Genomic DNA, 72,089 nt, shown 5'->3' with positions numbered 1-72,089 from the left:
CATTCCTTCCAAAGAACTCCCAGGGCTGATCTCTTTTAGAATTGCCTGGTGGGACTTCTAGACACTGCTAAAAATACATAGCAATCAAAGCAGTGTTGTTGGCAAACCCTGTTTCAGTTTCAGAGAAGCTGGGAAAGAAATACAGGAATCAAGAAACTTCTCTTCTCTCAAATGTAATAAAATGCAGAAAAATCTATAAGAATAGCCAAAAAAAAAAAAAAAAAAGTCAGAAACATCCAAACTAAGGAAGAAGCACAGCCTCATAATGTCACCATTTTAGAATAATGTCTATTGAGAAAAGATTCTAGAAATTGACCATAGCTTCTACTTGACTCCTCCAGAAGCTGAACAATGGATAAAAATGTGAAGAAATAAAGTCCTGAAAAAATGAACTCTACCTCTCATTTGGAGGGTAGTGAGCCAATGGTGTGAGGGATGGGGTTTGGAAATGAAGCTCAGAAGAAAAGCATCAGGAGTCCCTTTAAATGGTTGACTGTCTCAGTGTGAGAGAAAAAATGACTCATTCATTAGAGATGGGAAGAACTACTAAGAACTGGCACTTTGTTTTACTGTCTAAGAGAAACACAGGCTATAACTAGTAAAGGGACACCTGTGATGAATTCCTAGTTTGTGCATTTTTTTTAATGCCTTTTCCACCCATATCCCAGAAGGAAACAGGGGACACAAATAAAGAAGAGGGGAGGAAATTACCACTAAGGCAGCTTGTCTTTGAGAAATGAAGAGGCACTGGATTTCCCCAGCATCTGGTGAACAACCTAAAAACCAAAGATTTTTATCACTGGATCAGATGCACCCTTAACTAATCAGAGTAAAACTCAGTACAGAACTTTTAACTAAATCACAGCAAAAGTCTTCAGTGACAAAGCCCTCCAACTGTGATACCCACAGCCCTGGTTCCATCCTCCCACCCCAGACTCCCTTTGTTCCCATCTTTGCCCCCTCCTCAGACAACTGAAGAGCAGATGTAACACAACCCATGAATACAACAGCCTAAGGTAGGCCCAAGAGAAATGCAAAGATACTGATTACAAGTAGAAAGGTAAATACAAGGCTCAAATAGAGGTTTTCCTTTTCTTGGGAAAGGTATTCCTTTCCCAGTTTGGAACCAGTCCATTGTTCCATGTCCAGTTCTAAGTGTTGCTTCTTGACCTTGTTGCATACAGGTTTCTCAGGAGGCAGGTAAGGTGCTCTGGTATTCCCATCTCTTTAAGAATTTTCCACATAATTTTCCACAATATCTAAAAAATAAAAAGAAATGAAATACCAAAAGTAATAGAGGAAAAAAGTAAATAAAGTCAAGAATTAAAAACTGAGTTCTAATTAGGAATACTTTTGACTGCAAGTAGCAGAAAACCCAGCTAACAGTGGCTTAAACTATGCAGACATCAATTGTTAAGACATCCAGAGGTAGGCAGTCCCAAAATTAGTTTGGCAGCTCACTGATTTCATCAATAATCTAGGCCTGTCTGATGTTTACATTCTGTCAGCTTCCATATATTTGCAATATTGCTCCTCATGACCACAAGATGGTTGCCATAGCTCTAAGATTCACAGCTGCATGCAACAGTATTCAAAGCAGAACAAGAGAGGAATCAAAGCAAAGGATATTCCTCTTCCTTTTGAGAAAGGGAATACTTTCCTAAAAGCTCTCAGTTTATTTATCCTGGTATTTCATTGGCCAGAAGTGGATCATATGTTCACTCCTAAACTAATCACTGGCAAAGGCAAGAGAATTGTCATAAATCCATCCCTTGCTAGAAATATTAATGTTGGAACTAAACTAGGATCTGTTAGCAAAGAAGAAGTGGGAGTGGCAACTAGGTGGGCAGTCAAAATAACAATCATTATTAAATTCACAGTATTCTAACTTGTTATGAGAATCACTGGAAGAAATAAAACAGATCATACACTTTCTAAAATGCTAGAAATAGCATATAAAGAAACTACCATAGGTTCCAACAACACAAGAGACAATTCTACGCATGGATATCACCAAATGGTCAATACCAAAATCAGATTGATTGCATCTTTGCAGCCAAAGGTGAAAAAGCTCTATACAGTCAGCAAAAATAGGACTGGGAGCTGACTGTGACTCAGGTCATTAACTCATTATTGCAAAATTCAGACTTAAATTGAAGAAAGTAGGGAAAACCACTAAACAATTCTGGTATGACATAAATCAAATCCCTTATGATACACAGTGGAAGTGGCAAATTCAAGGGATTAGATCTGATGGAATGCCTGAAGAGCTATGGACAGAGATTTGTAACATTGTACAGGAGGCAGTGATCAAAGTCATCCCCAAGGAAAAGAATTGCAAAAAGGCAAAATGGTTGTCTGAGGAGACCTTACAAATAGCTGAGAAAAGAAAAGAAGTAAAAGGCAAAGGAAAAAAGAAAAGATATATCCATCTGAATGCAGAGTTCCAAAGGATATCAAGGAGAGATAAGAAAGTCTTCCTAAATGATCAATGCAAAGAAATAGAAGAAAACAATAGAAGGGGAAAGACTAGAAATCTCTTCAAGAAAATTAGCAATATCAAGGGAACAGTTCATACAAAGATGGGCACAATGAAGGACAAAAACAGTATGGACCTAACAGAAGCAGAATATATTAAGAAGAGGTGGTAAGAATACACAGAAGGGGGGGTCGGTCCTAAGATGGGGGAGGAATAGGACAGGGAGACCACTTTCTCCCCCACAAATTCATCAAAAGAACATTTAAACGCTGAGTAAATTCCACAAAACAACTTCTGAATGCCGGCAGAGGACATCAGGCACCCAGAAAAGCAGCTCATTGTCTTCAAAAAGAGGTAGGAAAAAATATAAAAGACAAAAAAAAGAGACAAAAGAGGTAGGGAGGGAGCTCCATCCCAGGAAGGGAGTCTTAAAAAGAGAGAAGTTTCCAAACACCAGGAAACACTCTCACTGCCGAGTCTGTGGCGAGCCTTGGAAGAACAGAGGGCAACATAACAGGGAGGAAAAATAAATAAATAATTAAAACCCACAGATTACGAGCCCAATGGTAACTCCCTCAGCAGAGAAGCAGCGCAGACACCTGCATCTGCCACTAGCAAGTGGGGCTGTGCAGGGAGGTGCAGGCTGCATTGCTTTTTAAGGATCGGGCCCAAATGCCCCAAGGGTAACCAGAGCGAACTAACTTGGGCTAGCAAACCAGACTGTGGGATAGCTACCACACAAAAAGCTCTAACATAAGACACCACCAGGACCGCACACAGAACAAAGGACAGAACAGAATTAGCCAGCTACAGACCATCTCCCTTCGGTGACAGGCAGCCAGAGCCAGAAAGGCCGGAAGGGGGCAATCACAGCCCCAGAGAGACATTACCTACCAAACTGCAAGCAGGCTTCTTTGCTAACTAAGACTTCTTGGGGTTCCAGACAGTCATCATCTGCCTGAGAAGTTGCGCCAGTTGTACACCCAGAAAACTGAGCAGCAGGGATGGGAGAGGCGATAAGTTGCAACGACCGTGCTCGCCAAACACCTGAGCTACTTGGAATTGGGAAGGACACAAAACACAGGCCCAACTGCGCCTCTGAGGACTAACTGAGTGCCTAAACCTGAGCGGCTTAGACCTGGGAGGTGCCTGCAGCCCAGGGCCAGCCTCAGATGGTTCCCGGCGGAGCAACCTAGAGCCTGAGCTGTGTGTGCTGTGAGCGGGGACAGGCCCAATGTGGCTGAGACACTGTGAGCACACGCCAGTGTTATTTGTTTGCAGCGTCCCTCCCTCCCCACAGTGCTACTGAACAAGTGAGCCTAAAATAAAATGTCCATCACCGCTCTCCTTGTGTCAGGGCAGAAATCAGACACTGAAGAGACCAGCAAACAGAAGAAACTAAAACAGAGGGAACCGCCTTGGAAGTGACAGGCGCAATAGATTAAAACCCTGTCGTTAGAACCGACTACATAGGAAGGGGCCTATAGATCTTGAGAAATATAAGCTGGACCAAGGAACTATCCAAAAATGAACTGACCCCACACTGCCCACAGCAACACCAGAAAAAGTCCTAGATATATTTTCACTATTTTTACAATCATTCTTTTTTTTTCTTTTTCTTCTTTTTTTTTAACATTTTAAAATTTTTAAGTCCTCTATTACTCCTTTAATTTTCATTTTTATAACCTACTATTACTTCTCAAAAAAGACCCTATTTTTAAAAGCAAACTTCATATATGTATATATTTTAATAATTCTTGTGATTTTTTTTTCTTCTTCTTTTCTTTAATATCATATTTTTGAAAATCCAACCTCTGCTCTAGATTTTTAATCTTTGCTTTTTGGTATTTGTTATCAATTTTGTACCTTCAAAAACCCAATCTTTAGTACTCATTTTTACTTGAGAGTGAGATTACTGGCTTGGCTGCTCTCTCCTCCTTTGGACTCTCCTTTCCCTCCACCAGGTCACCTGTGTCTCCTCCCTCCCCCTTCTCTTCTCTACCCAGCTCTGTGAATATCTGAGTGTTCCAGACAGTGGAGAACACTTAGTGAACTGATTACTGGCTGGATCTGTCTCTCTCCTTTTCATTCCCCACTTTTATCCTCCTGGCCACCTCTGTCTCCTTCCTCCCTCTTCTCTTCTCTGTATAACTCTGTGAACATCTCTGAGTGGTCCAGACTGTGCAGCACACATAAGGAAACAATTACTGGCTAGCTTTCTCTCTCCTCTTTTGATTCCACCTCATCTCATTCGGGTCACCTCTAACTCCCTCCTCCCTCTTCTCTTCTCCATGTAACTCTGTGAACCTCTCTGGGTGTCCCTCACTATAGAGAAACTTTTCATCTTTAACCTAGATATTTTATCAGTGGTGCTGTATAGAAGGAGAAGTCTTGAGACTACTGTAAAAATAAGACTGAAAACCAGAAGCAGGAGTCTTAAATCCAAATCCTGAGAACATCAGAGAACTCCTGACTCCAGGGAATATTAATTGATAGGAGCTCATCAAACGCCTCCATAAGCACCACCCAAGGGCCAACAAGTTCCAGAGCAAGATATACCACGTAAATTCTCCAGCAACACAGGAACACAGCCCTGAGCTTCAATATACAGGTTGCCCAAAGTTACTCCAAAACCATTGACATCTCATAACTCATTACTGGACACTTCATTGCACTCCAGAGAGAAGAAATCCAGCTCCACCCACCAGAACACCAACACAAGCTTCCTTAACCAAGAAACCTTGACAAGTCACTGATACAACCCACCCACAGCAAGGAAACTCCACAATAAAGAGAACTCCACATACTGCCAGAACACAGAAAGGCCACCCCAAATGCAGCAATATAAACAAGATGAAGGAACCATCTGAGGCTGGAGGAATGGTAAAGGAACAGGATAAATGCCCACCAAACCAAACAAAAGAGGAAGAGATAGGGAATCTACCTGATAAAGAATTTTGAATAATGATACTGAAAATGATCCAAAACCTTGAAATCAAAATGGAACCACAGATAAATAGCCTGGAGACAAGGATTGAAAAGATGCAAGAAAGGTTTAACAAGGACCTAGAAGAAATAAAAAAGAGTCAATATATAATGAACAATGCAATAAATGTGATAAAAAAAACACTCTGGAGGCAACAAATAGTAAAAATAACAGAGGCAGAAGATAGGATTAGTGAAGTAGAAGATAGAATGGTAGAAATAAATGAATCAGAGAGGAAAAAAGAAAAACGAATTAAAAGAAATGAGGACAATCTCAGAGACCTCCAGGACAATATGAAACACTCCAACATTCGAATTATAGGAGTCCCAGAAGAATAAGACAAAAAAAAAGACCATGAGAAAATCCTTGAGGAGATAATAGTTGAAAACTTCCCTAAAATGGGGAAGGAAATAATCACCCAAGTCCAAGAAACCCGGTGAGTCCCAAACAGGATAAACCCAAGGCAAAACACCCCAAGACATATATTAATCAAATTAACAAAGATCAAACACAAAGAACAAATATTAAAAGCAGCAAGGGAAAAACAACAAATAACACATAAGGTGATTCCCATAAGGATAACAGCTGATCTTTCAATAGAAACTCTTCAGGCCAGGAGGGAATGGCAAGACATACTTAAAGTGATGAAAGAAAATAACCTACAGCCCAGATTACTGTACCCAGCAAGGATCTCATTCAGATATGAAGGAGAAATGAAAAGCTTTACAGACAAGCAAAAGCTGAGAGAATTCAGCACCACCAAACCAGCTCTCCAACAAATGCTAAAGGATATTCTCTAGACAGGAAACACAAAAAGTGTGTATAAACCCAAACCCAAAACAATAAAGTAAATGGCAATGAGATCATACTTATCAATAATTACCTTAAAAGTAAATGCGTTGCCTGCCCCAACCCAAAGACAAGACTGGCCGAATGGATACAAAAACAAGACCCCTATATATGTTGTCTACAAGAGACCCACCTCAAAACAAGGGGCACATACAGACTGAAAGTGAAAGGCTGGAAAAAGATATTCCACACAAACAGACACCAAAAGAAAGCAGGAGTAACAATACTCATATCAGATAAAATAGACTTTAAAACAAAGGATGTGAAAAGAGACAAAGAAGGCCACTACATAATGATCAAAGGATCAATCCAAGAAGATATAACAATTATAAATATATATGCACCCAACATAGGAGCACTGCAATATGTCAGACAAATGCTAACAAGTATGAAAGGGGGTATTAATAATAACACAATAATAGTGGGAGACTTTAATACCCCACTCACACCTATGGATAGATCAACTAAACAGAAAATTAACAATGAAACACAAACTTTAAATGATACAATAGACCAGTTAGACCTAATTGATATCTATAGGACATTTCACCCCAAAACAATGAATTTCACCTTTTTCTCAAGTGCTCACGGAACCTTTTCCAGGATAGATCATATCCTGGGCCGTAAATCTAGCCTTGGTAAATTCAAAAAAAATGAAATCATTCCAAGCATCTTTTCTGACCACAATGCAGTAAGATTAGATCTCAATTACAGAAGAAAAACTATTAAAAATACGAACATATTTGGTTGGAGGCTGAACAACACACTTCTGAATAACCAACAAATCACAGAAGAAATCAAAATATGCATAGAAACGAATGAAAATGAAAACACAACAACCCAAAACCTGTGGGACACTGTAAAAGCAGTGCTAAGGGGAAAGTTCATAGCAATACAGGCATACCGTAAGAAACAAGAAAAAAGTCAAATAAATACCCTAACTCTACACCTAAAGCAACTAGAAAAGGAAGAAATAGAGAACCCCAGGGTTAGTAGAAGGAAAGAAATCTTAAAAATTAGGGCAGAAATAAATGCAAAAGAAACAAAAGAGATCATAGCAAAAATCAACAAACCCCAAAGCTGGTTCTTTGAAAGGATAAATAAAATTGACAAACCATTAGCCAGACTTATCAAGAAACACAGGGAGAAAAATCAAATCGACAAAATTAGAAATGAAAATAGAGAGATCACAACAGACAACACAGAAATACAAAGGATTATAAGAGACTACTATCACCAATTATATGCCAATAAAATGGACAACGTGGAAGAAATGGACAAATTCTTAGAAAAGTACAACTTTCCAAAACTGAACCAGGAAGAAATAGAAAATCTTAACAGACCCATCACAAGCACAGAAATTGAAACCGTAATCAGGAACCTTCCAGCAAACAAAAGCCCAGGTCCAGACAGCTTCACAGCTGAATTCTACCAAAAATTTCGAGAAGAGCTAACACCTATCCTACTCAAACTCTTCCAGAAAATTGCAGAGGAAGGTAAACTTCCAGACTCATTCTATGAGGCCACCATCACCCTAATACCAAAACCTGACAAAGATGCCACAAAAAAAGAAAACTACAGGCCAATATCACTGATGAACATAGATGCAAAAATCCTCAACAAAATTCTAGCAATCAGAATCCAACAACACATTAAAAAGATCATACACCATGACCAAGTGGGCTTTACCCCAGGGATGCAAGTATTCTTCAATATCTGCAAATCAATGTAATTCACCACATTAACAAATTGAAAAATAAAAGCCATTTGATTATCTCAATAGTCACAGAGAAAGCCTTTGACAAAATTCAACATCCATTTATGATAAAAACTCTCCAGAAAGCAGGAATAGAAGGAACATACCTCAACATAATAAAAGCTATATATGACAAACCCACAGCAAACATTATCCTCAATGGTGAAAAATTGAAAGCATTTCCCCTAAAGTCAGGAACAAGACAAGGGTGCCCACTTTCACCTCTACTATTCAACATAGTTCTGGAAGTTTTGGCCACAGCAATCAGAGCAGAAAAAGAAATTAAGGAATCCAAATTGGAAAAGAAGAAGTAAAATTCTCACTGTTTGCAGATGACATGATCTGCTACATAGAAAACCCTAAAGACTCCACCAGAAAATTACTAGAGCTCATCAATGAATATAGTAAAGTTGCAGGATATAAAATCAACACACAGAAATCCCTTGCATTCCTATACACTAATAATGAGAAAATAGAAAAAGAAATTAAGGAAACAATTCCATTCACCATTGCAACAAAAAGAATAAAATACTTAGGAATATATCTACCTAAAGAAACTAAATACCTATATATAGAAAACTATAAAACACTGGTGAAAGAAATCAAAGAGGACACTAATAGATGGAGAAATATACCTTGTTCATGGATCAGAACAATCAATATAGTGAAAATGAGTATACTACCCAAAGCAATCTACAGATTCAATGCAATCCCTATCAAGCTACCAGTGGTATTTTTCACAGAGCGAGAACAAATAATTTCACAGTTTGTATGGAAATACAAAAAACCTCGAATAGCCAAAAAGCAATCTTGAGAAAGAAGAATGGAACTGGAGGAATCAACCTGCCTCACATCAGGCTCTACTACAAAGCCACAGTCAACAAGACAGTATGGTACTGGCACAAAGACAGAAATATAGATCAATGGAACAAAATAGAAAGCCCAGAGATAAATCCACACACCTATGGACACCTTATCTTTGACAAAGGAGGCAAGAATATACAATGGAGAAAAGACAATCTCTTTAACAAGTGGTGCTGGGAAAACTGGTCAACCACTTGTAAAAGAATGAAACTAGAACACTTTCTAACACCATACACAAAAATAAACTCAAAATGGATTAAAGATCTAAATGTAAGACCAGAAACTATAAAACTCCTAGAGAATAACATAGGCAAAACACTCTCAGACATAAATCACAGCAGGATCCTCTACGACCCACCTCCCAGAATACTGGAAATAAAAGCAAAAATAAACAAATGGGACCTAATTAATTAAAAGCTTCTGCACAACAAAGGAAACTATAAGCAAGGTGAAAAGACAGCCTTCGGAATGGGAGAAAATAATAGCAAATGAAGCAACTGACAAACAGCTAATTTCAAAAATATACAAGCAACTCCTGCAGCTCAATTCCAGAAAAATAAACGATCCAATCAAAAAATGGGCCAAAGAACTAAACAGACATTTCTCCAAAAAGACATACAGATGGCCAACAAACACATGAAAAGATGCTCAACATCACTCATTATCAGAGAAATGCAAATCAAAACCACAATGAGATACCATTTCACACCAGTCAGAATAGCTGCAATCCAAAATTCTACAAGCAATAAATGCTGGAGAGGGTATGGAGAAAAGGGAACCCTCTTACACTGTTGGTGGGAATGCAAACTAGTACAGCCACTATGGAGAACAGTGTGGAGATTCCTTAAAAAACTGGAAAAAGAATTGCCTTATGATCCAGCAATCCCACTGCTGGGCATACAGACTGAGGAAACCAGAATTGAAAGAGACATACGTACCCCAATGTTCATCGCAGCACTGTTTATAATAGCCAGGACATGGAAGCAACCTAGATGTCCATCAGCAGATGAATGGATAAGAAAGCTGTGGTATTTCTTAGCCATTAAATGGCTATTACTCAGCCATTAAAAAGAATACATATGAATCAGTTCTAATGAGGTGGATGAAACTGGAGCCTATTATACAGAGTGAATTAAGCCAGAAAGAAAAACACCAATACAGTATACTAACACATATATATGGAATTTAGAAAGATGGTAACAATAACCCTGTATGCAAGACAGCAAAAGAGACACAGATGTATCAAACAGTCTTTTGGACTCTGTGGGAGAGGGAGAGTGTGGGATGATTTGGGAGAATGGCATTGAAACATGTATAATATCATATAAGAAACAAATCACCAGTCTAGGTTCAATGCAGGATACAAGATGCTTGGGGCTGGTGCACTGGGATGACCCAGAGAGATGGTATGGGGAGGGAGGTGGGAGGTGGGTTCAGGATTGGGAACTCATGTACACCCATGGTGGATTCATATTGATGTATGGCAAAACCAATACAGTATTGTAAAATAAAATAAAGTAAAATTTTTAAAAAAAAATACACAGAAGAACTATACAAAAAAAGATCTTAATGACCCAGATAACCACGATGGTGTGATCACTCACATAGAGCCAGACATTCTGGAATGTGAAGTCAAGTGGGCCTTAGGAAGGATCATTACAAACAAAGCTAGTGGAAGTGATGGATTTCCAGCTGACCTATTTCAAATCCTAAAAGATGATGCTGTTCAAGTGCTGTACTCAATATGCCAACCAATTTGGAAAACTCAACAGTGGCCACAGGACTGAAAAATGTCAGTTTTCATTCCAACCCCAAAGAAGGGCAATGCCAAAGAATATTCAAACTACCATATAATTGCACTCATTTCACATGCTAGGAAGTGAAAGTCACTCAGTTATGTCCAACTCCTTGTGACCCCATAGACTATACAGTCCATAGAATTCTCCAGGCCAGAATACTGGAGTGGGTAGCCTTTCCCTTCTTCAGGGGATCTTCCCAGCCCAGGGATCGAACCGAGGTCTCCCACATTAGAAGCAATTCATTACCAGCTGAGCCACAAGCAAAGCGCTACTATATGCTAGCAAGGTCATGCTCAAAATCCTTCAAGCTAGGCTTCAACAGCATGTGAACTGAGAACTTTCAGATGTACAAGCTGGATTTAGAAAAGGCAGAGGAACCAGAGATCAAATGCCAACATATGATGAATCATAGAAAAAGCAAAAGAATTTCAGAAAAACATCTGCTTCTGCTTCATTGCCTACTCTAAAGCCTTTGATTTTATGGAAAATTCTTAAAGAGAATTGGGAAAGGAGTATGTCAAGGCTATATATTGTCACCATGCTTATTTAGCTTATATTCAGAGTACATCATGTGAAATGCTGGACTGGATGAAGCACCAGCTGGAATCAAGATTGCTAAGAGAAATATCAATAACCTCAGACATGCAGATGACCTCACCCTTATTGTAGGAAGTGAAGAGGAACCAAAGAGCCTCTTGATGAAGGTGAAAGAGGAGAATGAAAAAGTTTGCTTAAAGCTCAGCATTCAAAAAACTAAGATCATGGCATCCAGTCCCATCACTTCATGGCAAATAAATGGGGAAACAATGGAAACAGGATTTTGGGCTTCAAAATCACTTCAGATGGTGACTGCAACCACAAAATTAAAAGACGATTACTATGACAAACCTAGACAGCATATTAAAAAGCAAAGACATTACTTTGCCAACAATGGTCTATACAGTCAAAGCTTTGGTTTTTCTAGTAGTCATGTATGGATGTGACAATTGGACCATTAAGAAGGCTGAACGCTAAAGAATTGCTTTTGAACTGTGATGTTGGAGAAGACTCTTGAGAGTGCCATGGACTGCAAGAAGATTAAACCAGTCAATCCTAATGGAAATCAATCCTGAATATTCATTGGAAGGACTGATGCTGAAGTTGAAGCTGAAGCTTCAATACTTTGGCCACCTGATGCAAAGAGCTGAATGATTAGAAAAGACCCTGATGCTGGAAAAGACTGAAGACAGGAAGAGAAGGGGATGACAGAGGACAAGATGGTTGGATGGCATCACTGACTCATTGGACGTGAGTTTGAGCAAGCTCTGGGAGATAGATGGTCAATGACAGGGAAGCCAGGCATGCTGCAGTCCATGGGGTCACAAAGAGTTGGACATGACTGTGCGACTGAACAACAACCATAGGTTATAAAGCAAAAGATAGCAAACAAAAGGAAATAACCTATATCATTAAAGATATTAACCCATATCATTAAAGCAGTATGGTACTTGTATTGATACTTGTATAGACAGAAAGACCAATTGAGTAAAACAGAAAGTTCAGAAATTGACACAGATATTTATGGAAATTTATTACTGTATGCATAAAGGTAGCATCCCAAAGCTATGGGGAAAATTACAAACTTTTCAATAAGTTGTATGAGGAAACTAATAGACAATCTAAAGAAAAATAAATTTGAAATCCTAATTTATTCACCATACCCAGGATAAATTCCAGGTCTTAATATAAGAAGAGAGAGAGAGAGAAAAGGGAATGAAAGGAGGGAGGAATATAAGAAGGAAAAGATTATGAAAGTACAAGCCAAATAAAAAAGGGAAAATTCTTTTTTTAAAATTATAGAACAGGAATTGGCAGTATTTTAACTGGTTGGTCACATAGTAAATGGGCTTCCCAGGTGGCACCAGTGGTAAAGAATCTGCCTGCCAGTGCAGGAGACATAAGAGACGCAGGTTCAATCCCTGGATTGGGAAGATCCCCTGGAGTAGGGCACAGCAACCCACTCCATAATTCTTGCCTGGCTGGCTACAGTGCATAGGGTCGCAAAGAGTCAAGAACGACTTAGCACATATGCATGCATGTAATAAATAGTAGCTGCAACTACAGAATTCTGCCACTGTAGCAAATGAGCATAGCTGTTTTTCAATAAAGCTCTGTTTACAAAACCAATGAAGGGCTGGATATAACCCTTGAGCCATATTTCACAAGCCCCTGATATTGCATGTGAAAAGTGTTTTAAACTAAGACCCAAAACTCAGAAGTCCCTAAAAAAAATGTTGATACATTCAACCACAAATCAAACACATCTACAAGGTAAAAACAACACATTCAGTTCAGTTCATTCGCTCAGTCATGTCCGACTCTTTGCGACCCCATGAATCACAGCACACCAGGCCTCCCTGTCCATCACCAACTTCTAGAGTTCATTCAAACCCATGTCCATCGAGTCAATGATGCCATCCAGCCATCTCATCCTCTGTCGTCCCCTTCTCCTCCTGCCCCCAATCCTTCCCAGCATCAGAGTCTTTTCCAATGAGTCAACTCTTCGCCTGAGGTGGCCAAAGTATTGGAGTTTCAGCTTCAACATCAGTCCCTCCAATGAACACCCAGGACTGATCTCCTTCAGGATGGACTGGTTGGATCTCCTTGCAGTCCAAGGTACTCTCAAGAGTCTTCTCCAGCACCACAGTTCAAAAGCATCAATTCTTCGGGGCTCAGCTTTCTTCACAGCCCAACTCTCACATCCATACATGACCACTGGAAAAAACAACACATTAAGGATAGTCAAAAGATAAAATGATAAACCACAAGTAAATATTTGCAACTCATTTCAAAATGGGATAAAATTCTTAATATATAAAACTTCTAGAACTCTCTCCATTATTTTTTGCTCTTCCCTCATTATTCCCTTTAGCAGGCCAACCTGCTCCTTTTCCGAGTCTTAAAGTCTTAAAAAACCTTTCTTTTGACCCCATTTCTCTCACCAATTACTACCTCATGTTCTACTCCTTTTTGCAGTGAAACTCTTGGAAAGAATTGTCTCCAAGATCTTTCTTCTCTTTCTCCGTTAAGCTCTGCTTGTCCATGAAAACTGCTCTAGTCAAGATCCCTACATTGCTCAAGATAGTGGTCAATTTCAGCCTGTATCTCAATTGACTTTTCAGCAGTACATGTTGTAGATTAAAAAAAAAAAAAGTTGCACTTGACTATGAGAACACCAAGCATCAGATTCTTGGTTGTCCTCTACATCCTTGGTCCCTCCATTGCAGGCTACTGTGCTCATCCCTTGTCATCTCCTGAACTTGTCAGTTTTCACTCACTGCAGGACTCTACTGGGGGCTCTTATCTTTCTTAACTGGATTCCTTGTCAGTCTTACAAACTGTCACAGCTTTAAACATCACCTAAAGGTAAATACCTCCTGAATTTAAGTCTCAAAGCTAGATCACTCTCCTTTACTCTAGATTCCTAAATACACCTGACTTCTCTCCTTGCAGTCTAATAAACATTAAGATCTTGCCATATTTTCAGCTGAGCTCCCAATGCCCACCTCAAATATACTCTACCCAAGGTTACTTCCATTATGATGGAAGACAACCTCATCCTTTTAGTTGCTCAGGCCAAAATATGTGGGACCATCTCCTCTTTCTTTTACACTCTTCACTCTACCTTTAAAATATATCTGGAATCAACCATTTCTCATCTCTCCTCTTCTACCACCTTGGTCCTAGTCACCGTGATGTCTCATTGCATTACTCTACTGGCCTCCAAACTGGCTTCACTACTGCTGCCCAGGCCCTCATCAGGTTCTCAGTACAGCAGCCAGAGTGATTCAGTTAAAAATAAGTCAGATTATATCACTCCTCTGCTTCAAAACCTGCAGTGAACTCTCCAATTCGCTAATGGAAGTGCCAAAATCTGTACAAAGCACTCTAAGATCTTTTCTCTTCCATTTCTCTCTAACCTCATCTTTTATTATTCTTTTTCCCTCTTACTTTGCTCCAGCCCCAATAGCTTCCTTCCTGAAATTTGAAAATACCAGACACATACCTGCCCTAAGGTCCTTACATCAGGCTTTCCTCTGCCTCTGTGGCTCTGCTCCTGTCATTTGCATGGCTCACTCCCGCACTTTCTTTAAGCCTTTGCTCAGTGTCATCTTCTCAATGAGATCTGCCCTGACCACTTGTGTTATAACAAGAAACATATTTAGTCTTTGTTCCTGGTTCCTAGAACAGAGTTCCTAAAACCCTTGTTATTTTGAGAGATAAGGGTGTTAGGTGCATATTTTGTTCTAATATTTGGTCTTTAACTCCAGTTTCTGACACAGGAACTTGTAAATCCTCTGGACTCTCCAGAGTGATAAGGGTGTCTTTTGTATGCTAATGAGATGATTGGTGTCTGGAAGGTCCTAGAGAGCTTCAGGTTGGGGGCTGGTCACAGAAAACCAAGTCATAGTTAGAGGCTTGCAACTTTCAGTTCCTATCTCTCAACCTGCAAGGAGGGAAGTGGAGCTAGAAATTGAGTTATCACACCTTTGTGATGAAATCTCCATTAAAAAAACCCCGAACTGTGGAGCTCAGACAATTTCCAGGTTGGTGATGACCTGGAGGTGCTGGGAGGATAATGCATCCAGAGAGAACATGGAAATTTCATGGTGCCCCTTTCCCATACTTTGCCCTTCATTTGGCTGTTCATTGTGTCCTTTACAAAATCCTTTGTCATATACCAAAAAACTTCAGTAAATGTTTCTGTGAGTTTTGTAAGCCACTCTACCAAATGTTTTGTGAGTAACTGGTGGCTTGTGGGAACCAAGTCAAATATAAATTGGTTCAGGTTAGAACTCCAACCTGAACCAATTTATAGCTGGTTGGCCAAAAGTAGAGTTGACAGTCTTAGACTTAAAGTTGTCATCAGAAGTTGGGGGCAGTCTTGTGAGACTGAATCCTTAACTTGTGAGAGCTGCACTAAGTCTAGGCAGATAGTGTCAGAACTGAGTTTAATGATAGGACATACAATCAGTGACCACTGAGAACTGAAGGATTGCTTGGTGTAGAAAAACTCACACATTTGCTGTCAGAAGTGTTGTGAATAGAATAAAAGAAAGTGTTTTCTTTGTTTTCTTTTACCACACAACTTTCCTATAAACCCCTCACTTGCACTTTCAATCTCCCTTCTCTGACAATTAGTTTTCTCCATAGAACTCATTATTCTATGTTATGGGAGTATATTTTGTTGATCTTTAGTTGCTAAGTTGTGTTTGATTCTTTTGCAACCCCATGGACTGTAGCCAACCATATTCCTCTGTCCATGGGATTTCCCAGGCAAGAATACTGGAGTGGGTTGCCATTTCCTTCTCTGGTGGATCTTCCCAACCCAGGGATGGAACCCATGTCTTCTGCATTGGCAGGCAGATTCTTGACCACTGAACTACCAGGGAAACCCCACTGGGAGTATAATGATGAACAAAACATATACTGTCATAGAGCTTACACTTATGAAATGTCAGAGAAACCAAGCAAATAATAATACATATAATAATACAACTAATTAGACAATGACAGCTATGAAAGTATCTTTAAAGGGAAAGATTAAAGTGCTATGAAAACAAACAATGAGGCAAGATGGAGAGAAACCTATTCTAGATTCAGAGATTATAAAGAAATGACATGTAGAGTAAAATATGAAGGATAAGTGAGAGTTGACCAGTAGAGTCAAAGGAAAGGAGAGTGTTCCAGGCAGAGAAAGCATATGCAAGAGTCCTGGGGTGGGAAGTAGTTTGGCATTTTAAGGACCCTCAAATGGTGATTTATGCCCAGTTGTGTCCAACCCTTTGTGACCCTTTGGACTGTAGCCTGCCAGTCTCCTCTGTCCATGAAATTTTTTAGGCAAGAATACTGGTTGCCATTTCTTCCTCCAGGGCATCTTCCTGACCCAGGGATCAAACTCTTGTCTCCTGTGTCTCCTGAATTGCAGGCAGATTCTTTACCAATGAGTCACTGAGGAAGCCCCTTATGTAAAATATTAAAGTTCTAAGCCAGATGTCTGCATACTTTCCATTGGCTTTCCTGGTGGCTCAGTGGTAAAGAATCCACCTGGAGGGCAGGAGATGCAGGTTCTATCCCTGGGTTGGGAGGATCCCTTGGAGAAGGAAATGGCAACCCAGTATTCTTGTCTGGGAAATGCCATGGACAGAGGATCCTGGCAGGCTATGGTCCATGGAGTCACAAGAGTCAGACATAACTTAGTAACTTAACAACAAAATACTCTCTATAGAGAGCCAGAGTAAATATTTTTGATTTTGTGGGTCAGGATTACAACCCCTACAGTGTATCTGTCATAATTTCTAAACTTTGCCATTGTAGCAGGAAAGTGGCCTTAGACAATATGTAAATGAATGGGCATGGCTATGTTCTAGGAAAACTTTACTGATGGAAGTGGCTCAGACTATAGTTTGCCAATACCTATTCTTAATAATAGGCTCCTATGAAACTCAGTTTCATAAAAATATTTCTGATCAAGATGTATTCTTTAGGGGTCAATTTAGTGCTGGGAATCACACTAGGGATACATAAATAAATAAAAAGTGTGTAGTTCCTTCTCTTATGGCATTAATATATATTAACAATATCAATATAATAACTAGATAATACATTCAAACTGTAGCTAGGGGTAGTTAATAAGCTCAGGGTCCTCTGAATTTATAATAGGGGATCTAATCCAGCCTCAAGGACTAGGAAAATCTAAAGTGACATTTCAATGTAAAACTAGAAGGATATGTAAGTGTTGGCCAGGTAAAGAGTTGAGAGAGAGGATGTCTCAGAGGATGAATATAGCACTATGAAAACCCAAGTTATTTAAGGATCAGAAAGGAAGCCCATGGGCAGGAATATAGGGAATGAAGGAGAAAGTTAGGTTAGATAAACCTAGGAGGTATATAAAGCTCAAAATATGTGAGCCCTGCATTTCAATTTAAGGATTCTGAAAATATTTTGGACTTCCTATGAAATTTAAGAATTAGGAATTTCAGAATTAGGAAATTAGAAATTTATGTTCATGGAAGCTCTATTTTGGATAATCTATACTCGTGGCTTGATCAAGATTTTCTAATTTGGACATTTAGCCCTGGATTCCAGGTATGAGCCCTTAGCTGGAGGTAGAGATTTCAGACTCATAAACCATAGAAGTAGATGAGTTCACTTGTTTAGTGTGTGCAGAAGGGTTAAGGGTGGGGCTCTAATTACAGAAGGGAAAGTTAGCAGAGAAGACTGTGGTCAGTTCAGAGGGAAAGGAAGTGACCCAGAGGACAACCGTGAGGGAAACAGTCAAGAGAACTTAGATAACTAGTAAACGTCCTTGCAGCTTGCAATTCTGAGGTCTTATTGATAGCAGGTTCAGTAGCTAGATTCAGACAAACATATTGTCATGGTTTTATGACCAAACCAAAGTGAAGAAAAAGAGACAATGAGTATAAACATCTTTTTTTCCCCAAAAGCCTCACTACGAAACTTCTACTTCTGGGTAAGAAATAAAAAGAGGAACTGGATTTGCCCTCCTGTTTGAATATCTGAAACACCAGACAAAAATACATGAAACAACATTCAAATACATTGGACATTAGGCAGCAAAGGACAGTGATCTCTTAGAGATGGGAAACAGCTGAGGGGAGCTCTATGACTGTCTCAGCCCACTGCATGAAGAAATTATCCAGGTTGCAGTGTAGAGGGGGAAACTGAAACAGCTGAAGTTTATGAGTAGAGTACCAGATAAGAGAGAGAACACTCAAAATCTTGACAGTGTCCAGCTCAAATATATAATGAATTGCTGATCAGATCATGCACATGAAGAAATCACCTGAGACCAGGAAAAGAAATGCTTAAAAGGATGAGAGGAAACAGTGTCTAGTGTCCACAATATAATCCTGTTCCAACAGCCAGAGGGAAATGCTTCATAATTCAGGGGACATAAGCTATCAATTAAAGTAAGAAGGTGCTTTCCTTGAAAGTGGGGAAAATTAAACCTAGACTAAAGCCAGGTCTGGGCACATGTAAAAAAAACCTTAGATGCAATATATCAAACTACTCCCAGTTTTTTAAACTGTGTCCCAGAACAAGGCTCAAAAAAAGTTTTAGGACTGTAAAAATATCCAACAAAACAGCAAGGTAAAATTTACAATGCCTGACATCCTTCCCCAAATTATCAGGCAGAAAAAAAGAAAAAGGAAAAAGAAAATACAAGCCATAGCGAGGTAAAAATAAATCAATCCAAAGTAGCACAGAAGTGATACCAATGAGAAATAGTAAACAAATTTTTATTAATGTATATTCAAGAAGCCAAAGAAAAGATTGGACATGAAAGAAATAAAAAAGGATCCAAATTGAAATTCTAGAGATAAAACTATATGGTCTTTGTAGTGATTACACATTGCAGAGGAAAATATTAGTCAACACACACAAAGAACAAAGCATACGAAAACAAACAGACCAACAGTGAACTGTGGGACAACATATACCTATGATGTGACCTAGCCATTCTATCCCAAGCAGTTCCCTAAGAGAAATAAAAGCATATGTTGGTATAAAAGTTTGTAACAAATGTTTATAGAAACTTTATTTGTAATAGTCCAAACTGGAAACAACCCCAAATCCATTAGCAGTTGAATAGATTTTTTTAAAGTTTAAATTATATCCATATAACAAAATCCTACTGAGCAATAAAAAATGAATTATTGATGCATGCAACAACATAGGTGGATCTGAAAACAATGATTCAGAATGAAAGAAGGCAGACAAAAGATACATACCATGGAATTGCATTGATACAGCTCCAGTAAATGCAAACAAATGTATAATGACAGGAAGCAGATCAATGGAGAAGGGGAACAGGGACAAGCAGGAGGTAGGAATTACAAAGGGACATGAGGAAACTTGATTGTAGTGATGACTTCACTGGAATATGAGTAAGAATATACCCAATGGAATATGCTAAATATTTGTAGCTTAGTGTTAGCCACTCAGTGATGTTTGACTTTTTGCAACTACATAAACTGTAGCCCACCAGGCTCTTCTATCCATGAAATTGTCCAGGCAAGAATATTGGAGTGGGTAGCCAATCCCTTCTCCAGAGGATCTTCCTAACCCAGGGATCAAACCCAGGTCTTGCCCATTGCAGGCAGATTCTTTGCCATCTGAGCCACCAAGGAAGCCTCATTTGTATCTCAATTGTATCTCAACAAACTGTTAAGAATAAGTATAAATAAATGATTTTGAAACAAAGGAAAGAAATGGTTCAGCAACTAGAAGTGCCTCTCTTTTTATCAAGAATGGAATCAGAGTTAGAAAATGTTTTGCTCTAACTTTAGCAAAGGTTCTTTCACATAAGCATTCCTGAGCAGTCCCGAGAGCCTGGCATTTGTGTTCCTGGCATATGTTTGTGTAATGTGGGAGAGGAAGTCACCTAAGTGAAAAGAATGTTGGTCTTCAAAACCTCACACACACACACGTGATTGCTTGCTGCACGATAACTGATATTTAATTCAGTGCTGTTAAAACAGCACAAAAACAACATGTCAGTTTAACAGAATCACTTGTCATTTTAGCACGGAAATAACTTGTAACTTAGTGCTTCAGTTCCTTAATATGCCATTTATTTAGGAAGATTCAGACTTCTAGAAGTATTCATTCAGGGAACTTTAAGACCTAATCCACTACATGAAATCCTGATCCTGTAAAAATAGTTTATGAATCTTTCATATTCATTCTGTAGGTTTAATGCGATGGGCAAATTAATGATTTTTTAACCAGTTTTAATTAGAACCCACGTTCTCAATCAGCGTTAATCAAACCTATTTGGCACTATTCAACGGCCAGCAGATAAAAGAAAATTGCTGTTCATTTGACTACCTGGTCGATTTGGACCAAAAATTTTCGTTCGCACTTTAAGGAGTCTCTCCGAACTTAAAACTCCGCTCTTTTTCAGCAAACCCAGAAAGTGTCAGACCTCTGAGGAGTTCTCAGTCTCTACACACTGTCGGATACCAACTGCACTTCCAGTGTGCGGGCGAGCTCTTGGAGAGGGCCGATCTCCACCAAAACCAAGCTGGGAAAAGGGACGAAGCCACAGAAGGTTTTGCTCAGCCCTGGAGGAGTGGGGCGTTGGGGTCCTCTAGCTCGGGACTTTGGGCAGGCTTCTGGGAGCTGCTTTAGGCGCAGGAAAATCCCAGCACCAAGTTGTCTCCCCCGAAAGCACCCAGGAGTCGTGTCCGCGCCCTAGCCACGCGGATCCCAGAAAGCCTTCACCACGTAGCGGATACGGGTACCCCAACCCTGGTGCCCAGCTGGTGGTAGTCCAGGTGACGGGCGACAGAGATGATCTGGGCTGCTCCTATCTCTGGCAGGACTAGACCGGGCGTGGAGGACGGCAAGGTTTGGCCGCCGCAGGAGGGCAGGAACTTGAGCTTTGGCGTGGTCCTGTGCTCTCGGAGCGCGTTGCTGCGCTAGCATCCTGCTAGCTTCCCTTTCCTGGGGCCTGGCTGGCGCTGGCAAATTGGGGTGTGGGTGGCTCCCAGAGCCGAGGCTCGCGAAGCAGTAGCTCCGGACTCCCTCCCTCATCCCCCGCCAACGGGGGCGGGAAGCTGCCGGGTGGGAGTAGCAGAGCGTGATTGCCCGAGGCCCCTCCTGCCGTGGCGAGGGAGAGCCATAAATACCCTGTTGCAACCTGCTCCAGACACCCCCTTCTGCCGGCTCTCACCCCTAGAAGAGCGCGCCAGACTACTGAGCCCTAGCCACCCAGCCACGCCCGCCAGCCACCCAGCCCGCCACCGTGAGTGCCAAGACCCGCTTACTTGACACGAGCCGAGGGAGAGGGGGCGCCTGTGAACTTGCCGGGGGCTCTGGGAGGAGGGTCGCGCCCCGATCCCTAATCCCTATGCGCCGGGCTTTCAGGCACCTCGACGCGCGCTAGCCCCTCTTGGCGGCTAAATTCCACCTGCCCCTTCCTGTACCCTCTGATGGAACAGCTGCCCTCTCCCCGACCCTCCTGGCTACGCCGGCCCTCTGGGTTATCTTATGGTGGATAAAGAGGGAAAACAGGAGCCAGATCCCAGGGCAGCTGGCAGTTTCCTCGAGGGTCGCCGCCTGGAGGGAGGTTTCCAAGGCAGCGCTCCGCGAATAAGGAATCCCCGGAGCTTGGAAGCGCCGCTGCCTGCCGCCTCTTGGGATCTTTCGGATCCGATCTGAGACCCACCGACGAGGGAGCTGTTCTCTCCACTCTCCCCGCCAGTTGCCACCCGAGTACCGTTTGCCATCACTGTCGAGCTCCTGCAGCGGGGCAGACCAAAACTTAAAAAGGAGAAACTTCTTCCCTTCCCTCTAACGGGGCGTTTGGGGAAGAGGGTAGGAAAGGGGTAAGTTCTCAGTGCAGGGGGAGGAACTTTTAATCTGTTTTTTAAAGTGTTTTAAATTGGCGCCGGAGCCTCCCCAACTCAGCGTCTCTCACCGCCGGATTCTTGACTCTGCTACTGGACTGAAGTTGCTCAGAGTTTTCGGGCGGAGCAGAGGGGCCGGGCCAGAGCAGATCTTGACCTGAATCCACAGGATGGTCTCACCGCTCTCTGCTCCCTCTGCGTGACTGGGTCGAGCGTAGATTGAAGGTTGGGGTGTGGGGGTCGTAGGAGTGGGATGGGCGCTGGGGCCAGAGGAGGAAGGTGCGGAGAGTGCGTCCTCTGAATTCCCTAAGCCCCCTTCACTGCACCTTCGGTGTCCGCAGATGCTGGGTAGCAAGCGACTGGGGTTGTCCGGACTGACCCTCGCCCTGTCCCTGCTCGTGTGCCTGGGCGCCCTGGCCGAGGCGTACCCCTCCAAGCCTGACAACCCCGGCGACGACGCTCCGGCGGAGGACTTGGCCAGATACTACTCAGCGCTGCGACACTACATCAATCTCATCACCAGGCAGAGGTAGGTGGGCTGCGCGGGACTCCCTACTCCGGGAGCGCCCCACTTGCACACCCGGAGATCATGGGCATCTTGAAGGACAAGGACTTTTTCTTTTTCTTTTTTTGTATACCAGGGCCAGACAGCATCAGGCACATGCTCAGCTCTCAGTAAATGTTTGCACAGGGAGCAACTGCCTCGGCCACTCCTGTCACAAAATCCCGATCCCCAGACTCAGGTCCCCCAGTCTGGGTGGCTGACTGGCCATTTCCTCTCACCCATCCCCTTGTCTTTTTTGTTCTTAGAGCAGTTGGAGGACTGTTTGGAAACCTGGGTAGGAAAGTATCCAGTGAAAGGGGTCAGGAAGGCGTTGGGAGGTAGCTATAGCTGAGAGGGCTGCAGGAAAACAACAGCACAAGCTAAGGAGGAAACAGCTGGGTCACCAAAGACACTGCCAGATTTTTCAACCTGCCCAAACTGAAGTGAAAAGACAAATTGAACTATTTTCCCCCTACAGTGTTTTATTTCAGTCTGAACCCCTTACCTGAAAATCCTGCTCCTAATAAGTAGAGATTTAGCATGAAAACATTGGTCTAAAATGCTGAGACTTTCCCCATTTCATAGCAGGTAAGTTCAGAAAAGAAAATGCTCACTTGGTGCTTTTTAAAGGAGAAGCTTACAATGATCTGTTCACTTTAGGATGAATCCAGGGATTACATGTAATTTGAGAAATTGTCATCTTTATTCTGAACCCCTAGAAAGCTAAAATGAAAGGCCACATTTCATTCTCAACATCAACTCTTAAGCAAAAAATCAAATCCAAACTATTTTAGAAGTAACATAGGATTTAAAATTGTTTCAAAAATTAATTCATCTTAGTTTTGAATCATTCAACTTTTTAAATTACTGAGATCAAATGTCCTTAATAAGCTGAAAACAATGAGCTTTCTACAAAGTTTAATGTTATTTAATATATTTAAGTTATGTTTTAAAAGTATTTTTTTGTTTGCTGTTTTACTATATTTCAAGGAATAGTTGGAAAGAATTCAAAGTGGGGAAGAATTTGTATTAAAGCAAACTCTAACTTTGATGAAACTTTCTATTTCATCAAAAAGCTTTTAAAGAACCAATTTATATGAAATTAGAAATATATGAAAGTGCTAGAATTAAATAGCATTGGTTTATGATCCCTGAAGTCTGATAATTTTCATTAGTGAAGAGCAAGAATGTCTTAATAGACCTTCTTAATAGACCTTAATAGATCTTAATAGACCTTCAGAAAGTTAATTGCTTCATATTCTTGCTTATGCATCATAAAGACCAGAGAAAAAAAACTGTACAAATTGTTTTTTTTCCTAGGAAAGACTTTGTTAGTTATTTAGTCCATTAATTATAGCATATAGTGGAACTTAGTTTTACAAAGATGATTGATATAAACCTTTACCATTGTGTAAAGCTTTGGCATTTCAAAATGTTTTCCTAGGCATTACTTTGTTCAGTCTTTACCTCAAAGCTTTGAAGTGAGTACAATTATCACCAGTTTACAGATCATGAAATTAAGGACATTTCATGAAAACTTTTTTTAGGGGTGATTAAATTGGAGCCCTCCTCTTGATCTGTGGATAATGTCACTACTAACAGCACTTAGAGTGATCTTCAACACCTTTGATGAGGAGAAAATAAGGGAAAGGGCTAAGATTCAGGTTAGCAAGTGTTCCTGAAGCAATTTCCTATCTCCTCTTCATATAAGCTCCTTCTTAGAAACACTCAGAGGCTCGTAATCTGCACCCATCACCTCCATTCTATACTCTCATCATCTTCCCACCACACACATCGACTCATATGCACATCTGTATTTTTGAAAATTATGTATATACACATACATTTTAATTTGGTATAGATGGTACTGTGATATTCTCTTTCCTCCCCTTTCTACTTGGTTCATGTTCTAAAGCTATATACTCCTCGTTCATTGCTTCCAAAGGTGGCATCATTTATTCTAGAGCATAGATCTACCACATTTTATTTTTATAGTCATCTATATCAGTGGTTCTCAACTGGGGTTGACTTTATGCTCCCCAAGACATTGGGCAATGTCTGGAGACATTTTCAGTTGTCATAGTGGTGGGATGGGGTGGCATGGGGGGGTGGCATAGGGGGGTGGCATGGGGGCTACTACTGGCATCTAGTGAGCAGGGGCCAGGGACACTGCTGAACATCCTGTGGTCCCTAGGACAGCCCTTGACAATAAAGAATTATCCAGCTCAAAATGTGCACAGTGCCAAGACTGAGAAACCCAGCCCTGGACTAGAGTTTCTTCCTTCTAGTCTCATTGTTATCATCTGGGGAACTTCTAGAATATACTGATGCTGAGCTGCACCCCTGAGGAGTTAAATCAGAATCTCCCAGAGGGTGGGACCTGGGCTTTTTCAAAACCCCCAAGATGATTCTAATATGTAGCCAGGTTTGATTTTCCTAGAGATGCTATCTTTGAAAGTTAAAGCATTGTCAAGAAGAAGGATAATCCAGAATTAATTTGAGATAGGAGAACAGTCATTGATGCTGCTCTGGGTACCTACTACTTTCTGACTACAAATTCTGCTATTGCAGACTTAGGTTCTCTAATGGTAAATTGGAGAAAATATTCACCAGTTCTTCAATTCACTGGAGCATGATGAAAATAAACGAGTTAAGGTTTCCCAAGATTTTTAGGATTAGTAAAATCAACTGATGGACAGAATAAATACATATAAATTGCTGCCTACCGTCTGATGTCACAACACTAGAAAATCTTTGAGGAAATCTCACAAATGATGGGGGTGAGAGAGTTGGCTTTACTTTTGTGTTCCTTGAGTCCTTGCAAAGGAGCAATAATAGGAACACTTTCCTCCAAATTTAGATTTAATTGGGCTTGATAGGCAGCTAACATATACTCTCTATCAGCTTTATTCCACTGTTTTATCTGATATCTAATCAATCCACAGTAGACTATTTTTTATTTGTGAAAAAATCAGCTACTGATGTCCAATGCTTTTATTGAGAAAGGGAAAAATAGTATCTTCCAAAAAATACAACTTGGTGTATATTTCTCAGCTCCTTTAGCAGAGAGAGAGACAGATAGACAAACAGACCAGGTCCTCACTCACCTGGAGCCAGCAGCATATACTACCCTGGCAGGAAAACGTAACCTTGAATTTATATATTGTTCTACCCATACCCTGCTATGGGAGAAGAGAGACCAAGAACATTTCTATGGACCAGTAGGTTTCCTTCGTATTTTCAGGGCAGATTAAAATCACGTCAGGAGAGAAGACTTTTAGTTTTGGCACCCCAAATAAACATGGAAAATATAGGACTCAGAATCTGTTGGTAGCTGTGAGAATGGATGCATTTCAGCAGCAGTAATGTGCATTTTTGTGTATCACTCTGTTGCTTTCAGAGCATTGTGACTTACAGTGAATATTCATCAGGATTCTAATTTTAGCAGGAGTTATGATTTTGTTGATGTTTTATATTTAATACCACAAATCTTTCTTTTTTAAAGGTGTTTATGGTTTCTCCAAATTTGCCTTAAAGAACTTTTACTCCCCCAACCCGTTTTTTTGTTTTTTTGTTTTTTCCAGATACGGGAAACGATCTAGCCCCGAGACCCTGATTTCAGACCTCTTGATGAGAGAAAGCACGGGAAACATTCCCAGAACTAGGTATGAAAAGATTTATGGGGGAACACTGTTGCAGAGCTCAAGGTGGTCAGGGAAAGGAAATCAGACAGGACTGCTGGAAGAAGGTGTTGGGATGGGGCCCTCCAGACCAGGTAAGATTTGGACAGGAAGAGTGATGTGGAACAGAGCATGGAGGACCTTTCTCTTCACATACTCATTTACAAATCTCTGAACTTGTGGGATAATATTTTCTGATTCAACTTAATTTGATGCTCCTTTGAAATTTTCAAATATAAATGATTTTTGCCTCAAAAATTACTCTATAGAAAATTTCTGACTGGCTTAGATTGGGGAAGCACAGGGTATGCCCTAATATCTACATTGAAATAACCAACTGTTTGTCTTTGGCTGAGGTAATCTTTAGTTCTTATAGTCTACACAGAGGATCTACACATCCTTGGAAATGTTCCCTCTTGGCTTCACTCCAGTCACACTGGTTTTACAAGAAGCTGTAGATTAAATCAAGGGGTGCTCCTGTTTACATTTTGACTTATTTTAGTTCCTCCAATGTCTCATTGTAATTTATCACATTCAGTGAATGAACATTGAACAACGTGTTATTCTTAGGGCTTGCTTGGAAACTTGGGGCTTTCTTGGAGTGTGGAGCTGCCTTAGGACAGGTGCCCTCTAATATCTAGATGTCAAACATTGGGCTGGGGTCATTCCAGGTAAAGACTGCAAGTGAAAAGATGCCTGCTCCTCCTCCTTTTCCATAGCTGGCTCTCCTGTCCCAAGCCCACTGTCCCTTCCCCCAGTAAGATGGCCTGTCTACCTTACACCCAGAGCTCTACAACATCAAGAACGAAGCTCCCCAGAAGAGGTCACTAGAACACTTGCTCAGTGCATGTGACTGGCTTGTCACTCTTCATTGGGTTCTCCCTCCATTCTCTTGTGAAATGGCCAGCCAGAGTGAAGCTGCAAGCCTAGGGTTGTCAGGTTTGTTTTCTCTGAAGGACACACAATTTGGATTGGAATAAAACTCCAGTGCTCTTGTCCCTGGCACTAGCACAGACTTGAACAGCAAATGCAAGGGAGGCAGGTGGAAAACTCATAAGGGTGGTTTTAAAATACTAAGCAATACATGCTTTAATGTTTCATTAATAGGCATATGATGTTTGACACAGTAATAAGTTTAGGATATGCTATATCTATTCAGGATTAGAAATATAATCATCCAGACTGACCTACAGCCTTAACGCTGTTCTTTGTTTTGTGGCCCAAAGTTACATGGCTGGTGAATGAAATAGAGTTAATTGTACTCTGATTGACGGCTTCAATCACGTGCACTTAGAAGGAGACAAAACTTGATGGCCTTGAAATTGCCTGTAAATGCGATTTTATTTAAAAGGGTTCTTTATAGTCTATTAAACAGCATCTTAGTATATAAAAAGCCTTGCAGGAAAACACAGGAAGCATATTCAGAGTTGAATAACAATAACTTTCTCTTTACAGTTTCGTGTGATTCCTGTAGTTTTGATCTTCAGAAATATTGCAGAGTTCTTTGGCTTCTTTGATAAATACAGAGCATTTTAAATATTCCCTCTGAGATTTTCCTGAGACTCCCCTTAACATGAATGAAGCTCCACAGCTGGGTCTCTGTACATTATGCCACTGTCTCCCACTGTGATATTCTACGTGGTCTCCTATTTAGAATGCCAGCAGCCTTCTTAACAGTTTCTGATCATCTTTAAGTTCTGAGCTCAATGTCTCACTCTTACAAGCCTCCCAGGAAGTTAGAAGCTTCTCTTACGTGCTTTGCTTTTTGTGTTTGACAGGCTGGAAGACCCTTCTATGTGGTGATGGGAAATGAAACTTGCTCTCCAGTCTCTGCCTCTTTTTCAACCCCCATTTCATCCTGTAAAACTAGAGTCTGCCAGTCCTCCCAATGCATGCAGCCCCTGTGCTCACCTCTGCAGTTTCCCTTTGTCGTCATTGTATGTATGTGTGTTTAAATAAAGCACTATGCACTCAAAAGTGTATGCTCTTCAATGCAAAATCTGCAGTTGCAATAGTGAAAAATATTTGAAGTCATTCATTAAATCACAGTCTCCCTCAAGTAGCAGATTCAAGGTTTGTTTCACCAATACTAAAGCAGTGGCTATGGAAGATATAAAGATATGATTTATGATGACTAAGACTCAGCTGTGTGTGTGTGTATATGTGAACAGCAGACATATCTGAAACACTGGACAGGGCAATGCTAATTTGGAACTATTTTGCTGAACTTTTCCCCCATTCACAGGGAATTCTTGTTAACCTTGTTAGCCTGTGCTGTCAGCAGAAAGGGTTGCTGTCTAATAGAACCTTCTGCAAAATGTCCTGAATCTCCTCTGTTGCATAGTCACTAGGCACACATGACTTTGGAGCACTTGAACGTATCAAGTGCAAACAAAGAACTGAGTTTTATATTTTAGTGTATCTTAAATAGCCCTGTGTTTCCAGTGGCTACATTTCCTTACGCCACTACTCTTAGAATTTGAGTCATAAACAGAAACACACTGAGTAGGATAATTATCTTTTCACACAACATGGAGTATGCTAATTTAGTTATAGGTTATTAAACTCCCCCTCTCTTTCAGGTACTTATATGCATAGGTTTAACTTATTAGATTCTTATGTGTAATTTCTAAATCAAAGAAGTGGGTCTCATTCTATATTTGTACTTTGAACTACACTCTAAAAAATATGCATAAATATTTCTATGTGATGTCTTAAAACTGCTTACCCTGTAGCACATCATGACTTAGGGAATTGTATGGTATACAAGAAATTCTGTGTTCATAAAGCATTTTAATGTTTTTCCAGTACTCTTATGAAAGGAACCAAAAAGGCCCCTCATCCCTTCCATCACATGAGGACATAGCAGGACAAGGGTTGGCTATGAATCAGGAAGCAGGCTCTTACCAGACATCAAACCTGCTAGTGCCTTGATTTTGGGCTTCCCAACCTCCAGAACTCTGAGCAGCAAATCCATGTTGTTTTTAATCCACAAAATCTATAGTAATGTGTGATAACAGCCCAACTGGATTAAGACATTCCTAATAAACAAAAATCCACTTTAAGAAATATAATAATGGTAAACTTTAAATTTTAAACTTTAATTGCAAAGCTACATTCCCAGAGATTCCATAGTAGTATTTCTGAAACATTTACAGCCTGATAACCATTCTTGGAATGGGTTTAAATGCAACATGTCACCCATCTATCACTGCAAATTATAATCATCTTCACTAGAGTTACAGTAAGAACAAATTCAACCTTCATTAATAAGATGCCTATGAGCAGCATAGTCATGATGAAGTAAATGTATAAGAATTTATGAAGCTCTCCTCTGATCCTAGATTTATTTGACATTCTATGAGGTATAAATTGTGTATGTTTTTTGTAGATGCTGCTGCATTTTCATTTTGATCCTTTCAATGCTCATGCCACATTCAAGTAGAGGTTATCGCCCCTATTTTCACCGGTGAAGAAACTGAGGCCCAAAGAAAACAAATGGCTTTTCCCACCTCATTCAAGTTAGGGGGGGTTTGATGGCAGCTGCTCTATTTACAAACTCAGGCTTGCCTGGTGATGTTTCGTGGAAGAAGTCAGTCAAGACCAGGTCACATATAATCTAATTAAGAACATAATCGGGACACACTTAAATTAGAGAATAACAAATAAACCATGCAAAGGGCATTTACAAGAGGAAATGAGTGTGGACAGAATGCGCTAGAAGAGACTTCAGAGAAAATGTGAATGTTGAGCTGGGATTGAGTACATTCTGGGTAAGGTGACCAGTTAAGCTCCACACAGAGGTGGGTCAGCTCAGAGAGTGGCCAGGGTTGGATCAGTGAAGAAAAGTCCAAAAATGACCACACTCATTCATCTATTCATTCATTCACACACTTACCATGTTTTGAGCACCTAGAACCCATTGGACATTACACTGAACACTAGGGATACAAAGATCAATAACAGTTTCTCAGGGAATTTGTCATTTAATGAGGGAGAAACGTAGTTATGGTGTATCGTTGAAACTGCAGAGGTGGGCCTATTAGAGTTTGGTGTATTAGAGGCCTCCTTTCCGCTCATCATGTCTCCCTTTGTAGTTTCCTGACAGAAGAGCTATAGATTTAACAATCAATGGGCAAATGGAGAACAAAGTAGCTGATGGGCAATTATCCAGTGAGGTCAAAGGCAGGGCTGCCCTAAGCTAACTCAGGATGCCTGGCTGAAGTCTAAGCCTCCAGAGTAGCCCAGCCCCCTGGTGGGGAGTGCAGGAATAGTGAGGTTTGTGGCAGCTTCCCAAACGAGCTTACTAAACAGACACACAGACAGGAAGAGCTAGCCTGCTGTGTCCAGCAGCAGATGAAGGAAGAGAAGGGACACTCATGAAACCATGTTACCTCCTGGTACAACTGCCCGTGCCCACTGAGCAATGTGGTCTCAAGAATCAATCAGAATAGCAATTTCATTCCATGCAGATACAGACAGTAAAAGAGAGTAGAGGAGAAATGCCCAGAAGCCTCTACTAGCCAAGAAAAAACTTGGGCTTTTCAAATTCAATACACTCAAAGCTATAATTCCATTTCAGGGGCCATGATATCTCCTTGCTCTCTAACAGGGAAGTGGGCATGAGGTGTTTCAGGAACTATACAAGGACACCCATCCCAGGCTGGGAAGAGTGGAGGACGAATGTCAAATTTCCTGGAGGAGCTGATGCTTGAGCAGAGGTTTGAAGATGGAACACCAATTGCCAGATGAAGAATGCAAGGTAGGAGGTAGAGGACCTGCAGGTATGAGAAAACAATACATATTTTGAGTAGTTTTAAATTATTCATGTTTCCTCTACTTTGAAACTGACCATGTGCTAGGCTCAGACCTCTGGGTTACTATTCTAAAAGCAGAATCCCATGTAGGATGGAATCAAGCCCTATAGCCACCCCAAAACCTTTTCTCCCAGGCATTCCTCCCCTCCAACCCCACCTTCCTATAGACTAGGCTCTGGGAGAAAACCAGCCCCTCTAATAATATTTTTCATTTAGCCAAATCAGAACTCAACTTCTCAGCCTGGGAGTTCCTAATCATGATCTTATGGACAAACCTACAAGTTCAGAGAATAAACATTTTAGAGTTGGTTCCACTCCCTAATTCAGTAGAGATACAACTCACTTTTGCTGTATTTTAACGGCCTAAATACCTTCCAGCCTCTTCCCCCTGCCTAAATAAGGAACAAGACAAAGACAAACAGGATAAAAAGAGATGGAAAAATCTGCATTTGTTTGAGACTTCCACATCATGATACAAAGTTTCTTCCCACTAAGCAAAGAGGACTATCCGGAGCTGCTGCTGCTGCTGCTAAGTTGCTTCATTCCTGTCCAACTCTGTGCGACCCCATAGATGGCAGCCCACCAGGCTGCAGCGTCCCTGGGATTCTCCAGGCAAGAACACTGGAGTGGGTTGCCATTTTCCTTCTCCAACGCATGAGTGAAAAGTGAAAGTGAAGTCGCTCAGTCGTGTCCGACTCTTCACGACCCCATGGACTGCAGCCTACTAGGCTCCTCCATCCATGGGATTTTCCAGGCAAGAGTACTGGAGCTAGGTCCACACAAAGCCTCCATGTGCCCTACTGATGTCAGGAAAGCAAATAAGAGGGCAGATAATCATTCCTCTCTTTCTAATATACCTGCATTATGCTAGCAAGAGAGTTCCAGAAAAACATCTATTTCTGCTTTATTGACTATGCCAAAGCCTTTGACAGTGTGGATCACAACAAATTGTGGAAAATTCTTCAAGAGATAGGAATACCAGATCACTTGAGCTGCCTCTGAGACATCTGTATGTAGGTCAGGAAGCAACAGTTAGAACTGGACATGGAACAACAGACTGGTTCCAAATAGGAAAAGGAGTACGTCAAGACTGTATATTGTCACCCTGCTTATTTAACTTCTATGCAGAGTACATCATGAGAAACACTGGGCTGGAGGAAGCACAAGCTGGAATCAAGATTGCTGGGAGAAGTATCAATAACTTCAGATATGCAGATGACACCACCTTATGGCAGAAAGTAAAGAACTAAAGAGCCTCTTGATGAAAGTGAAAGAGGAGAGTGAAAAAGTTGGGTTAAAACTCAACATTCAGAAAACGAAGATCATGGCATCCAGTCCCATCACTTCATGGGAAATAGATGGGGAAACAGTGGAAACAGTGTCAGGATGGTGGCTGCATCCATGAAGTTTAAAGACGCTTACTCCTTGGAAGAAAAGTTATGACCAACCTAGACAGTATATTAAAAAGCAGAGACGTTACTTTGCCAACAAAGGTCCGTCGAGTCAAGGCTATGGTTTTTCCAGTAGTCATGTATAGATGTGAGAATTGGACCATAAAGAAAGCTGAGCACCAAAGAATTGATGTTTTTAAACTGTGGTGTTGGAGAAGACTCTTGAGAGTCCCTTGGACAGCAAGGAGATCCAACCAGTCCATTCTAAAGGAAATCAGTCCTGAGTGTTCACTGGAAGGACTGATGTTGAAGATGAAACTCCAATATTTTGGCCACCTGATGTGAAGATCTGACTCATTTGAAAACACCGTGATGCTGGGAAAGATTGAAGGCAGGAGGAGAAGGGGACAACAGAGGATGAAATGGTTGGATGTCATGACCAACTCAATGGAGGTAAGTTTGAGTAGACTCTGGGAGTTGGTGATGGACAGGGAGGCCTGGCGTGCTGCAGTCCATGGGGTCGCAGAGTCAGATACGACTGAGCAACTGAACGGAACTAATACTTAGATGGTTACTTAATACTGTGTATGCAACAGAAAGTGTTTTTTGGTGTTTTTTTTCCCCTCTATGTAGATCATTGGAATCAGTTACAATGTCATCAGAATTCAACAAATACCTTTTCCATCATCATAAAAGAAAACAGCCTTTCAAATGAGATGTTTCAGTGAAATATTATTTTATTATGTTTTGTCAGTAGGAGGATTATGATATTGTCACAACTAAGTTATTGCCTTTTCTTCTGCCTATTAGTAAAATTAGCACAGTGTGATATCACACAGAATCTTTTTCTCTTTTTAAAATTGGAGTGGAATAACATATAATTAATCATATGTCATCCAGGCTCATTTTTTTTTAATGTGCTAGTAAGAGTTATCAATTTAAACTTATTCTAATGCTGCAGGATTGAGACGCTTGCAATCATGGGAACAGGGTGATGATGTGAATGGTACCTGCTCTGTTGCCTGACACACAGTAGGTGTGCAGTGAGGGCCAGTGCAGCCTGCAGTGGATTGGGATGACTAACAGTGATCCTGGAGGAGCCAGAAGCAAGGTGATGTTTGATGAACAACCACAAAGGATCCTTCATCATTCTCATCATTTTCCTGACCCAGGGATCCAACCCAAGTCTTCTGCATTGCAGGCAGTTTCTTTACCATCTGAGCCACCAGGGACTAGGTACTGTTTATGCAGGGCCTTGACAAAAGTAGAAGAGTTTTTGTAACAACAAATTCCTGGTGCTCTCAGAGTTATTGGTTAACAGACTGTAGTTTCTAGTGATCTTAGAAGTTCTAGTCACATTAAGTTATCTTTAGTATCAAGTTTAAAAAGAACTTATTTTATCCTTGAATATTGTGATCCTCGAATTCCCTGAAACACCTTTGTATGCATGTGTGATAAGGCACCTTAGTCATGTCCAACTCTTTGCGGCCCTATGGACTGCAGCCTGCCAGGCTTCTCTGTCCATGGGATTCTCCAGGCAGGAGTACTGGAGTGGATTGCCATGCCCTCCTCCAGGGGATCTTCCTGACCCAAGGATTGAACCTACGCCTCCTGGATTGGCAGGTGCATTCTTTACCACTAGTGCCACTTGGGAAGCCCATGGAATACATTTCGGTCACTGATATTAATAATTTTTTCCTGGCTTTGAGTTTAATGATAATTTTGGAGTTCTCACAAGTTGTTAACACTTACATTGCTACTGCATTGACATATTCCAAGTATGTCATGTTGGCATAGTACACTTCTTACTAATGTATTGACTTTAATTTGGGGGGACTCTAGTTTGTCCTTAGGCAGATTATTTTGATATTAAAACTTGTTAAGGATTTGAGCCTTTTAAAAAAGCTATTTTATATACAAGACACAGATTCCTCTAATTCTCAGTATAGTCCTAATTTCAGTATTCTTTGCTTTCCCAGAAGTTAATTGAGTTTGAAACTTTATTTGTTCAGTGTATTTATTTGAAATCTGATTTGACTCATTAATTTGGTTGCTATACTAAGATGTTATGAGGCAATTTAAAGTTGAAATGAGAAACTTTGAGTAGAAAATAAAAGCCACATTTTTCCCTTCCATCTCACTCAGTGTGTGTTTGCTTGCTCAGTCATGCCCAACTCTTTGCAACCCCATGGACTGCAGCCCACTGGGCTCCTCTGTCCATGGACCACAGCCCACCAGTCTCCTCTGTCCGTGGGATTTTCCAGGCAAGGATACTGGGGTGGGTTGCCATTTCCTCCTCCAGGGAATCTTCCCGACCCAGGGATCAAAACCACATCTCCTGTGTTTCCTGCATTGGCAGGTGGATTCTTTACCACTGAGCCACTGAGAAGCCCAGTAGAGAGAACAGCATTGTTCAAATCATTTTTCAATTAATGTTTGTTGAGAGTAATTTAAATTTTATTTATTCTGATTTCTCTTTTCTATCACAGGCAAGTCTTTTCAAATCATAGTGAGCTGCTAAGTCAACTAGTCTGTGAATTTCAATGCAAGAATAAGCAGTGTTGGCAGAACAAATTTAATGTAGTCATTCCTCCTAATAGACTGAATTATTGACCAAGTTATAATGGAGGCAGCTGATCTCTGATGAGTTCCTAGAGTCCCAAGGATGTTATCAATTCCTGAGACATTTATTGAATAGTCTATCTATGACAGGTACTCTGCAAGTTTCCGAGAGTCATATAAAGATGAGTGAGACAGTTTCTCTGCTCTTAAAGACCTGGCAATTTATGAAGGAGACAGACACATGCTTCAGTGACTGCACTATAAGGTAGATCATGATTGAGATTTGAATAGAAACATAAAGTAATTGCAATGATAGAACAAGGGAGGCTGAAAGTGTTTCCTTCCACTACGGTGTGCTAGGGAGAGGGGGCTGTTATTTGAAGTGGACCTTGGTGAATGGCAGTTGTTCAATAGGTTACTCTTCACTACTGTGAATATCAAGGTTATTATTAACTATGTTATAGTCCTAGAAAAAAGGCTGTGCAGGTGTCCAAGCAATCTTCCCTGAGATAAATGTCGAGATGTCTAGGGACGTGGTGATTGGCCATCCATCTTGGAGTCAGCATTGATTATATAAATTGATATTAATGGGAGGTGGGATGAGAGAATAAACACCATGGAGGGGATAGGATGGTGTCTGATGTTCTTTTGATGCTCGAACTTCCACCCTGAAAATCAGGGATTCATTTGGGCAACAATGAGTTCATTCAGTTCAGTCGCTCAGTCGTGTCAGGCTCTTTGTGACCCCATGAATCACAGCACGCCAGGCCTCCCTGTCCATCAACAACTCCCAGAGTTCACTTAAACTCATGTCCATTGAGTTGGTGATGCCATCCAGCCATCTCATCCTCTGTCATCCCCTTCTCCTCTTGCCCCCAATCCCTCCCAGCATCAGGGTCTTTTCCAATGAGTCAACTCTTCACACGAGGTGGCCAAAGTACTGTAGCTTCAGCATCAGTCCTTCCAAAAAACACCCAGGACTGATCTCCTTTAGGATGGACTGGTTGGATCTCCTTGCAGTACAAGGGACTCTCAAGAGTCTTCTGCAACACCACAGTTCAAAAGCATCAATTCTTCAGTGCTCAGCTTTCTTCACAGTCCAAATCTCACATCCATACATGACTACTGGAAAAAACGTAGCCTTGACTAGACAGATCTTTGTAGGCAAAGTAATGTCTCTGCTTTTTAATATGCTCTCTCGGTTGGTCATAACTTTTCTTCCAAGGAGTAAGCGTCTTTTAATTTCATGGCTGCAGTCACCATCTGCAGTGATTTGGAGCCCAAAAAAAATAAAGTCTGACACTGTTTCCACTGTTTCCCCATCTATTTGCCATGAAGTGATGGGACCAGATGCCATGATCTTCGTTTTCTGAATGTTGAGCTTTAAGCCAACTTTTTCACTCTCCACTTTCACTTTCATCAAGAGGCTTTTTAGTTCCTCTTCACTTTCTGCCATAAGGGTGGTGTCATCTGCATATCTGAGGTGATTGATATTTCTCCTGGCAATCTTGATTCCAGCTTGTGCTTCTTCCAGCCCAGCGTCTCTCATGATGTACTCTACATATAAGTTAAATAAGCAGGGTGACAATATACAACCTTGACGTACTCCTTTTCCTATTTGGGACCAGTCTGTTGTTCCACGTCCAGTTCTAACTGTTGCTTCCTGACCTGTATACAGATTATCAAGAGGCAGGTCAGGTGGTCTGGTATTCCCATTTCTTTAAGAATTTTCCACACTTTATTGTGATCCACACAGTCAAAGGCTTTGGCATAGATAATGCAGAAATAGATGTTTTTCTGGAATTCTCTTACTTTTTCCATGATCCACCAGATGTTGACAGTTTGATCTCTGGTTCCTCTGCCTTTTCTAAAACCAGCTTGAACATCAGGAAGTTCATGGTTCCTGTATTGCTGAAGCCTGGCTTGGAGAATTTTGAGCATTACTTTACTAGCATGTGAGATGAGTGCAATTGTGTGGTAGTTTGAGCATTCTTTGGCATTGCCTTTTTTTGCGATTGGAATGAAAACTGACCTTTTCCAGTCCTGTGGCCACTGCTGAGTTTTCTGAATGTGCTGGTATATTGAGTGCAGCACTTTCACAGCATCATCTTTCAGGATTTGAAACAGCTCAACTGGAATTCCATCACCTCCACTAGCTTTGTTCGTAGGGATGCTTTCTAAGACCCACTTGACTTCACATTCCAGGATGTCTGCCTCTAGATGAGTGATCACACCATCGTGATTATCTGAGTTGTGAAGCTCTTTTTTGAACAGTTCTTCTGTGTATTCTTGCCACCTCTTCTTAATATCTTCTGCTTCTGTTAGGTCCATACTATTTCTATCCTTCATCGAGCCCATCCTTGCAGGAAATGTTCCCTTGGCATCTCTAATTTTCTTGAAGAGCTCTCTAGTCTTTCCCATTCTGTTGTTTTCCTCTATTTCTTTGCCTTGATCGCTGAGGAAGGCTTTCTTATTTCTCCTTGCTATTCTTTGGAACTCTGCATTCAGATGCTTATATCTTTCCTTTTCTCTTTTGCTTTTCACTTCTCTTCTTTTCACAGCTCTTTGTAAGGCCTCCCCAGACAGCCATTTTGCTTTTTTGCATTTCTTTTCCATGGGGATAGTCTTGATCCCTTTCTCCTGTACAATGTCATGAACCTCCATCCGTAGTTCATCAGGCATTCTGTCTATCAGATCTGTCCCTTCAGTCTATTTCTCACTTCCACTGTATAATCATAAGGGATTTGTTAGGTCATACCTGAATGGTCTAGTGGTTTTCCCTGCTTTCTTCAATTTAAGACTGAATTTGGCAATAAGGAGTTCATGATCTGAGCCACAGTCAGCTCCTTGTCTTGGTTTTGCTGACTGCGTAGAGCTTCTCCATCTTTGGCTGCAAAGAATATAATCAATCTGATTTCGGTGTTGACCATCTGGTGATGTCCATGTGTAGAGTCTTCTCTTATGTTGTTGGAAGAGGGTGTTTGCTATGACCAGTGTGTTCTCTTGGCAAAATTCTATTAGCCTTTGCCCTGCTCCATTCCATACTCCAAGGCCAAATTTGCCTGTTACTCCAGGTGTTTCTTGACTTCCTAATTTTGCCTTCCAGTCCCCTATAATGAAAAGGACATCTTTTTTGGTTGTTAGTTCTAAAAGGTCTTTTAGGTCTTCATAGAACCGTTCAACTTCAGCTTCTTAAGTGTTACTGGTTGGGGCATAGGCTTGGATTACCGTGGTATTGAATGGTTTGCCTTGGAAACAAACAGAAATCATTCTGTCATTTTTGTGATTGCATCGAAGTACTGCATTTCGGACTCTCTTGTTGACCACAATGGCTACTTCATTTCTTCTAAGGGAGTCCTGCCCACAGTAGTAGATATAATGGTCATCTGAGTTAAATTCACCCATTCCAGTCCATTTTAGTTCACCAGTTCCTAGAATATTGGCATTCACTCTTGGCATCTCCTGTTTGACCACTTCCAATTTGCCTTGATTCATAGACCTGACATTCCAGGTTTCTATGCAATATTGCTCTTTACAGCATCGGACCTTGCTTCTATTACTGGTCACATCCACAACTGGGTATTGTTTTTGCTTTGGCTCCATCCCTTCATTCTTTCTGGAATTATTTCTCCACTGATCTCCAGTAGTATATTGGGCACCTACCGACCTGGGGAGTACCTCTTTCAGTATCCTATCATTTTGCCTTTTCATACTGTTCATGGGGTTCTCAAGGCATGAATACTGAAATGGTTTGCCATTCCCTTCTCCAGTGGACCACATTCTGTCAGACCTCTCCACCGTGACCTCCCCGTCTTGGCCCACACAGCATGGCTTAGTTTCATTGAGTTAGACAAGGGTGTAGTCCCTGTGATCAGATTGGCTAGTTTTCTGTGATTATGGTTTCAGTGTGTCTGCCCTCTGATACCCTCTTGCAACATCTACCATCTTACTTGGGGGTTTCTCTTACCTTGGACGTGGGGTATCTCTTCTTGGCTGCTCCAGCAAAGCGCAGCCCCCATAGTTTTGAAAGAAATTACATTTTGGCAGAGGAGTGGCCACACTGGGATCTAAGTGACGAAGTTTAACAGAGAGAAGATTATTTCTCTTCTCCCCAGCTCAGACCCCAGAGTAACAGCACCCACACACAGCTCAGTCAATGTCAGACATCAAGTGCTGAGCCCAGAAATACAACAGGAGAAACTCTATCACTTGGCAGAACAGGCTTCTCATGAAAGGTTCCTGCAGTTGTGGCTGACACTTGGCAGATCGGTTTTGGGGTTCGACCTGTAGGGTCACCAATCATTCTGGTTTTCCCATAACTTTTCCAGGCTTGGCATTGAAAATCTTTCATTCCTAGAAAACCCTTCAGTTCCAGGGAAGGCAAGGCAGCTAGCTGGTCACCCCACTTGGGAAACAAAGACTATTTGTAATCTCGTTTTGAGGGAAACTATGCTCTGAGTGCTCTACTACGTACAAGTGAGCATCTCAACCTGCCATCTGCATTTACACACCTGAAAACAAATGCTTAACTGCTTGCTATTTTCCTAATTGACTTTCCTAATTGACTCTTGGGTGAGAGTACACCATTCTCTCTAGATCATTATAAAACGTGATTTCAAAATATTCCCATGATAGAAAAGAATATCAGCTGTGAAGATATTAAGAATGTTTTATAATTTCTAGACTAGCCACTTCCTTATTCTAACATTATGAGCACATTGGTTCTGTGACTGCATAAATATTTAATTTCATGGATAATTAACTCTTTATAAGAAAAATTATTTCAACTTGAAATCTTAAATGGCTATTTGCCTTCTGAAATTACAAGTTTTGTAGGTTTTGTTTTTTGTGACAAGAAATAGGATGAGAGATCTAACATTTGTTGAGAAGCTGGTATAAACTGGAATTACTGTAATTTTTTTAATCCTCATACAAAACATGAGATGCAAGTATGGCTGGCCATATCTTACAGATGAGGAAACTGAGGCATGGAAAGGTGAAATGAAACAAGGCAACAAAGCTAGTAAGTGGTGGAGCTGGAACTCCAACCCAGACCAGTTTGACTACCTGTGGGGATTTTAAATCATTGTATTATTATTCTCTCAGTAAAACTCCACCCTATTGTTTTATTACATATAATCACTATGGTCATAAGGGTCAGGCAGCATAGAGAATTACTGAGCTGGATCATGGAGTCAGGAAAGAATGAAATCCTTCATCTTTGGACAATGACTCCCCTCTATTCTCTAAATGCATATTGCTTAAAAGTCGAGTGCATCTAATACTAATACAGCTATACTAGCTTCTCAGACATTAGTATTTACCTATCTTCTTTCATCCATTTACCTTCAACCTTTCTGAGCCTTCAAGTTCTTGTAGCAAAATAAAGTTATTCGAAAAAATTAGTAAGCTCTTTTACTATCAAGCTGAGGCTATTTACATTTACCATGATTATTAATGTACTTAGATTTATTTCTACCATCTTATTTTGTTCTGTTTATTGTGCTTTTGCTTTACTTCTTTTGTTGTTGTTGTTGTTCTATGGGATAAATCATTTCCTTCTTCTTTTTTCCCTCCACCAGGTTACATATTATACTTCCCGTTGTTGTTTTTCAGTCACCCAGTCATGTCTGACTCTGCAACCCCATGGACCGCAGCACGCCAAGCCTTCGTGTCCCTCACCATCTCCCGGAGTTAGCCCAAGTTCATGTTCATTGCACAGTGATGCCATCCAGCTATCTCATCCTCTGATGCCCTCTTCTCCTTCTGCCCTTGATCTTTCCCAGCATCAGGGAATTTTCCAATGAGTCGTCTGTTTGCATCAGATGACCAAAATACTGAAACTTCAGTTTCAGCATCAGTCATTCCAGTGAATATTCAGGGTTGATCTCCCTTAAGATTAACTGGTTTTATCTCCTTGCTGTCCAAGGGACTTTCAGGAATCTTCTCCAGCACCACAGTTTGAAGACATCAGTTCTTTGACATTCTGCCTTCTTTATGATCCAACTCTCACACCTGTACATGACCACTGGGAAGACCACAGCCTTGACTGTACTGACCTTTGTCGGCAGAGTAATGTCTCTGCTTTTCAACACGCTGTCTAGGCTCGTCATCACTTTCCTGCCAAGAAGCAACCGTCTTCTGATTTCATGGCTGCAGTTACCATCACAGTGATGATATATTTTCTATCCTTCTTCTAAACAAAATAAGGAATTAGAATGAGCTCAACTCCAATAACCTTCCTCAGCCATTTTGCTCCTTTGTCCTCCCAACTAGACATTATTATTTCTGTTATTCAGGGTAGTCAATGGTGATTTATATTTACCCATGCTTACTTTTTTTTTTTTTAATCACTGTTGCTACGTTCAATGTACACCTTCTTTTTATATTCAGTTTCCTTCTTCCTATTGTAGTATATGCTTCAGAAGTTCATTTAGATAGAGTCTTGAAATCATATATTTTTTCAGTGAGTAGCTTTATTTCAGTTTAGCTGGACACAGTATTCTATCTCTCCAGTTGTTTTTTTTTTCAATACTCCATAGCTATCATTCCATTGACTCTTAGCCTCCTTATTGATTTTCAAAAATCTGTAGTCTTTCAAATGATTTTTTTTTCCTGTAGATAATCTATTTTTTCCTCTATGTTTGCTTTTAAGAATTTTTCTTTTTCATGGCGGTCTGAAATTTCACACTGATGTGTTACTTTGTAAGGTTTTTTTTTTTTTTTAATCCTTTTAGGGATTTTTGTACTTTAAAGTTTAAGGATTTGGGTCTTTTATCAACCCACGTATGCGCTCTCTTTAAACAAGGCCTCTCATATTTTCTCTATTTTTCATTTTGGAAATTCTATTGAATGAACCTTCTTATTTTATGTTTCAAAATTTTAAATCTCTCTCCTATTTCTCCTCTATTTATTTATCTATGATGCATATTCTGAACAATTTCTTTAAATATATTCTGTTGCCTCTAGCTTTCCCTTCAGCAAGTCTTATCTGCTGTTTAACCCATCCTTTGAGCTTTTGTTTTAATGACTGTAGTGTTAAATTATTTTTAGAATTTCTGTTTCATTATTTTGAATCTTTTCTATTTTTTCATAGTGACTCATTCTTCAGACTTTGATTCACTTTTGTGTTCTTAATTATTTAAATTAGCTTAAGTATACCTGTACTATATATACTTTCAGATTGCTGGTTTGTATTTCAAGTCCTTGAGGCTCTACTATCCCAACATGTCGGATTTTCTTATTCTTAATCCTCTTTTTTGTTCCCCATTCCCTACAGAAGCTCCATACAACTTTAACTAGGGGAATGTTCCTTCAGGATGGTTTTGTGTCTATATCTGCCATGTGAATCCCCAACCAGTTTATGTTAATTTCTTAGCTTGGTGGGTCCTGGATTATGGGGTTAGTATACATTTTTCAATCCACGAGATGTTCAGTTTGGGGTTTTAGTTTCTTATAGAGACTTTTTTCCCATCCAGAACCTAGGTAATGGAAGGCAAGCTAAGCCCTATTTTTCCTATTCCATCCTTTCATTTTTTTTCCCTGCACTTTATTTTTTTTTTTCAATTTAAAATTTTATTTTATTATTTATTTATTTACTTACTTATTTATTTTTACTTTATAATATTGTATTGGTTTTGCCATATTTGCAATAAACAGATATGTGAAGATCCTGCATTTATGCTGAAATCTCAGTTCCACCCAAGTGAAGTCAAGGGCTGAAAGGCTCGTCTACTGAAACCAGAGCTTCTGCATTCCTTGAACTTACTCCCAGTGAGATCTTAAAGAAGAAGAGGCATAAACATGGATGCTAAGATCTCTGCTTTTTAGTTTCCTTATTATTTCTGGTACCTGAATAATTCTTCCACTCTTTTTGGTGAGCTCTGTTTTGCACTTCTAACATTATATATTTGGTTCAGTATTCCTAGTCTATTTGCATCATCTTAATCTTGATTTTTACTGAACTGAGGCTCACAGTGGTTAATTGTTTACTCATTGCTATGTTCTAGTGTGCACAAAAGGGCAGCCATTCCTTGATATACATGTGAGAAACAGTTATGGAAATATATTTAAACTAGTGTATTAGAAAGACTGTCATTAAAGAGAAAGAAAGATGCACATAAATGTATGCTACAAACAGTTGAGGAAACCACAAATTAGTGAGAAAGAAGTAAGAAGTACTACTGCTATAAAAGTAGGAAGTAGAGGACAGAATAGGTAGTTATATTCCTGCTCCATCCTGACTACCTGAATGACCTTGAGTGAGTCGCAGTCTGTTTCTTAGTTTCAACTACTGGAAAATTATTAATACCAACCTTGCCTAGCTGTTAGAATTAAATGAAGGAATGTGTAAATACTTGTCAAAATACCTGGCAAATAGCGAGTACTCAATAAATAGTAGCTCCCTCCCTCCATCAAGACAGAAAAAATAGATGTGTACATCATCATATCATTAATTAGAGATGATCTGACAAAAAGGGATTTCAGCATCTAGTTTAGATGCTTAGTGAATGTAGCCTTTAGAAATCCGGAGGATTCAACTGGGAAAAAAAGGTCAATAAAGATGCAAACCCTGACTTGTGCTTCACTTCTAACACCTAGTGCATTGAAGATTCACAGCCTCTCAGTCGCAGCTTATAGAACCTCTCTATGACAGCTGGCTGTCACTGTATTTAGAATATGAGTGGGGTCATTGCTTTAAATTACTGTTGAATCTGATCTTATCAAAGAATAATGACTTCCATGTAGAAACCATGTAAAACCGTAGAACAGTTCCCCTTGATGTAGCCTACCCTTCCCCCCATCCCAGCTGTTAAGGGGTGAAGGGAGGCAGTAAACAGAGAAGACAGCCACTTTCCTAGAAATCTGCATCAGAATCTCACAACAACCAAGAGAGAAAGGACTTTAGAAATCATTAACTTGTTGGGAATTGTCAAATCTTGTTCCGTGTATCAGTCCTTCACATAACCTGGTTGAGGTTATTCACAACAATATGATGGATAATAATTACATCCTGAAGGAATATAGTGAAGTTACTGGATAGGAACTACTTATACTGGAGAACTAAAGGCAATCTTCTACACTATTAATGTTGTATTTTCTAAGGTTGGGATTTGCCAGAATGTTAAAGTAGGCTGCTTTTCTCATCTATTTTAGTAAAGAAATCCACCTGAGGCATGTACTATGTATTCTTGCCTAGAAAACCCCATGAACAGAGGAGCCTAGTGGGCGATAGTCTATGGGGGTCACTAAAGAATCAGACATGACTTAGCAACTAAAAAACAACTGTGTCTCAAATGCAGAACAAAATGTGGAAGTAGGAAATTCTTTCAAGAAAACAGGGAAGCCTGGTGTGCTGCAGTCCATGGGGCTGCAAAGAGTCGGACATGACAGAGTGACTGAACTGAACTGATCAATTTAAATGTTAAACTCCACATCTAAACTGTTTCTCTCCTTCAAAGGTTCCCCTTCTTCCTTCTGACATACAATCTAAGTGCAAGGAGAAGCTTGGTGTTGAGATAAGAACCTTGGCCCAAATGCCACCCATCTCTAGAGACTCTTCCTTGCCCCTACAGCAACTGTAATTTTCTTCCACTGGTATATGGGCAGCAGTAGCCTCTGCTCTCACTGAGTCCTCTGTTGAGGTGTTCTAGAATGCCGAAGAATTGATGCTTTTGAACTGTGGTGTTGGAGAAGACTCTTGAGAGTCCCTTGGACTGCAAGGAGATCCAACCAGTCCATTCTGAAGGAGATCAGCTCTGGGATTTCTTTGGAAGGAATGATGCTAAAGCTGAAATTCCAGTACTTTGGCCATCTCATGCGAAGAGTTGACTCATTGGAAAAGACTTTGATGCTGGGAGTGATTGGGGACAGGAGGAGAAGAGGATGACAGAGGATGGGATGGCTGGATGGCATCACTGACTCGATGGACATGAATCTGAGTGAACTCTGGGAGTTGGTGATGGACCGGGAGGCCTGGCATGCTGCGATTCATGGGGTCGCAGAGTCGGACACAACTGAGCGACTGAACTGAACTGAACTGAGACTGGAATAACTTGCAACCTCTCCCAGGGTGGCCCAGCAAGGCAGGTCCCATCTGACTGGATCTTCACTTGCCTCTCGCTATGTGCCTCCCCTCTGAGGCCCGGCTGTGGATCCCAGCTGGCAGCTCAGACAGCCCCCTCCCAGCCTTCTGCTAGAGGGACATTTCCCCTCCATTTTAGCACATGAGTCCAAGCTAGCATGCTCAGCTGCCTTCCCTATGGCCTGAGAACTTCAAGATCCCTTCTTTGCTATGCTCAGAACACAGGGAAACATGGGGGGTGGGGGTAAAGACTGTCCTACAGTAGCCCTACAGCAGCTTCAGTCGTGTCCAACTCTGTGCGACCTCATAGACGGCAGCCCACCAGGCTCCGCCGTCCCTGGCATTCTCCAAGCAAGAACACTGGAGTGGGTTGTCATTTCCTTCTCCAATGCATGAAAGTGAAAAGTGAAAATGAAGTCGCTCAATCATGTCCGACTCTTTGCTGTCCCCTAAATATTCCAGATCACTGTTTCTCTCTGATTCTGGATAACTGTGTTTGAGAAGGTCAGCTGATTAACCTCTTCACTCTTTCTGGACTCTGTAATCTCACTCTACCACCAACCCCCACCACCATACACACTAAGTTAACCCAAAGAGCAGCAGCATCTGAACCCTGGTCTTATCTATCTTTCACTCTCTCACTTTCAAAAGGACCTTTGTGTCATATTCTCCTTTTTCCTACTTTCTTTGTTCTGGGAAGTACTCACCCTCCCCTTCCCTGGTAACATAAAACACTATTCATGCCAGAAAGGACTACATTTTAAGAATGAATGACTGGGAGGAGAAATGCCTCAGGAGGTAGTTCAGTGATATTATCCTTGTTTCATATTTGAGGACAAGCCAAAGTAAAACACGTAATGACCACTATACGTATAGGGAAGAGCTGGTCACCAGCATCCACTGATATTAGTTCTTCATCCTGCTCCTGTGCACCAGGGGAACCTCCTTGGAACCCAAGTGAATAGAAATGTGAGCCCTGCAGGGCAGTGAATTTTTGGTGTCACCTTTGAACCATCTCCACTTACATGTCCCTCTAGCCACAGTTTATCAGAACTGCTATAATACTGAGAAACATCAATTCCATCTGCTTAGTTAGATGGTGAGGAGGTCAAGGTGGGCAAAGCTAAATACCTAGACAAGAGTAGGAACTCAAATCCAATTCTTTCCACACCAAGTCCAGTACTCTGTGGGGCTTCCCTGGTGGCACAGTGATAAAGAACCTGCCTGCCCTTGCAGGAAACTGAGGTTTGACCCCTGGGCCAGGAAGGTCCCCTGGAGAAGGAAATGGCAACCCACTCCAATATTCTTGCCTGGAAAATTTCATGGACAGAGGAGCCTGGAGGGCTACGGTCCACGGGGTCACAAAGAGCTGGACACGACTGAGCACACCTGTGTATGCCTATGCCAGTGCTGCACGTGAGTGATGCCCATCGATGGGGCAGTAAAATAATGTAACATGAATGGGGCGGGGCGGGAAGCTGGGCAGAGCCTCTCTCTCAAAACATTTTCCTTATTAACTTGTTCTGTATTCCAATACAATAGAAAGTGAAAGTCGCTCAGTCACATCCAACTCTTTGGGACTCCATGAACTAAACAGTCCATGGAATTCTCCTAGCCAGAATACTGGAGCGGGTAGCCTTTCCTTTCTCCAGGGCATCTTCCCAACCCAGGGGTCGAACGCAGGTCTCCTGCATTGCAGGTGGGTCTTTACCAGCTGAGCTATCATGGAATCCCTCCAATACAATAGGCTTTTATTAAAATGCAGATATGCCTGAGGGTATATATATTATATATCATATTTATCTCATGTGTATCTGATATATATATATATATATATATATGTAATACATTCAGATACCTGGGGATAATATATACCTGGGAATGGGTGGATAAGGCAGTTTATTCACCATGTTAACATTAATAACTTGGTATGAAATAGTTTATGCATCCCTATCTCAAGGACAGCCAGCTGAAAGGCTTCAATAAAGATAAGTAGAGAAAGATAAAGGAAGATACAGGTCCTTTTGAAGTAGAGAAGACCGTGGTTGGGGAGTGTGGGTGTTTGCAGTATATCAGTAGAGAATGAGTTTGGAACCTGGCGCAGGTGAGGGTGTGTGGAGCCGGGGAGGCAAAGGCAGACGAAGGGGAGGGAGGAGTGCTCTGGGGACACACCAGACTCTCCGCACCCTCGCACTCTGGACAGAGGCGTGGGTTACTTCACCTCTCTAAGCCCCAGATTCTTCATGATAATTCCTTCCTCTGATAAGACTCAGCAAGTTGTTGATTCGAACTCAGCAAGCTGTAAACACTCAAGCACTGTATAAACGATAGTCACAATGATCAGGGCATCTGTCCAACCCAGGGATTGAACCCAGGTCTCTTGCATTGCGGGAGGATCCTTTACTGTCTGCGCCACCAGGGAAGCCCTATTGAAGACCACATGAGTATTTTAGATTTTTTCACTCATTGCAGAATGCCCTTGTAGTATGTAAAAAGTGCCAAGGAAACATGCCAGTTATAGTTCATGGACATAAAAGGGTTTCTTTCTTTCTTTTTTTAAAATGTGTATTTTTCTACTTTATTTGAATAATACATTTGAGGGTCTTGGTAAAAGCATAATTCTGCAGCCATGTTCCTTGATACTTGGCTTGTGAATTTGGATTGGCTTGGAAGAAAGGAAATGTTATTTAAGAGTTTTGCCTGAAAGGTTAAATACAAAAGCTTAGTGGTGTACTTGAAGGCATCTGAGTTCTCAGCTCATAAAAAGGCCGAGAGATTCAGGGAAAGGTCAAGAAGGCCCCGCAGTGGATGCTATGCTGTCACGACATCCCTCATTTCAGGTCCCAGGCACTCAGTTGCCTAGGTGCTGGGAGATTTGGCAACTACTGGCACTCAGCCAAGCTGCTCAAGGAGAACTAGTCTCAGCAGCTGAGATCTGTTTAGCCCAAGGTCCTGCGCACTGCCCCGCCCCGCCTACAAGGCGTCTCAGAGCGTAGATAAAGCCCAGCCCCCTCGCCCTAATTTGGGACAGCTCTATAAAGACCCTTTCGAGCTCCAGAACTCCTGATGGAGGTTTTTTTTAGGTGACTCTAGGTTCGTTCCCTCTCTCCAACCACAAGCTCACTCCCCAAAGAACTTCCTGCATGCAAATCTCCATCCCAGAGACTTTCACCAGGGACCAACCTGAGACACTCCCGCTCGCTCTGCCGCCTTTGGGGGGCCTGGCCTGCAGAACAGGGGGGATTGTTGTTGTTCACTCTGCATGGAGCTGTTTAAAAATTCACTTAGGCAGTAGGAAATGGTAGCACCTTTAGAGCAGCAATGTTGAGTCAACAGGGAGGATGTTTCCAAAGAGCTCGTGTTCAGGGATCAGTGTCTTTCAACTGACCAGTCACTTACACTGTTTTCTGAGGCCTCAGAGTCCGCAATACTTGCGATGTAGTAAAATTTCCTGCTTTTTGCTTGTATCAGTTACATAGCAGTGCCTCATGGTAACGTTTGTTATTGTTTAGTTGCTAAGTAGAGTCCGATTCTTTTGTGACCCCATGGAGCCGCCAGGCGCCTCTGTCCATGGGATTTCCTAGGCAAGAATATTGGAGAGGGTTGCCATTTCCTTCTCCAGGGAGTCTTCCTGACCGAGGGATGGAAACTGCCTATGTCTCTTGCATTGGCAGACGGGTTCTTTACCACTGAGCCACCAAGGAAAACTCCCATCTTAACATACTGGAAGAAAAAACTGAGGAAAATTCACAATAAGCTGAACATATCAACTTTTATCCATTGTTAATTTATTAGAATAAAACCTCAATTCATCTATCAATTGGCAAAGATGATAGATAATAATATTTAACATAGGTGAGACCATGAGTAAATGGTCATTGTTACAGAATATCGTAAAGATTTCAATTCTCTTCCAAATTAAAGTCAATGAAATACTGGTTACAGACCCCATTGGAACCTTTATAAAGAGATTCTTAGAGTCATTAGAAAGAGAAAACAAAAAGAATATAAAAACTCTTTTTGAAAAGATAATTAAGGACTTGCCCTATAAACATAAAAATTTAAAGTATAAAATTATGGGGAAAACATAAAACTAAAGAAGTGAAGAGTGTGGTATTTGCATAGGAAAAGACCAACTGATCAATAATACAGAGTGGAGCCTGTAGAAACCCCACCTGTGGATGACTGGGAGTTTATTATGTGCCAAAGATGGCATTTCATATCAGTAGGGAAAATATAAACTATTCTTAAATAAGTTTATGTCAGTGGATAAAATAAAATTAATTCCTTTCTCACAAAACAAACTAAATTCTAGGCATTAGCTGGACAACAGTCTAGAAAGAACATGATGATAAATATGTTCAGCTTTATGGGCCATACAATTTCTGTCACATATTCAACTGTGCCCAGTAGTGTAAAAACAGTCATCAACAATATATAAACAACAGATGTCACTGTGTTCCAATAAAATTTTGTTCAAAAAAACAGGCAGCAGGCTGGATTTGGCAGTAATCCAGGTTGCTGAACCCTAAATTAAAAGACCATCAGCATTAAAAATATATATATAAATATATATATACACACACTATAATAGAAAATATAGGAAGTTTGTTATAACATTGATGTGAATAAGGCCTTCCTCTAAGCAAGACATAAAAAATTAATTGGAAATACGCAGTGTGGGCAAGAACACAGGGAAAGGTTTTTAAATGCATTCCTTTGGGGCCATTAATTCCATTGCAAGGAAATTATCCTATAGCAGAGATTGCATCCATATACAATGATAAATCTATATCTCCATAAATCTGTGTATAGAAAAGGTTAAAAATTAAGCTACATGTTTTTTTAACAGTTCAGTTCAGTTCAGTTGAGTCGCTCAGTCGTGTCCGACTCTTTGCGACCCCATGAATCTCAGCACGCCAGGCCTCCCTGTTCATCACCATCTCCCGGAGTTCACTCAGACTCACGTCCATCGAGTCCATGATGCCATCCAGCCATCTCATCGTCTGTCGTCCCCTTTTCCTCCTGCCCCCAATTCCTCCCAGCATCAGAGTCTTTTCCAATGAGTCAACTCTTCTCATGAGGTGGCCGAAGTACTGGAGTTTCAGCTTCAGCATCATTCCTTCCAAAGAAATCCCAGGGTTGATCTCCTTCACAATGGACTGGTTGGATCTCCTTGGAGTCCAAGGGACTCTCAAGAGTCTTCTCCAACACCACAGTTCAAAAGCATCAATTCTTCGGTGCTCAGCCTTCTTCACAGTCCAACTCTCACATCCATACATGACCACTGGAAAAACCATAGCCTTGACTAGACGGACCTTAGTCGGCAAAGTAATGTCTCTGCTTTTGAATATGCTATCTAGGTTGGTCATAACTTTTCTTCCAAGGAGTAAGCGTCTTTTAATTTCATGGCTGCAGTCACCATCTGCAGTGATTTTGGAGCCCCAAAAAATAAAGTCTGACACTGTTTCCACTGTTTCCCCATCTATTTCCCATGAAGTTATGGGACCGAATGCCATGATCTTCGTTTTCTGAATGTTGAGCTTTAAGCCAACTTTTTCACTCTCCTCTTTCACTTTCATCAAGAGGCTTTTTAGCTCCTCTTCACTTTCTGCCATAAGGGTGGTGTCATCTGCATATCTGAGGTGATTGATATTTCTCCCAGCAATCTTGATTCCAGCCTGTGTTTCTTCCAGTCCAGTGTTTCTCATGATGTACTCTGCATATAAGTTAAATAAGCAGGGTGACAATATACAGCCTTGACGCACTCCTTTTCCTATTTGGAACCAGTCTGTTGTTCCATGTCCAGTTCTAACTGTTGCTTCCTGACCTGCATACAGATTTCTCAAGAGGCAGGTTAGGTGGTCTGGTATTCCCATCTCTTTCAGAATTTTCCACAGTTTCTTGTGATCCACACAGTCAAAGGCTTTGGCATAGTCAATAAAGCAGAAATAGATGTTTCTCTGGAACTCTCTTGCTTTTACCATGATCCAGCAGATGTTGGCAATTTGATCTCTGGTTCCTCTGCCTTTTCAAAAACCAGCTTGAACATCTGGAAGTTCACGGTTCACGTATTGCTGAAGCCTGGCTTGGAGAATTTTGAGCATTACTTTACTAGCATGTGAGATGAGTGCAATTGTGTGGTATTTCGAGCATTCTCTTTAACAGAGGTTTAATTAAATTCCAATACATCTGTACTATGTCTAGCATAGTGTAACAATAGCATTAAAAAAAATAAGCTTGTTCTGTGTGTACTGACATGGCAAGATAAACTTGATACATTAAGTTTTTAAAAAAGCAATTACTTTCTGGAGTGTATACAGAGGGTCCCTGACACAATTTTTCAACTTTACAATGGTGCAACAGCAAGATACATTCAGTAGAAAACGTGCTTCAGATTTTGAATTATGATTTTTCCTGGGTTAGTATATGTAGTATATGTATGCTCTTGTGATGCTGCGCAGGGCAGCCAGCCACGTTTTTGGATTATGTTGTTTGTTTGGGGTTTTTTGTCATTATTATTGATTGGCATACATTGTTTTTATGTTTCGGAAATTAAACCCTTGTTGTTTGCTGCATTTGCAGTTATTTTCTCCCAGTTCATAGGTTGCCTTTTCATTTTGTTGATTGTTTCCTTTGTTGTGCAAAAGTTTACGTTTGATTAGGTCCCTTTTGTTTATTTTTGCTTTTATTTCTATTGCCTTTGTAGACTGACCTAAGAAAATACTGCTAGAATTTATGTCAAAGAATGTTTGGCCTATGGTCTCTTTTAAGAGTTTTGTAGCGTCAATTCTCACATCAAAGTCTTTAAGCCATTTTGAGGTTATTTTTGTGTTGAGTGTGAGGGAGTCTTCTAAGTTCATTGATTTACGTGCAGCTGTCTGGCTCTCCCAACACCACTTGCTGAAGAGACTGTCTTTTCTTTATTGTATATTCTTGCCTCCTTTGTCAAAGATTAATCAACTGTAGATGTGTGGGTTTGTTATAGACCCTTCATTATGCACAGTACTCCCATATATCTACCTTTTCAGCTTAAAATTCAGTCTATGATTAGATCTGAGACCAGAAAGTATTCTCACAGTTAAATTGCTTTAAATTAACCCTCTAACTTAGTCTCTGTGAAAAACTGCAAAATACTGAATGTCTATCAATAAGGATATGATTGGATCAGATATGAAGTATTCATGGTTTGGAATATCCTATAGCTCCTAAAGGAAAAAATATTTGAACTATACATACTGACCTGCAGGGATGTCCATAATTTATTAAGTAAAAAGAGCAGATTGCAAAGCAGTATGTGTACTGGGATATGAACTCATTTTAGTAACAACCCAAAAAAGTGGAAAGAAAGGGAGGCAAACTCATATAGAAATATGTATATTTGTGTATGTGTAAAGAAACAGATTGATGTGAATGGATTCATGTCATACTGTTGGCCTTGGTTACTTCTGAAGATCAGGACTGGAGAGGTGAAGTGATGAGTTTTATACCTGTGTAACATTTGATGTGTAAAAATAAATATGTATCATTTAAAATTTTTAATCCAATAATTCAATCTCAGTTGCAAGTACACTGAAGTCTTGACAGACCCCCACATTTTCACAATATACTCTATATCCATGCTTCATAAACTTTCGAGCGCATGAGATTGCCTGGAGGTTTGTTAAAACACAGATTGCTAGGCCTCTCACCTCCAGAATTTAACTCAGCAGATCTGGGATCAGGCCTGAGAATATGCATTTTTTAACAAGTTGCTAGGTGATGCTGATGATCTGACTTTGAGTAGCTGTAAATCTGATTTCCCTGAAGAGAGAAAAGTCAAGGAGACCTTCAAGGGTACCTGAGAAGGACTGAGACGAGACAGTTTTCAAGTGTGATGCTTGAGTACCATCACTGATGGGAAAATGTACTCATTCTCTTCAGTGGTACTTAACTGCCTCCTCATAACCTCCTCACTGACTGCAGATGCTCCCCTGTATGTAGCTCACAGACATTAAGTGTGGGACAGCTGTTGGTGATTCACGTTCAGAGCTTTGCTGTGTCTTTCCAGAGCCTTTAGTTCAGTCATTCTGTCGTGTTCAGCTCTTTGTGATCCCATGGACTGCAGCACTCCAGGCCTCCCTGTCCATCACCAATTCCAGGAGTTTACTCAAACTCATCTCCATTGAGTCAATGATGCCATCCGACTGTCTCATCCTCTGTCATTCCCTTCTCCTTCTGCCTTCAATCTTTCCCAGCATCAGGGTCTTTTCCAATGAGTCAGTTCATTACATCAAGTGGCCAAAGTATTGAAGTTTCAGCTTCAGCGTCAGTCCTACCAATGAATATTCAGGACTGATTTCCTTTAGGATATACTGGTTGGATCTCCTGCTGTCCAAGGGACTCTCAAGAGTTCTCCAACACCACAGTTCAAAAGCATCAATTCTTTGATGCTCAGCTTTCTTTATAGTCCAACTCTCATATGCATACATAACTACTGGAAAAATCATAGCTTTGACTAGATGGACCCTTGTTGGCAAAGTAACAACTTTGCCTGCTTTTTAATATGCTGTCTAGGTTGGTCATAACTTTTCTTCCAAGGAGCAAGCATCTTTTAATTTCATGGCTGAAGTCACCATCTGCAGCCATTTTGGAGCCCAAAAAATAAAGTCTGTCACTGTTTCCCCATCTATTTCCCATGAAGTGATGGGACCGGATGCCATGATCTTTAGTTTTCTGAATGTTGAGCCTTAGGCCAACTTTCTCACTCTCCTCTTTCATTTTCATGAAGAGGCTCTTCTGTTCTTCTTCGCTTTCTGCCATAGTGTGATGTCATCTGCATATCTGAGGTTATTGATATTTGTCCCGGCAATCTTGATTCCAGCTTGTGCTTCATCCAGTCCAAGATTTCTCATGATGTACTCTGCATATAAGTTAAATAAGCAGGGTGACAATATACAGCCTTGATGTACTCCTTTCTCGATTTGGAACCAGTCTGTTCTTCCATTTCCAGTTCTAACTTGCTTCTTGACCTGCATACAGATTTCTCAGGAGGCAGGTCACGTGGTCTGATATTCCCATTTCTTTAAGAATTTCCCACAGTTTGTTGTTATCCACACAGTCAAAGGCCTTGGCATAGTCAATAAAGCAGAAGTAGATTTTTTCTGGAACTCTCTCACTTTTTTTGAAGATCCAAAAGGTGTTGCCAATTTGATCTCTGTTTCTGCTGCCTTTTCTAAATCCAACTTGAAAATCTGGAAGTTCACAGTTCACATACTGTCAAAGCCTGGCTTGGAGAATTTTGAGCATTACTTTGTTAGCATGTGAGATAAGTGCAATTGTGCAATAGTTTGAGCATTCTTTGGCATTGCCTTTCTTTGGAATTGGAATGAAAACTGATCTTTTCCAGTCCTGTGACCACTGCTGAGTTTTCCAAATCTGCTGGCATATTGAGTGCAGCACTTTCTTAGCATCATCTTTTAGGATTTGAAATAGCTCAGCTGGAATTCTATCACCGCCACTAGCTTTGTTCATACTAATGCTTCCTAAGGCCCACTTGACTTTGCATTCCAGGATGTCTGGCTCTAAGTGAGTGATCACACCACTGTGATTATCTGGATCATGAAGATCTTTTTTGTATAGCTCTTCTGTGTATTCTTGCCACCTGTTCTTAGTATCTTCTGTTTCTGTTAGATCCATACCATTTCTGTCCTTTATTGTGCCCATCTTTGCATGAAATGTTCCCTTGATATCTCTAATTTGGTCTAGTCTTTCCCATTCCACTGTTTTCCTCTCTTTCTTTACACTGATCACTGAGGAAGGCTTTCTTATCTCTCCTTGCTATTCTTTGGAACTCTGCATTCAGATGGGTATATGTTTCCTTTTCTCCTTTTCCTTTCATTTCTCTTCTTTTCACAGCTATTTGTAAGGCCTCCTTGGGCAACCATTTTGCCTTTTTGCATTTCTTTTTTTGGGGGTTAGTCTTGATCACTGCCTCCTGTACAATGTCACGAACCTCCATACACAGTTCTTTAGGCACTCTGTCTATCAGATCTAATCCTTTGAATCTATTTATCACTTTCCCTGTACAATTGTAAGGGATTTGATTTAGGTCATACCTCAAGGGTCTAGTGGTTTTCCCTACTTTCTTCAATTTAAGTCTGAATTTGGCAATAAGGAGTTCATGATCTAAGCCACAGTCAGCTCCCAGTCTTGTTTTTGCTGTGTAGGACTTCTCTATCTTTGGCTGCAAAGAATATAATCAATCTGATTTCAGTATTGACCATCTGGTGATGTCCATGTGTAGAGTTTTCTCTTGTGTTTTGGAAGAGGGTGTTTGCTATGACCAGTACATTCTCTTAGCAAAACTCTATTAACCTTTGCCCTGTTTCATTCTGTACTCCAAGGCCAAATTTGCCATTACTCCAGGTAATGGCAACCCACTCCAGTATTCTTGCCTGGAGAATCTCATGGACGGAGAAGCCTGGTAGGCTACAGTCCACGGGATCGCAAAGAGTTGGACACAACTGAGCGACTTCACTTCACTTCACTTCACTTCCAGGTATCTCTTACTTCCTACTTTTGCATTCCAGTCCCCTGTATTGAAAAGGACATCTATTTTTGGTGTTAGCTCTAAAAGGTCTTGTAGGTCTTCGTAGAACCATTCAGCTTCAGCTTCTTCAGCATTACTGGTCAGGCATAGACTTGGATTACTATGATATTGAATGGTTTGCCTTGGAAGTGAACAGAGATCATTCTGTCATTTTTGAGACTGCATCCAAGTACTGCATTTTGGACTCATTTGTTGACTATGATGGCTCCATATTCTCATGAAAGCCAATTGTTTGCCTGCTGGCCACTTGAAATGATGTTTTGCCTTTGGCAATGTTGTGGACACTTAGAAGAAGTAGCAGCATGCCTGGCTCCCTCTGACCTGAGGGAGCCAACAAGCATTAACTCAAGGGTCTGTGAGAGCTAACACATGATGGGAGTAAATGGTGTCATGGAAAGTTTTCAGCTTTCATTCTCATAGATGTATTGTTTGGTGGGGCAGATGACAAAAGTATTGAAGTAGGAGACCTAAAATTGGGGTGAGAGTTATTGGAGATTTCCAGAAGGAACCTGACGGATCAGCCAGATTACTAGGCATGCATTGAATGTACCATGTTCTCTCATTCTCTCTAGGTGGCTGAACAGTGGGTCAGACGTCAGGGTTTGACATTCCATCAACTTGATTTGGAATGCTAGTTCAACCCTAGCCTGAGATGTGATCCTGAGCAAAGTACTTAACATACCTGAGCCCTGGTTTCCCCACCTGTGGAAAGAATAGAATAATAGGTGTCACAGAGTATTATCATTGGTATTAAGGGAGAAATGTTATATGTAAAGACCCTAGGTTTTCTTTGTAGTTATCATCATCATTATACTATTTTATGGGTTATATGAAATACATTTAAAATGTTTTTATATCTTTGAAATCAGGAAGCATAGGCAACTGGTGTGAGGTAATTGTTATTGTCTGTGCATGAGAACTTGCAAAACGGGAATTAGCAACTTGTATGAAAATCTCAGAAACTATAGTGGAGTTCTCATCTAAGAAATGCAGCATCACTAATACTTTTGGTGGCCTCGAATAATATCATTTGAAGACAACCAGCAAAGGATAGTGGCGTGGCTCCAGACCACAAGAGTGGGTAACAGTTACCACCCCTTAGCTTGAAGGGGCAAAAAGAGGGCTAGCAGTTATTAGACTTCTGAGAAGGTAGCTGTGTATAGAGAGGGGGCTGGCAGTAGCTGTGGCCTTTGATAGAGAGAGGGACCAGAGAAGGGAGGGGCTTGGAGAATAAACACACAGCCTCACAGACCTTCCACCCTCTGACCTCCCTCTGGTGCTCCTCATCATCTGAACTGATGAGAACCCAAATGATGAGGAGCCCTTATGTGAAGTCCCCATAGTTCATTCTCCTGGGGCATTCAGAACATAAAAATTGCAGAGGGTGAATTGGAGGGTCAAGCAGTGGCTACCCACATACTAACCTGTATAGTGCTTATATTTTTTCCTATGATATGATTTTTTAAATCGTTGTGGATATATCTAAAATATCTCTTTCAGTAGGTATAAAATAAAGATTCTAAGTAATATAAAGAGAACTTCTATTTAGCTTTGGAACCTCCAAAGCCTAAAAAGTCTTGCAAAATACTATTTCCTATCACAATCTCAAATCAATTCCAGGTAGATCATACATCTAAATGTAAAAGGCAAAACCATATAGCTTTCCGAAGCTAATGTTGGAAAATAATTTCTTCACTTTTGGATAATGCAAGACTTCTTTAATGGGCCATAAAAAGAGGTAACAGGAAATGAAAATATTAGTAAACTAGATGGCATTGAAATTAAGAACTTTGATTTCTCAAAAAATATTATTAAGAGGGTAGAAGGGAAACCACAGAGTGAGAGAAGTGATCTGCAGTACTTATGTGCAGAACATAAAGAATCCTGTAAAACAATTAATCAAACAACCCAGTAGGAAAAACGTGGGTAAACAACTCCCAAAAAGTGACCAAGAAGCGTATTATTAATATATGGTGTTCAACCTCCTTGGTAATCCAGAAATACAAATTAAGCTCACAACAAAGATTAGAACAAAGTTACTAGATGGACAAGACCAAGCATGATCAAGAATATGGCACTTTGGGAAATCTATACACTAGTTTTCGTTGTTGTTTGGTTGCTGTCACACCCGACCCCATGACCCTATGGACTGTATGTAGCCCACTGGGCTCCTTTGTCCATTGGGTTTCCCAGGCAAGAACACTGGAATGTGCTGCCATTTGCTTCTTCACTGTGCACTACTGGCAAACTGTAAATTGTGATAACCACTTTGGAAAACTGTTCAGCATCACATAGTATTGTTGAGTGACAACATCCAAAAATTCAGCTACCAGATAGAAACCTAACAGAGAAGTGTGCATATAGACGCAAAAGACAGGAGCAGAATTGTCCACACCAAGACTTATCATGTCCCCAACTTGGAAATGAGCTTCATGTCCACCAATAGGAGAATAACATTTAGCAATTAAATGAATGACTACAGCCACGCACAACTGTATGGATGAATAGGTTTATTTAAAAAAAAAATAGGCAGTATTATTCTGTGGTGCTACTAGTCAGGAGAGTGGTTATCTTTGGGGAGAAGAGAGAGGTGAGTGGGGTGGGTGGGAGGGGGCACCTGTGGTACTGGTAATGTTCTCTGGTTTGATATGGGTGACGGTTACATGAGTGTGCCCACTCTGAGTTAATTAACTGAACTGTATACTTCTACTTGCATATTTCTTTTTCTGTGGCCTATTTCTTATTATTTCTGCCAATAATAAACTTTAAAAATAAAAGACCTTATAAAAGTTCATAGGAATTAGATAGAGACACTAGGTAAAGGCTGATTTGGGAAGGAGAAATTCTGAGATTGATGTAAATGACTGAAATTCTATTTTAACCCCAGAAGCACTGACTGTAATGGATCACCATGTACTGTCTCCCAGCCCAAATCTGGAAAATCATGTCCTAAAAAGAAATAGTTAGAGACTTTAAACTTCACTCTATCATCCCTGTCCTTTTCCCACCAGGCTGAAATTAAAGCTCTATTAAAAAGTGAATTCATTTAATATATCTTAAATTGACTGGCTTATCTGTCGAAGCCAGAACTACATTTCACAGCCCTTCACGTAACAGCCAGTGCATATATAACACTTTGTTCTCTGCTGTTCCCAACGTCTAAAGAGCCTGTAAATGAACAAAGCAAATCCATGATACAAATTATGGGTATGGATAATATAAAACCAATGGACCAAAATTATGTATTTTAACAATTTCTAAATAATGTTCTATATACCTAATAGCATAATTTGAGGAAATCAACAAAGCGACAAATTCCATTAACATTCTTATTAGTCCAAAGCAATCTCCCTTTCTTTAGGACACATAACTTATCTCAGCAGAATTTAAGAGTCACTGCCATATGAAGGGTAGAGTCTAAAACTCTGGATGCCAACCAGAGCCATATCAAGAGTCAGCCCCAGTCACAACCTCATGTATGAAGAATTATCTCTCTTATTTCTACCTAGATCAGACAGCTATTCCACCCAGCACAATATGAACAAACCCACCCAGTAAAATACAGAAAGATGTCGTACACCACTCAGCTCCAACCACATAGACAGTGGGGAAGGAGTTGTCTGTGATGATTCAAAGTTCAGGTCCTTCTCTGGGTCAACAGCCAGCCCCACCGAGTGCCCACTTCACCCAGCACCAGGCTTACTGATACTATGACAGAAAAGAATAAGACTCAGTTCCTGCCTCAAGAGTTCATGTTCATTCATTTATTCTAGAGAATTTAGAAGCTACATGAAAGCAAGCTGAATAAAGCTAAAATCTGGTTGTTTTTTTTTTCAATTACTATTGTAGTTGAAATGTTTTTAGTTTTTAAAATGTTCTTCCAGTTACAAACAATGCTACAGATTGAATGTTTGTGCCCTCTTACCCCTACCCCAAACTCATATGTTGAAATCATAACGCCTCATATAATGGTGTTAGGAGGTGAAGCCTTTGGGATGCAGCTAGCTCATTAGGATGAAACTGTCATGAACGGGATTAGTGTCCTTACAAAAGAGGCTCCAGAAAGCTCCATTTCCCTTCTTCCATGTGAGAGCATAACAGGAAGACAGCCATCTATGAATAAGAAAGCCAACTTCACCAGACACTCAACCTGTCAGCACCTTGATCTTAGGCCTCCCATTTTCCAGGACTGTGAGAAATAAATTTCTATTGCTTATAAACCACCTGGTCTATGGTATTTTGTTATAGCAGCCTGGGTGGACTAAGACAAACACATGATTTGTTTTCTTTTTCAAATCAAAACATGCTCATACTCTATATACTATCTTGTAATCAGCTTTTTTCAATTACTATTTTGTAAACAAAATAGCTTCTACTACCCCATAAGCTACATGTGAATGGAATATTCACATGTTATTCACTGGCTATCTTTTGCTCCTTCCTGAATCCTTAGGATCTGAAAGAGTTCCATCCATCAAGCATCATTCTTTTCATCTCTATTTTTTCTTTACAAATTCTTCAAAAACAAAGTGGGAAAGACTATATGTTACTTCCAGAATGAGAGGGAAATTTTACAGTTTCTTCAAGAGCTTTCTATGGTCCTAAAGTTTCATACATCAAGGCTGTATATTGTCACCCTGCTTATTTAACTTATATGCAGAATACATCATGAGAAACACTGGACTGGAAGAAACACAAGCTGGAATCAAGATTGCCGGGGGAAATATCAATCACCTCAGATATGCAGATGACACCACCCTATGGCAGAAAGTGAAGAGGAACTAAAAAGCCTCTTGATGAAAGTGAAAGAGGAGAGTGAAAAAGTTGGCTTAAAGCTCAACATTCAGAAAACGAAGATCATGGCATCTGGTCCCGTCACTTCATGGCAAATAGATGGGAAACAGTGTCAGACTTTATTTTGGGGGGGCTCCAAAATCACTGCAGATGGTGATTGCACCCATGTAATTAAAAGACGCTTACTCCTTGGAAGAAAAGTTATGACCAACCTAGATAGCATATTCAAAAGCAGAGACATTACTTTGCCAACAAAGGTCCGTCTAGTCAAGGCTATGGTTTTTCCAGTGGTCATGTATGGATGTGAGAGTTGGACTGTGAAGAAAGCTGAGTGCTAAAGAATTGATGCTTTTGAACTGTGGTGTTGGAGAAGACTCTTGAGAGTCCCTTGGACTCCAAGGAGATCCAACCAGTCCACTCTAAAGATCAGTCCTGGGTGTTCTTTAGAAGGAATGATGCTGAAGCTGAAACTCCAGTACTTTGACCACCTCATGCAAAGAGTTACTCATTGGAAAAGACTCTGATGCTGGGAGGGATTGAGGGCAGGAGGAGAAGGGGACGACAGAGGATAAGATGGCTGGATGGCATCAGCGACTCGATGGACATGAGTCTGAGTGAACTCCGGGAGATGGTGATGGACAGGGAGGCCTGGTGTGCTGCAATTCATGGGGTCACAAAGAGTCAGACATGACTGAGTAGTTGAACTGAACTGAACTGAACTGAACTGAACTGAACCGAACTGAAAGTCTCATAGAATGGTCCTTAGATTTATTCTAAAAAGATACCTTTTCCTAAATACTTTTAGTTTTTAAAAAAGATGAAGGTCTCTTTGTCAACCCTCACTTGCTCCAAGATGCCTGGGGCTTTGGTCGAGGGCTTGGGCACTGACGGGACAGGGGCTGAGTTCAACTTCCAGCTCTACCCTCTCAAGCCTGTGATTCTTCTTCTATGTCTTAAGGAAAAGAAAAAAAAGCAACCTGAAAAATAAGGCCTCCTCCTCCTTAGATCTGTAGTGAGATGAAGTGAGCTAATGCCTGAATAGACATCACAGTGCCTGAGAGGGATAGGTACTCAATATCTTCTCGATATGTTTTTCTTAGCTGTTGCTGCTGCTACTGCAGAGCCTAAAATCCTCTGAGGCAATTTTTCACTGAAGCTGGTTTTACACTGAAGTGCTTTGCTCTGAAAGCATTTCCTTTTAAGTTACTTCTGTATTTCAAAATTGTTATCACTGGTATATGTAGAATTGATAGTATATACACCAGGCTCTTGGGGCCATGTCAGCTCCTTCTTGGGAATGGGTTCCCTGGACAGCTGGGAGGGTGTGAGAGGGCACTTAGCTGACCCCAGAGCTTTTTCCTCAGCCTGCTGGGGGAGCCCTTTTCTCATCATCACCCATTTAGTGACTCCAGTGAAATGTTGAAAAGTTGTTTTTAAAAAAAAATTATCAAGTGTGTGGAAGAATAAAGCTATATGGTCCTTATTTTACCCGTGTTAGTAAAATATCCTACATTCCTTTGTCCTTTTCTGTCAATAAAATTGAGCCCTGCTGGCCTGCTGTTTTTGCTTATAATGCTGACTAAAGAAATCTCAGGCCTTAAAAATATGTCTTCATAATGGACAAGAGGAATCGGGTAGAGATGCAGGAGGTTGCCCGTCTCCTTTTCTAGAGAGGGAGAGAGACCTTTTTCCCATAAAACTAGTTCCAATTATCTAATTTGGAAAAATGCTATAAATTGAGAGCTTTCACAAGATATCAATCTTGCTTTTGTGTGATACAAGTTTAATTTTCTTCCTTTATCAAAAATCTACCCTTGAAAAGGATTATGAACAGAGGAGTCTTGTAATAGTCCTAAGACTTAAAAATTGGTGCCCTAACCTATGAAAATACGGTGATTGTGATCCTCTGCAGCTTTCCTCTGCCCTAATGATACATTCTTTTCCTTTGCAGGCCTTGTCCTGGGCCTGAGGAAGCTGAGTCCCCTGGATCACATGCCTCAGCCTCCCTTTGGCCAGTAGGAGAGCCTGGACTTGGGACTTTGGTAAGGCAGGTGAAGTCCAGCATGTTTTAAAGAGGCCCTCACTCTCAAGTGTGAGCCTGAGCATGAGGTCTCCCTGCCTGCCTCACACACGGGATAAACAGAGGGCATTCACTCCCCACTCCCTCCATGTTTGGGCTGTTTCTGGCTCTGCCAAGGGAAGAACATCAGGAGAAGCTCCTCTGGGGCTCCAGTCCAACCTGGGCTCACCTGCCCCTCCAGCCCTAGAGATAGAAATGATTTCCCAGTGTTACTGGTCTCTGAGTTGCCCAACTTCCCTCCATGGTTCTCTTAACAACACTCACAGCTTTATAAGTAGTTCCTTCATTAAAGGAAGTTTTGAACCATCTGAGTCAGAAGTTATTTCCCATAAGGACTTTCAGAACAGTTCAGTCGCTCAGTCCTGTCTGACTCTTTGCAACCCCATGGACTGCAGCACAACAGGCTTCCCTGTTCATCACCAACTCCCGAAGCTTGCTCAAACTCATGTCCATGGACTCAATGATGCCATCCAACCATCTCATTCTCTGTTGTCCCCTTCTCCTTCTATATTCAATCTTTCCCAGATTCAGGGTCTTTTTCAATGAGTCAGCTCTTCGCATCAGGTGGCCAAATTATTGGAGCTTCAGCTTCAGCATTAGTCCTTCCAATGAATATTCAGAACTGATCTCCTTTAGGATGGACTGATTTGATCTTCTTGCAGTCCAAGGGACTCTCAAGAGTCTTCTCCAACACCACAGTTCAAAAGCGTCAATTCTTTGGCGCTCAGCTTTCTTTATGGTCCAACTCTCATATCCATACATGACTGCCAGAAAAACCATAGCTTTGACTAGGTGGACCTTTGTCGGCAAAGCTAAGCTAATAATCTTTGGCAACAACAAAAGTAATTCTGATTGTTTATCTTAGGTTATGTGTTGCTTGCCAATAATGTTGTGATTAATAGCTCAGTATTCTTGACTAGTACAAATAATTGAAGTATGACTGTCAGATCAGAGAAGGAACAGAAGAGAACTTCAAATTCCATGCATTTGCTTGATTTCTTAATTTTGAACATCCAGAGTTTTGTCCCACTTAGATGAGAGGAAAAAGTTTTAGTGACAATTGCAAAGTGTGGATGGAGAAAATGTTTAGGAAGCAAGTATGTTTGTGCCTGTACAAAAACTGCAAAAAATGGCAAGTTTTTTTGCACTATTCCTGATTCACCAGGGTCTGTTCTATGACAAAGGAACAGAAGCCATTGTCATGCTGGGAAGTTGAGGTGCATGTCTTCAGCTAATGCTGAACAATGCATATTTGGGAAGATGCATTACTTGCTGCAGAGAAACTCCTTGTTGGGAGGAGAGGGCACATGGCAATTCCTCCACTGACACAACTCTCTTCCCTGAAAGTAGCTTTGCCCTCTGGGGAGCTGGTGAACAAGTTGTGACTCTCAACCAGCAAAGCACTGCAAAATTCAGTGTGTCCCCATTTTGAAAAGGTATAGATTTAGTTTTGTGTGAGTGAAAGGGGCAGAGGGTGAGGGGAGGAAACTGTTGCTCTGGGACCAGTGCCTCTGCCCTGCAGGCTAGTCCCCCTGCCCCTGGAGGCTATGGTTTCACCACGCCAGCCAGTACTTGCCAACCAAAGAATGCCATGAAGCTCAGATTCTTCATTCATCTATCGTATTGGGGAGTATGGCATGGACCTGTTAGAACACTGTGCTCGACAAAGAGGCTTTCAGAACCCATCATTTCTAAGCGTCTCAGTTCCACTTAGATGGCAAAATAATTGCAAGTTTCCAGTGAGTTTCCATAGCTGCAGAGGCACTGAAGTCTTGATTTACACTTGCATAATCCTGGAATAGTTGTTCATATGAAAATGTTAATTAGTGTTATAACTGCTCTTTAGTTTGCATAATCTGTTAATTAGCTTTCTCTTTTTAAGTGACCAGTTTTAGAATATGGGTATGAGAGACCTATGCAACCTCAGAGATGAAAATGGATTAAAAATATTTTTTCCTCAACCACCATTCTTTTTTTTTAATTTATTTTATTGAAGGATAATTGCTTTACAGAATTTTATTGTTTTCTGTCTAACCTCAACATGAATTAGCCATAGGTATGCATATATCCCCTCCCTTTTGAACCTCCCTCCCATCTCCCTCCCCATCCACCCTCTAGGTTGATACAGAGCCCCTGTTTTTCCTGAACCATACAGCAAATTTCCATTGGCTATCTATTTTGTATACGGTAATGTAAGTTTCCATGTTACTCTTTCCATCACCTCTCCTCCCCTCTCCTCATGTCCCTAAGTCCATTCTCTATATCTGTTTCGCCATTGCTGTCCTGTAAATAAATTCTTCAGTATCACTCTTCTAGGTTTCGTATATGTGTGTTAGAATACAATATTTATCTTTCTCTTTCTGACTCACTTCACTCTGTATAATAGATTCTAAGTTCATCCACCTCATCAGAACTGACTCAAATGCATTCCTTTTTATGGATGAGTAAGATTCCAGAGATATTACTTTGCCAACAAATGTCCATCTAGTCAAGACTATGATTTTTCCAGTGGTCATGTATGGATGTGAGAGTTGGACTGTGAAGAACGCTGAGCACCAAATAATTGATGCTTTTGAACTGTGGTGTTGGAAAAGACTCTTGAGAGTCCCTTGGACTACAAGGAGATCCAACCAGTCCATCCTAAAGGAGATCAGTCTTGGGTGTTCATTGGAAGGACTGATGCTGAAGCTGAAACTCCAATACTTTGGCCACCTCATGTGAAGAGTTGACTCATTGGAAAAGACCCTGATACTGGGAGCGATTGGGGGCAGGAGGAGAAGGGGACGACAGAGGATGAGATGGCTGGATGGCATCACCGACTCAATGGACATGAGTTTGGGTGAACTCTGGGAGATGGTGATGGACAGGGAGGCCTGGTGTGCTGCAGATCATGGGGTCTCAGAGTCAGACACAACTGAGCGACTGAACTGAACTGAGCTGAATATTCCATTGTGTATATGTACCACAACTTCTTTATCCATTCACCTGTCAATGGACATCTAGGTTGCTTCCATGTTTTAGCTATTATAAACAATACTGCGATGAACAATGAGATACGTGTGTCTCTTTCAATTTTGGTTTCCTCAGGGTATATGCCTAGGAGTGGGATTGCTGGGTCATATGGTGGTTTTATTCCTAGTTTTTTTTGAAGAATCTCCATACTGTCTTCCATAGTGGCTGTATCAATTTACATTCCCACCAACAGTGCAAGAGCATTCCTTTTTCTACACAGCCTCTCCAGCATTTATTGCTTGTAGACTTTTTGATGATGGCCATTCTGACTGGTGTGAGGTGATATCTCATTGTAGTTTTGATTTGCATTTCTCTAATAATGAGCAATGTTGAGCATCTTTTCTTGTGTTTGTTAGCCATCTGTATGTCTTCTTTGGAGAAATGTCTGCTTAGGTCTTTTTACCACTCTTTGATTGGGTTGTTTATTTTTCTGGCATTGGGTTGTATGAGCTGCTTATATATTTTGGAAATTAATCCTTTGTCAATTGTTTCATTTGCTATTATTTTCTCCCATTCTGAGGTTTGTCATTCACCTTGCTTATACTTTCCTTTTGGAGAATGAAATGGCAACCCACTCCAGGTTTCTTACCTAGAGAATCCTGCAGACCGAGGAGATTGGTGGGCTGCTGTCCATAGGGTCACACAGAGTCAGACACAACTGAAGAGACTTAGCACGCATGCATGCACTGAAGAAGGAAATGGCAACCCACTCCAGTATTCTTGCCTGGAGATTCCCAAGGACAGAGGATCCTGGTGGGCTGCCATCTATGGGGTCACACAGAGTTGGACACAACTGAAGCGACTTAGCAGCAGAAGCAGCATACTTTCCTTTGCTGTGCAAATGCATTTAAGTTTACACAGGTCCCACTTGTTTACTTCTGTTTTTATTTTCATTAGTCTAGGAGGTGGGTCATAGAGGATCTTGATTTGATTTATGTCATAGAGTGTTCTGCCTAAGTTTTCCTCTTAGAGTTTTTTATAGTTTCTGATCTTACATTTAGGTCTTTAATTCATTTTGAATTTATCTTTGTGTATGGTGTTAGGAAGTGCTTTAACTTCATTATTTTACATGTAGCTTTCCAGTTTTCCCAGCACCATTTATTGAAGAGGCTGTCTTGCCCTATTGTATATTCTAAACTTCTTTGTCAAAAATAAGCTACTAATAGGTGCATGGGTTATTTCTGGGCTTTCTATCTTGTTCCATTGGTCTATATTTCTGTTTTTCTGACAGTGCCATACTCTCTTGATGATTGTAGCTTTGCAGTATAACCTGAAATCAGGAAGGTTAATTCCTCTAGCTCCATTCTTCTTTCTCAAGACTGCTTCAGCTATTTGGGGTCTTTTGTGTTTCCATATGAACTGTGAAATTTTTTGTTCTAGTTCTGTGAAAATGCCATTGGTAATTTGATAGGGATCACATTGCATCTGTAGATTGCATTTGGTAGTATAGTCATTTTCAAAATATTGATTCTTCCTACCCAGGAACAGGGAATATCTCTCCATCTGTTTATGTCTTCTTTGATTTCTTTCATCAGTTCAGTTCAGTCACTCAGTCGTGTTCGACTCTTGTGACCCCATGAATTGCAGCATGTCAGGCCTCCCTGTCCATCACCAACTCCCAGAGTTCACTCAAACTCACAAGCATCAAGTTGGTGATGCGATCCAGCCATCTCATCATCTGTCGTCCCCTTCTCCTCCTGCCCCCAATTCCTCCCAGCATCAGAGTCTTTTCCAATGAGTCAACTCTTCACATGAGGTGGCCAAAGTACTGGAGTTTCAGCTTTAGCATCAGTCCTTCCAAAGAACACCAAGGACTGATCTCCTTTAGGATGGACTGGTTGGATCTCCTTGCAGTCCAAGGGACTCTCAAGAGTCTTCTCCAACACCATGGTTCAAAAGCATAAATTCTTCGGGACTCAGCTTTATTCACAGTCCAAACCTCACATCCATACATGACCAATGGAAAAACCATAGCCTTGACTAGACGAACCTTTGTTGGCAAAGTAATCTTTCTGCTTTTGAACATGCTATCTAGGTTGGTCATAACTTTTCTTCCAAGGTGTAAGCATCTTTTAATTTCATGGCTGCAGTCAACATCTGCAGTGATTCTGGAGCCCCCCCAAAAAAAGTCTGACACTGTTTCCACTGTTTCTCCATCTATTTCCCATGAAGTGATGGGACCAGATGCCATGATCTTCGTTTTCTGAATGTTGAGCTTTAAGCCAACTTTTTCACTCTCCACTTTCACTTTCATCAAGAGGCTTTTTAGCTCCTCTTCACTTTCTGCCATAAGGGTGGTGTCATCTGCATATCTGAGGTATTGATATTTCTCCCAGAAATCTTGATTCCAGCTTGTGCTTCTTCCAGCCCAGCGTTTCTCATGATGTACTCTACATTTAAGTTAAATAAGCAGGGTGACAATATACAGCCTTGAGGTACTCCTTTTCCTATTTGGAACCAGTCTGTTGTTCCATGTCCAGTTCTAACTGTTGCTTCCTGACCTGCATATAGGTTTCTCAAGAGACAGGTCAGGTGGTCTGGTATTCCCATCTCTTTCAGAACTTTCCATAGTTTATTGTGATCCACACAGTCAAAGGCTTTGGCATAGTCAATAAAGCAGAAATAGATGTTTTTCTGGAATTCTCTTGCTTTTTCCATGATCCAGCGGATGTTGGCAATTTGATCTCTGGTTCCTCTGCCTTTTCTAAACCCAGCTTGAACATCAGGAAGTTCACGGTTCACATATTGCTGAAGCCTGGCTTGGAGAATTTTGAACATTACTAGCGTGTGAGATGAGTGCAATTGTGCAGTAGTTTGAGCATTCTTTGTCATTGCCTTTCTTCAGAATTGGAATGAAAACTGACCTTTTCCAGTCCTGTGGCCACTGCTGAGTTTTCCAAGTGTGCTGGCATATTGAGTGCAGCACTTTCACAGCATCATCTTTCAGGATTTGAAAGAGCTCAACTGGAATTCCATCACCTCCACTAGGTTTGTTCATAGTGATGCTTTCTAAGGCCCACTTGACTTCACATTCCAGGATGTCTGGCTCTAGGTGAGTGATCACACCATTGTGATTATCTGGGTCATGAAGATCTTTTTTGTACAGTTCTTCTGTGTATTCTTGCCCCCTCTTCTTAATATCTTCTGCTTCTGTTAGGTCCATACCATTTCTGTCCTTTACCGATCCCATCTTTGCATGAAATGTTCCCTTGGTATCTCTAATTTTCTTGAAGAGCTCTCTAGTCTTTCCCATTCTGTTGTTTTCCTCTATTTCCTTGCATTGATCACTGAGGAAGGCTTTCTTATCTCTTCTTGCTCTTCTTTGGAACTCTGCATTCAGATGCTTATATCTTTCCTTTTCTCCTTTGCTTTTCGCTTTTCTTCTTTTCACAGCTATTTGTAAGGCCTCTCCAGACAGGTATTTTGCTGTTTTGCATTTCTTTTCCATTCATCAGTGTCTATAATTTTCTGTGTACAGTTCTTTTGTCTCCTTAGGTAAGTTTATTCCTAGATATTTAATTCTTTTTGTTGCAATGGTTATGGGATTGAGTCCTTAATTTCTCTTTCTGATTTTTCATTGTTAGTATATTTAAATTCAAGTGATTTCTGTGTACTGATTTTGTATACTGCAACTTTGCTAAATTCATTGATTAGCTCTAGTAATTTCCTGATGCTGTCTTTAGGGTTTTCTATGCAGAGTATCATGTCATCTGCAAACAGTGAAAGCTTTACTTCTTTTCTCGTCTGGATTCCTTTTATTTCTTTTTCTTCTCTGATTGCTGTAACTAGGACTCTCAGAACTATGTTGAATAATAGTGGTGAAAGTGGACACCTTTGTCTTGTTCCTGAACATAGGGGGAATGCTTTCAGTTTTTCACCATTGAAAATGATGTTTGCTGCAGACTTATATATGGCCTTTACAATGTTGAGGTAGGTTCCTTCTATGTACATTTTTCGGAAGAGTTTTTATCATAAATGGGTGCTGAATTTTGTCAAAGGCTTTTTCTGCATCTATTGAGATGATCATATGGTTTTTATCTTTCAGTTTGTTAATATGGTGTATCACATTGATTGGTTTGTGTATCCTAAAGAATCCTTGCATAACTGGAATAAACCCAGCTTGATCATGGTGTATGAGCTTTGTGATGTGCTGCTGAATTCTGTTTGCTAAAATTTTGTTGAGGATTTTTGCATCTATGTTCGTCAGTGATGTTGGCATGTAGTTTCTTTGTGTGAGTTGTCTGTCTGGTTTTGGTATCAGGGTGACGGTGGCCTTGTAGAATGAATTTGTAAGTGTTCCTTGCTCTGCAATTTTTTGAAAGTTTTAGAAGGATAGGCATTATCTCTTCTCTAAATGTTTGACAGAATTCTCCTGTGAAGCCATCTGGTCGTGGGCTTTTGTTTTGGGGGGAGATTTTTTAATCACAGCTTCAATTTCAGAGTGTGTAATTCGTTTGTTCATGATTTCTGTTTCTTCCTGGTTCAGTCTCAGAAGATTGAACTTTTCTAAGAATCTGTCCATTTCTTCCAGGTTATCCATTCTATTGCCATATAGTTGTTCATAAAAGTCTCTTTTAATCCTTAGTATTTCTGCATTGTCTGTTGTTCCGTTCAGTTCAGTTCAGTGTCTGTTGTAACCTCTCCTTTTTCATTTCTAATTTTGTTGGTCTGATTCTTCTCTCTTTTTTTCTTGATGAATCTGGCTAAATTTGTCAATCTTGTTTATCTTCAAAAAGAACCAGATTTTAGTTTTATTAATCTTTACTATTGTTTCTTTCATTTCTTTTTCATTTATTTCTGCTCATATCTTTATGACTTCTTTCCTTCTACTAATTTTGGGGGTTTTTTTGTTCTTCTTTTTCCAGTTGTTTTAGGTGTAAAGTTAGGCTATCCATTCAATGTTTTTCTTGTTCCTTGAGGTAGGATTGTATTGCTATAAACTTCCCTCTTAGAACTTCTTTTGCTGCATCTCATAGGTTTTGAGTTGTTGTGTTTTCATTGTCATTTGTTTCTAGAAATTTTTTGGTTTCCCTTTAGATTTCTTCAGTAACCTGTTGGTTATTTAGAAACGTGTTGCTTAATCTCCATGTGTTTGTGTTTCTTACAATTTTTTCTTGTAATTGATATCTAGTCTCATAGTGGTGTGGTCAGAGAAGATGCTTGATATGATTTCAATTTTCTTAAATTTACTGAGGTTTGATTTGTGACCCAAGATGAAGTCTGTCCTGGAGAATGTTCTGTGTGCACTTGAGAATAAGGTGTATTCTTCTGCATTTGGATGGAATGTCCTGAAGATATAGAGATTGATCTTGTCTAATGTATCATTAAGATTTATGTTTCCTTGTGAATTTTCTGTTTTGATGATCTGTCCATTGGTGTGAAAGGGGTGTTAAAGTCTCCTGCTATTTTTGTGTTATTGTCGGTTTCTCCTTTTATATGTGTTAATGCTTGTCTTATGTAGTGAAGTGCTCCTATGTTGGATACATAGATATTTACAGTTGTTATGTCTTCCTCTTGGATTGATCCCTTGATCATTATGTAGTGTCCTTCCTTATCTCTTGTAATCTTCTTTAACGTCTATTTTGTCTGCTATGAGGATTGCTATTCCAGCTTTCTTTTGTTTCCCATTTGTATGGAATATATTTTACCATCCTCTCACTTTCAGTCCATCTGTGTCTTTAGGTTTGAGGTGGGTTTCTTGTAGACAGCATATATATGGGTCTTGTTTTTGTATCAATTCAGCCAGTCTGTGCCTTTGGTTGGAGCATTTAATCCATTTATATTTAAAGTAATTGTTGATATATTTCCTATTGCCATTTTCTTAATTGTTAAGGGTTGATTTTGAGATCCTTTTTCTTCTCTTGTATTTCTTGACTATAAGTCCCTTTAACATTTGTTGTAAAGCTGGTTTGGTGGTACTGAATTCTTATAACTTTTGCTTATCTGAAATCTTTTTATTTCTCCATCAATTTTGAATGAGATCCTTGTTGGGTACAGTAATCTTGGTTGTAGGTTTTTCCCTTTCAGTGCTTTAAATACATCCTGCCATTCCCTTCTGGCCTGCACAGTTTCTGCTGAAAGGTCAGCTGTTAAGCATGTGGGGTTTCCCTTGAATGTTACTTTTCCCTTGCTGGTTTTAATATTCTTTCTTCGTATTTAGTCTTTGCTAGTTTGATTAGTATGTGTCTTGGCATGCTTCTCATTGGATTTATCCTGTATGGGACTCTTTGTGCCTCTTGGACTTGATTGACTATTTCCTTTTCCATGTTGGGGAAAATTTCAACTATAATCTCTTCAAAAATTTTCTCATACCCTTTCTCTTTCTCTTCTTTTTCTGAGACCCCTATAATTCAAATGTTGGTGCATTTGTTATGGTCCCAGAGG

At 40.6% G+C, this 72,089-nt stretch overlaps 1 protein-coding gene across 1 annotated transcript; it reads left to right on the top strand.

Annotated features, from left to right (window-relative positions):
* The first annotated feature begins 21,207 nt into the window (after positions 1 to 21,207).
* NPY (neuropeptide Y) lies at positions 21,208 to 28,351 on the top strand. The gene is made up of 4 exons (XM_069588817.1): positions 21,208 to 21,546; positions 22,492 to 22,679; positions 26,279 to 26,359; positions 28,153 to 28,351. Exons 2-4 carry the CDS (start codon positions 22,492 to 22,494, stop codon positions 28,175 to 28,177), a joined length of 294 nt encoding a protein of 97 aa, XP_069444918.1. The 5' UTR covers positions 21,208 to 21,546; the 3' UTR covers positions 28,178 to 28,351.
* The last annotated feature ends 43,738 nt before the right edge of the window (positions 28,352 to 72,089 follow it).

This window comes from Ovis canadensis, chromosome 4 (assembly GCF_042477335.2).
Source record: "Ovis canadensis isolate MfBH-ARS-UI-01 breed Bighorn chromosome 4, ARS-UI_OviCan_v2, whole genome shotgun sequence".
Taxonomy (NCBI): domain Eukaryota; kingdom Metazoa; phylum Chordata; class Mammalia; order Artiodactyla; family Bovidae; genus Ovis; species Ovis canadensis.
This window is presented reverse-complemented; position numbering and strand designations above follow the sequence as displayed.

Bases quoted from the DNA above. Each gene is read 5' to 3' on its own strand.
- NPY (XM_069588817.1), top strand. From the start codon at position 22,492: ATGCTGGGTAGCAAGCGACTGGGGTTGTCCGGACTGACCCTCGCCCTG. The intron at 22,680-26,278 runs GTAGGTGGGCTG...TGTTTTTTCCAG, and splicing joins AATCTCATCACCAGGCAGAG to ATACGGGAAACGATCTAGCC. The intron at 26,360-28,152 runs GTATGAAAAGAT...TGTGTTTGACAG, and splicing joins GGAAACATTCCCAGAACTAG to GCTGGAAGACCCTTCTATGT.